This window comes from Bos javanicus, chromosome 28, assembly GCF_032452875.1.
Source record: "Bos javanicus breed banteng chromosome 28, ARS-OSU_banteng_1.0, whole genome shotgun sequence".
NCBI lineage: Eukaryota > Metazoa > Chordata > Mammalia > Artiodactyla > Bovidae > Bos > Bos javanicus.
The window spans coordinates 45,248,759-45,318,445 of record NC_083895.1 but is presented as its reverse complement, the minus strand read 5'-3'; the positions used below and the strand labels follow the sequence as shown (position 1 = coordinate 45,318,445).

The 69,687-nt window shown below is 49.7% G+C and overlaps 2 protein-coding genes and 1 long non-coding RNA gene across 4 annotated transcripts in view; all 3 read right to left on the bottom strand.

Moving 5' to 3' along the window:
- Positions 1-8,179, bottom strand: part of C28H10orf53 (chromosome 28 C10orf53 homolog) — a 9,526-nt gene extending 1,347 nt beyond the window's left edge. Inside the window, exon 1 of the mRNA XM_061405682.1 lies at positions 8,038-8,179. Coding sequence (XP_061261666.1) covers positions 8,038-8,134 — 97 coding nt within the window. The 5' untranslated portion in view covers positions 8,135-8,179. The remainder of the gene's footprint in view (positions 1-8,037) is intronic.
- On the bottom strand, positions 367-5,000 carry LOC133240589 (uncharacterized). Of its 2 annotated transcripts, XR_009734266.1 has the most exons (4): positions 4,819-5,000; positions 4,521-4,661; positions 2,211-2,365; positions 367-937 (listed from the first exon to the last, which is right to left on the bottom strand). It is a non-coding gene; the product is annotated as an uncharacterized LOC133240589 (long non-coding RNA). The 2 variants fall into 2 exon arrangements; XR_009734265.1 differs by lacking the exon at positions 2,211-2,365 and having other exon boundaries at positions 370-937.
- A 5,965-nt stretch (positions 8,180-14,144) lies between the features above and the next one.
- CHAT (choline O-acetyltransferase) lies at positions 14,145-69,318 on the bottom strand. Its single transcript, XM_061405681.1, has 14 exons — positions 69,219-69,318; positions 58,482-58,673; positions 57,763-57,881; positions 56,219-56,272; positions 52,497-52,677; positions 50,406-50,583; positions 33,287-33,456; positions 30,740-30,840; positions 29,451-29,579; positions 26,663-26,785; positions 23,480-23,624; positions 23,265-23,327; positions 18,822-18,959; positions 14,145-17,125 (listed from the first exon to the last, which is right to left on the bottom strand). The coding sequence occupies exons 1-14, from the start codon at positions 69,282-69,284 to the stop codon at positions 16,856-16,858; spliced, it is 1,929 nt and encodes a 642-aa protein (XP_061261665.1). The 5' UTR covers positions 69,285-69,318; the 3' UTR covers positions 14,145-16,855.
- Positions 69,319-69,687: the final 369 nt, after the last annotated feature.

The window sequence follows — 69,687 nt, the reverse complement described above, 5'->3', positions numbered from 1 at the left end:
GGATATAGGAAATTAGGTAAATTCTTATCCTGATAATGGAAATATCAGTTGGTCACTTTTCTGGAGGGCAATTTGGGAGTAAATGTCAAAAGTCTCAAATGCCTTAAAAATTAGAATTAAAAAAATGATTTTAATCTCTGACCCAGGAAATTGCACTTACAAAAAAAAAATCAGAAATACAGGCAGACTTTTACAACAATAAGCTTCTTTCTGTAGGAATATACTATTAATGATGAAATACTGTGAATCACTTACATGCCCAATAATAAGAAGATGGTCAAGTAAATGGTGGTAAGGCACATGATAAGATTTTATTTTGACATTTAAAAAAGTCTATGAATTTTTAATAGCAAGAAAAGTATTTATAATATAAGCAAAAAATCAGGGTTACGTTTTAAGATGTATTAAAAATATGTATTCAGTGTAATGAAAGTATGTGTGTATATTAGGAAAAAGGGAACTATCCAGTGGTTATCTCTGTGGTGAGATGATGAGAAACTTAAAAAAAAATTCTTTTAGCATATTCTAGGCTTTTTAATAATAATGAGAAAAGAATGCTTTCAGAGTTAATGGGCTACATTTATATTCTCCCCTTTGGAATCTGCATTTTAGCTGCTACATTCACCAGTGCCTTCCCTAGAGATAAGCTATGGGAAAATTGTTATTTATTTTATAAAAAGTTTATTCTTTATTACGGAAATGTAAGGGTATATGAGCTTAGGAGAAATGGTGTGCATGGGACAGCCTGGAGCTCTGTTTTCTCCAACACATCTCTCCCCAGGTCCTGGTATCTTCACACTATAACCTCCATGTTGGAGTTTGTGCAGTAAATCACCACATTTGGCAGTCTTTGTCGGTGAGAATTTTGGTGAGGACAGAAAGAGAAATCAGATGGGAGGACGGCATGTTTTTCAAAGTTTCAGCATCTCAATCAGGCCTAGGTGGAGAAAAGCCAACATTATGATAGTTAATTGCATTTAATTACAGAGACAATTGCTGTTTCAAAACGCTGGCGTGTCCACTTCTTCATCTTTCAATCAGTTCAAGAACATCCAGCCCCAACTGTGAACATTTTGATTGTGTGATTTTAATTTCACTTCTGGAAAGGAACTTCAGAAAGCAACTCAGCGAGGATCTCCATTAGCAAGATAGCACCCCTTGGGCACCCAGGGGTGGCCCTAATTGTCCTCGTGTCTGCTAACATCTCTCTCTGCAGAACACCCACGTCTTTGGCATATTTGTGTTATTGCATTCTATTTCAGTGTCTTATGCTTAAACCCTTTGGAGGGAGGCACTCAGTTTGGAGCAGGGACTTATTTAAATGAAGCTGTCCGCCCAGTTTGGAATAGTGAAGGGATTTTCTAGGGCATAAAGGCATAAAAACTCTATAGACGGCTTTCTGGGGACCCTGTGCCCCCTGGCAGTGCCTGCTCCGGAGAGGGGGGCACAGCCTGAAAGGGAGAGGCTACCAACTGGTAGGGGGAGGAAATTTGGTTTTCACGACCCTGGTTGTGCATTGTCTGAAGACACTCCTGGGACGTGTAGTTCAATTTGACTGGAAAAAATCAGGAACAAAACAGCTTCTGCACTCTCATCTTACACTCCACCTCTATCGTAACAACCCCCAAGCCTGGGGGTTCTGGAGAAAAGGCGCGCAGGTTCTGTCTGGGGCTGGCCTCTGTGACCACAGGATAAGGGACGAGAGGCTTTGTAGGAGATCTGGGAAGACGTGCCCACCCCCCCACGATCTGACATGGTCCTTTCTCTGCGGGGCACATCTGGCCGAGCCCCACATGAGCCTCTGGATTTGGGGTTTGTTTTATGAGAACAGTGGCAGTCTTTTCACGCAAGGTATACCTAAGACGTCGGGTTTCATCTACCAAATAACCCACCCTGTGGAGGTGGCGGGTGGTGCTGAAAAATGGAATCTGCCTCAATATCTGAGCAGATGAAGTCTCCCAGGAAGAAGTCCTCATAACAGTCCTCTTCAATTTGCCTTATAACGCTCTCTGTTTCCTTCACTGGCCACAATCCATCTCCCTCCGGGGCAGGGAGGGGCCTGTTAATACAGCTCACTGAATAAACAGACTCATAATGGCACTGGACACCTCCAAGGACCCTTTTGACATAAATCCGCATCTTATTAGAGGGATAAGCCACCTCGGCGTCTACATTGTCCACTCATCCTCAGAGGCCCATCCCCTTCTCACCAGTCCACAGTCCAGGGTGTGTTGAGCCTGGCGGTGGGGCAGCGAGCACAGGCTTAAGGGATCAAACCCAGAGAAGCACCAGATTCCTGCGGTTCATCCAAATGCCACCTCTCTACGTGGAGGACACATTTTTCCCTATGAGCTGCTATGGTTGCCTATTCAAAGAAAGGTCAGATAAATATACTCTGTGCAACAAAGTCTTTGCAAAGGCAGTGGTTAAACTCCAGCATAAATCAACCAGAAGCTCTAAGGCCACCTGCAGATAGCCTGACTCTTTGAAGTGGCACCTCATTCTTCATGGGGGAGCTGGGTGAACTGGAGGGATATGGAAAAGCCTCCCTCTTCTCAATACTGGTGGAGCTGTGTGCCATCTACAAATGATTTAGGAAGTCAAGGCAGACAAACAGGCATCTCCCCCTCCTCTGCTCACCACAGATGCAAAGTCGATGACATTAACAGGTGCAGTTAATGCATAACTAGGGACAGGAGGATGGCACCCAGAGCATCTCAGCTAAATAAGGACGGATTCTATTCTCCTGAGTCTCTGTCTCTGCAGCAGGTCATTTGGCAGACTTAAGTACAGCAGGCAAGGGGTAACTGTGGCTAGGGAAATTAACACTCTTTGTTAAGTATGAGTTGGTTTAGTTTCATCAGTCTTGAGGCCATAGTCAGGATATATTTGCTGAGCTTTTATAATTCATGGTAAAAAAGAAAGAACTAAACGTTTCAGATTGCTTAGGGCAGGGTAAGTTCAGGAGAGATCAGGCATATTTCCAAAGCCAGCAGGGTTTCGGGAAATGATGGAGGACTACGATTTTTAGAGAAACGCACAGAACGTGAAGGCAGGTGTCACAGACACGTGTCTGCAAAGGCACCTCTCTGTGCCTGGTGTAATGTGCGGGCCTGCGTGCTCAGTCCTGTCTGACTCTTTGTGCACCCCATGGACTCTAGCCTGCCAAGGTCCCCTGTCCATGGGTTTTCCAGGCAAGAATACTGGTGTCGGTTGCCGTTTCCTCCTCCAGAGGATCTTCCTGACCCAGGGATCAAACTCACATCTCCTGTGTCTCCTGCACTGGCAGGTGGATTCCTTAACCACTATGCCACCATGTTAGTTGGGTCTAAAGTGATGGGGGAGTGTTGGACAGAGAAAGGGGAGCAGATGCTCCCTGCTTTGCTTCTGTTAACACCTTGGAATTCGTCACCGGCCCTCAGTAAATATTGGCTGAGAGTATTGTATAAATTACCATTCAGGGATATACAGAGCTAACTTTAAAAATCAACCACCTGCTGACACCTTGCAATACTCAAGTCTCCTTCAACCATAAAAATTCTCCCTTCAATTTTCTCAAAATACTCCCTCCCCTCCCCTACTGTGGGAAGAGCTGCCTGGACTGTTTGTTTCCTCATCTTCACCCACTCCCTCACCTCCTGCTGCTGCAGCCTCAGCCCACCTTCTGAACCTAAACTGTCAGGGGCAAAGACCCATCAGTACCTTTGATGACTCACACAGTTCTTCCCCCCAACCTTCCAGCAGACTGATGCTCAGACCTACCTCCTTTCTTGCTTCTTAGAATACTTGGGCTGCCAAAAAGTATTTTAAACTCTCAGTTTTATCAGATGATAAATGTAATGCAGACTAGTGATTTCTCAAAAACCTTAAAAATTACAGAAAATAAAGGACAAAAATTTAAAAATCACTTATAATACTTCCTCCCCTCTTTGTGTTTTTCAGTGGAAGCGAGCTCATAGTGTAGATAAAATTCAGGAGTATGCTTATTCTTTTAACACTGTGCTGTGGTGATCCAGCCTGTCAGTATACACAGATCTGCCACAGTTCACGTGCTTCACGTGATGGATGAACCGCAATATATCCAGCCGTTCCTTTTTCTGGTTGTTTCCAACTTTTCACAATGACCAAGGAATGCAGAAAACGCTCCTGGGCACGCTTCCACGTGTGTGTGTGAGCTTTTATGTATCTGTGTAACTGAGGAATGGAGCAGCTGGATCCCACAGTGTATGGTTAAGTTTCAGGACACTGCCAGCTTGCCCTTCAGAGTGACTGTGCCGACTTCCCCTCCCATCACAGGGCTCTGAGAACGCTCTTTTCCTATGTTCTCCATCAGTCATGAATTCATCTTTTTCTAAAGGTAGCTCCTGCTAACAGTGTGGTGGCCATTCGCCATTTTCTCTTGGAATTCATATCTTACCCTACGCCTCCAGGTTGTCTGTCTTTCCCGCTCAGCGGGACCCCTGCCCCACGTCCTGTGGTCTGCCCAGCTCCAGCTTCCCTTGTTTCCTCCACAGCCTCACCTTCTGTGGTTCCAGTGTTCAGCTCTATGCAGGTTCATCTTAACTAAGATTTATCCATCCTTAAGATATTCCAGGCACAGTTTCAGACTCCAGGACACAGTGGAGAATAGAGCAGACAAAAATCCCTGCTACCCTGAAATCCTGGTAGGAGAGAAGGATAACAAGAGAAATAGGGGAAACATAGCTATGTTGGATACTAATGAGCACTAGGAAGAAATAAAAGAGGAGGGAAGGGAGATAAAGAAGATGGAGGCAGAGGGAAGTGTCGACATTGTCAATGGAGGTGCTCAAGGAACACCTGTCCATGAAGGTGACTTTCGAGAAAGACCTGAAGGCTGAGGGAGTAAAGACCAGGCAGGAATGTGTAGAAAGAGCATCCCAAGTAGAGTACTTCCAAGCTCCAAGGTAAAAGTGGGCTAGGTGTGTTCAAGGTCGGCGAGGAGGCTGATACAGCTGGAGTAGAGTGAACAGGAGGGGAGGCTAAGCAGCAAAAGGAGGAAATGAGGTTAGGGAGGCCGTGTGGAGCCTGGCTGTCCACTGTAAGCCTTTGGCTTCTCCCTTGAGTGAGCTAAGAGCAACCGCAGTGTTCTAGGAGGCAAGGGCCGCACTCTCACTCAGGTTTAGTGGCATCGCCTGGCTTTGGGGCTGAGAACAGACTACAGCAGACAAGGTGGTCACAGGGCACTCAGGAGACTCAGTGAGGAGGCCAGGGCAGTGACCCAGGCAGGAGATGACTGACACTGGTTTGGACAAAGAGCCAGAGGGTGGTGAGAGGGAAGGTAAGACAGGGTTGAATTCTGCAGGATGCTTTGAAGATAGAAGCAGCAGGATGTGCTGCTAGACGAAGGTGGGTGTGAGGGAAAGGGAGGCAAGAAGGATGCCTGCAGGGCTTTTGGTTTAAGCGAAAGAATGGCACTGCTATGAACCGAGATGGAAAAATGCAGGAGAGACTGGCGAGCACTAGGGAGGCTGGTTTAGGAAGACTACCAAGCATTCCGATGACAATGAGAGGTCCTGCTTGCAGATACATGACTTGCAAACCTGTTCTCCCATTCTAGGTTTTCTTTTTACTTTCTTAGTATTGTTCTTTGAGGCACAAAAGTTTTCAATTGTAATGAAGTTCGATTGTTCTATTTTTTCTTTTGTTACTGATGCTTTGATGTTTAAGAAATACTTGACAAATCTAAGGTCATTCAGATTTGCCCTTAAGCTTTCCTCTAAGAGTTTTTTAGTTTCTAAATTTAGACCTCTGATCCGTTTTGAGTTAGTTTTTAAATATGGTATAAGAGTCTCAGATCAGATCAGTCGCTCAGTCGTGTCCGACTCTTTGCGACCCCATGAATCGCAGCATGCCAGGCCTCTCTGTCCATCACCAACTCCCAGAGTTCACTCAGACTCATGTCCATCAAGTCAGCGATGCCATCCAGCCATCTCATCCTCTGTCGTCCCCTTCTCCTCCTGCCCTCAATCCCTCCCAGCATCAGAGTCTTTTCCAATGAGTCAACTCTTCGCATGAGGTGGCCAAAGGACTGGAGTTTCAGCTTTAGCATCATTCCTCCCAAGAAATCCCAGGGCTGATCTCCTTCAGAATGGACTGGTTGGATCTCCTTGCAGTCCAAGGGACTCTCAAGAGTCTTATCCAACACCACAGTTCAAAAGCATCAATTCTTCGGCGCTCAGCCTTCTTCACAGTCCAACTCTCACATCCATACATGACCACAGGAAAAACCATAGCCTTGACTAGACGAACCTTTGTTGGCAAAGTAATGTCTCTGCTTTTGAATATGCTATCTAGGTTGGACACAATTTTCCTTCCAAGGAGTATAAGAGTCTAATTTTATTCAAAAGATATTCATGTGGACATCCAGTTTTTCCCGTAAAACTTGTAAAAGAATAAAAAATATGCCCATTGAATAGTCCTGACACTCATGACAAAAGTCAATTGACTGGAAATGTGATGATTTACTGTCCAGATTCTATTCCATTGCTCTTTATGTTTATCTTTATGAAAGTATCATGGTATTTTGATTACTATAATTTTGAGTAAGTTATGAAATCAGCAAGTGTGATACCTCCAACTTTGTTCTTTCTCAAGATCGTTTGGGCTAGTCTCAATCCCTTGAAATTACCTGTGGATTTTAGGATGACTTTTTCCATTTCTGCAAAAAACCATCACCAAGATTTTGATATGAATTGCATTGAATCTGTACACCACTTTGAGAAGTATTGTCATCTTAGCACTATTAAGCCTTTAAATCCATGCCCATGGTATATTTTCCCATTTACTTTGATTTTCTCTCATTTCTTTTCGCAATGTTTGTAGCTTTCAGTGTATAAGATTTGCATCTCCTTGGTTAAATCTGGTCATATGTATTCTGTTCTTCTAGATGCTATTGTAAACAGAGTTGTTAGTTTCCATTTCAGATTGTTCATTGCTAGATATAGAATTACAACTGATGTTTGTGTGTTCATTTTGTATACTTAAACCATGCTGATTTTACGAGCTCAAGCAGTGTTTTTGTGAACTCTGGGGTTTTCTAGCCAGACACTGGCTGGATCTGAAGCACATCCTCCTGACCTGCTCTTCCCATCTCCATCCTCTTAGGGAGCACCAATGCTTTTACTTTAATCCACCACCCCTTTATGGCCGTTCTGGCCCAAGCTACTGTTATCTCTCCTTTGGACCGCCCCAGCAGCCCCTCATCTCCCTGCTTCCATTCCTGGCCCTCTAATCTGTCCTGCGTGCAGCAGCCACAGTCTCATTCCCCTGCCTAACACAATGCAGCCTGCTGGATCTGGCCTCTGTCCACCTCTTAGCCTCATCCTCCCATCAGTTCAACAAAGACACAGGTCATTTGTTCATGCTTGCAGCTTTTGCAGACATCAGTCCCACTGCCTGGAATGCTCTTCCTTCCTTTTCCCTAGTTAGCTTCTCCTCATTCTTTAAAGCTCAACTCAAATGTAATTCAGGCAAGTAAGTCTAGTTCTCTTTCCTCTCCCCTCCAATTATGGCCAGTGGGAGGTCCCACTATGATTATGCTGCTCTATCAGAAGCATGGCACAGCTGACAATTAGTAGCCGACAAGGACACACGCACTTCAGGGTCTTGCATCTTGTTCACCGGTGTGTCCTCGGTATCTGGAAGAGTGTCCAACAAATACAAGTTGCTCAATAAGGCTTATTGTATGAATGAAAGATCAAGGAATAGACTCTCTGCCATTTTCCAGCCAAGTGACCTTGGAAAAGTCACTTAATACTCCTGATCCTCAGTTCCCCAATGTGTAAAGCAAGGCATGTAATCTCTCTATTCAGGAAATTTGCTACTCAGCACCCAGTGGGGTCACCGTGTATGTCTGTTCTTCCCTTAATACTAGGCAGCAGGGGTTTAGGGAAGACTTCCAGAGAAAGTAGGAAGGAAGGAAGTCTAGGCAGAGGGCACAGGCTGCACAGATGCTCAGAGGCTGGGGTGCCCCTGAGCACGGGCAGTTGGATGGCCCTTTGGCGCTCGGCTGCCTACCTAGCAGGCCCTCCAGGCGATAGGTGCGGTGCTCCACTGGCAGACCGATTGAGCTGTATGGCCCATAGCGCATGATGACCTGCGCGTTCTCGGGCATGGCCAGGCCTCTAGCTGGGGTTACAGCGCAATACACACTGCTAGGCAACTGCTCTTCTGGCCTTAGGCGGGGGTGGGCGTGGTCACGCGGGGTGGGCGGGGCCACAGAGGTTGTGGGTGGAGCTGGAGGACCTGCACCCCAAATGACCAACCAAGTGCCTGGCGTGGGGACTGGGGATGAGGAATCTTGAATGCCTGCACCTACTGTGTGCCTACTTCTGAGGTGCAGAAAAATGTGATGTCGGAAGCCACTTGCTCTCGCAACCCACACAAGCTGGTAAACACGGTATTTCAACCTGGTGTGGCAAGTGTTAATGATAAATAATAGCACTTAACGACCTATACAGCTAGTTACATAAAGTTTATGTCAGGCGACAAGCTAACACGTTCAGTGTTATCTCATTTAATAATTTTGCCGTTCTTATGAAGTAGGTTATGTTTTGTATTTACAAAACAGAAGCTTGGAATGGCCAAGTAACCTTCCCAGGCAAGTCAGGCACGTGGTATAAACTGGAAACCTTTGTAAGGTCTGTATGATGTCTTTTTATTTCTGTAGCCTGGTATTTGTTGGAACTCTTGAAACTGTGAATTTAAGTCTTTCATCTGTTTTTGTACAATTTTGAGCCATTATCTCTTCACATATTGCTTCTGGCCCCTTTGCTCACTTTTCCAGGACTCCAGTTAAATGTATGTTACACTTTCTCAACGCATTCTCATTGCATTCCCATTGCATTCCCACGGTATTATTCTCACAGTCTCTTCTCTCCTGCATTTTCCTTTCTTTCTTCCATGCTTCATTTGGGATTGTGTATGTGTGTATACATATGTTCATTTTTGCTTGTAATCCAGTTTATTAATTTTCTCTGCAGTTGTGTCTTAAATGCTATGAAACCCATCAATCTCGTTCATTATTTCAGCTGTTTATTTTTCAACTCTAGAATTTTAGTTTAGTTCCTTTTCAAATTTGCTGTGCCACTTTTTTATACAGTTGAATTTCTTGCCAAGTTTCTTAGGCCTGGTGTTATCTTCTTGATCATTATAAAAATACCCGTGTTATACTCTGTGTTTGGGAATCCCACTATCTGGAGACCCTGTGTGTCCTTTTCTATTGTTATTTCTGCTAGTTTCTGTTGATTTGTCTTGTCTCCTAGAGTGCTTGGTTTACTTTAATTGTGTACTGGACACTGTATTAGAAAACTTATTTGTAGAAATAATTTGAGGCCAAGCATGATGTTATTTTCCTCTATGGAAGACTTTATTTTTCACTTCTTGCCAGGGCCTGGTAGCACCAGCAACCCAGGATCATCTTAATACAATTTCAGGGTTTGAGATTTGCTTAGCCATCCAGATGGCCTGAAACTGGGCTGCAGTCCATGTGGAGGTTGGTTTATTTGTATTTTTTCCCTCATTTCTGTGGTGCAGTCTTTTTGGATCCTGGCCCAATGAGGGTGGTGGCTTACCAAGATTCATTTGGTGGTGTTTAACACTCCAGTTTTTGGAAGCCTAACTGCAAACTCAAAACTGCATCTCATCTTTTAGGTTGCCTATTCAAGATCACTAGATAGCTCCAGAGAAAAAGCATCTCAGTGCAATGCTCGCTCTCATCCTCTCCCTGATCCTAATCCAGTTAGCTCTTTTATGATTTTCAGGAAGATTTTAAAAATATATATGCCAGGTTTTTAAAGACATCTTATGTAGGAGGCATAGTCTGAATTAAACTACTCTATTGTAACCAGAAACAGAAGTTCTCCCACTGAGAATTTTTCCTGAAGTTGCATTGAATCTAGAGATCAACTTAGGGAAAACTGAATGTTTCTGAGGCCTTCCTATATACCATACTGAAATATCTCTCCTATGGGGCTTCCCAGATGATGCTAGTAAAGCACCCACATGCTAAATGTAGGAGACATAAAAGATAGATCCTTGGGTTAGGAAGATCCTTTAGGGTAGGAAATGACAACCCACTCCAGTATTCTTCCTGAGAAATCCCATGGACAGAGGAGCCTGGCGAGCTACAGCATATGGGGTCACAAAGAGTCAGACGCGACTAAGCACGTGTGTGCACACACCCCTCTCCTTTATTTAGATCTTCCTCAATGCCTTCTGTGGGATCACACAGAGTCGGACACGACTGAAGCGACTTAGCAGCAGCAGCAGCAGCAATGCCTTTAAGTGTTGTTTACCATTATCTGTGTATGGTTTTGCATGTATTTTGTTAGATTTACTGCAAGTCATGTATTTTTTTTTCTTTTTTGGGGGAGCCACAGCGTGTAGCTTGTGGAATCTTAGTTCCCTGACCAGGGATCAAACTCATCCGCACGAGTGAAAGTGCAGAGTCTAACCACTGGACTGCCAGGGAATTCCCTAAGTCATATGTTTAGCGTGTGATTTTATTGTTGTATAAAATGAAGTTGACTTTTACATATTGATCTTATGTAGCTACCTTAACCATGTCTTATGATTTCTATTAATTTTTTATTATTTATCCCTTGAGTGGGAAGATGTTAAATCACCACGTCAGTTTAAGATTATAGCACTATCCAGAAATTGTATTTCTTCTTACATCAGTCTTAATTATATTTTTCTAAGAAATTTTCAATCTGAGTTGTTTTGTCAAAAAACAAAAATGTTTTTTGACATTTTTGACATAAACTGGTTGATGAATTTTTGCCATCTTTTTATTGTCTACTTTATTGTGGTTAGGTGAGTTTTTATTCATAATATTACTTGTTTTTGACCTTCTTTTTTTATTTTATTGGCTTTACCTGTGACTTGTCTATTTTGTTAGTCTTTTCAAAGAATCAACTTTTCCGTTGGTTAGCTTCTCTGTTGTTCTTATTTTTTCTTTCATTGATAGCTGTTTTTGTCTTTATTACTTTCTTTGAGTTTACTGTTCCTTCTACTTTCTTTGAGTCTACTGTTTGATCCTTTTTCTTACTTTTTTAAGCTATCTTAACTCATCAGTCTCGAGTCTTTCCTCTTTTCTGTTGTAAGTATGAATTTCCCTCAAAGCATCACTTTTGCTGTATCTCAGAGGCTTTTTTAAAAAATAAAGTTTCCTGTGCTATACAGTAAATCCCTGTTACTCATCTATTTTATCTTATTTTTTAATAAGCCTTTTGGTCACTCCATGAGGTATATGGGATTTTAGTTCCCCGACCAGGGATTGAACCAGGGCCCTCTGTATTCAAAGCACAGCATCTTAACCACTGGACTGCCAGGGAAGTTCCTATCCCAGAGGTCTTGATATGAGGTATCTCTATTTTCTTGCTCTAAATATTTTAAAATTTCCACTATTATTTCTTTTTTGACCATGGGTTTTAGAATGATGTGTTTTTTGGATTCTGGAATATTCTTAGCCATTTTCTCTTTAAATAGTGCTTTCCCCCTATTCTCTCCCTTTTCCATAGATTTTATTTCTTTGCAGTGTTAAATGAATCTATTTCATAGCTCTCTCAGTCATCTCTTTTCTCTAGCCTTTGCAGTGTTGTTCACCTATTTGTCTTATCTGCTGCTTTCCCTCCTATAAGCCATTTCTTGTGCTGTTTGTGTTTTTTGCCCGTGACCTCATTTTTAATGGAGTGTTTTCCCCCATGGGGGTTTTGGTGTGTTCAGGGTTGTGGAAATTGGTTTTGTAATTGATCCTGCTGAGGTCCTTTGGATCTTACTGACCTAGGCAATTTGAATAAATTATTGGTTTGGAATTCCTGCTTTAGAGATAAGACTCAGATTCTACATCCACATATAGCATAAATTTATAATGAAAGTTCTTGTGGATGTCTTTTACCCATCATCTGTAGCCCTATGTGAATAGCATGGTTCCTCAGTGCTCGCGTGGACTGATGGGCAGAGTGCTTCTAGTTCTTTTTACAGAGTTAGGACACCTCTCTGAGGTTCTGGTTCAGTGTTGACCCTGGCTGGGCTGAGGTTATGTCCTCTCAGCTTGCAGGGGTGGAGAAGACCACTGTCGACTGCTGGAGTCTGTATCTGCTCCGATACACCTTTAGCTCCTGCTCACTGCTCTGTTTTGGATAGCGGGTTTTTTCCCCCCTAGAATGTGGGTTTATTTTCTTTGTTTTGAACTTGACTATGTGTTTAAACTTTTTTTCCTCTTTGTGTGTATCTTTTTATAGTGGAAGGGGCCCTCCTCTATCAGTTCAGCCTGCTGTTTTGCAGTTTCTTAAATGTAAGAGACCAAGGACAGATGGATCCAGTGACATGAAAGGAACAGATATAGGAAGTGAAATCCCACGAGGAGATGGAAGAAGCAGTAGAAGAGAGCAAAGAGAGAGCTGGTCCTTAGGACACGAGGGTGAACGGGGCTTTGAGGAAGGCGCTCTCTCGTGATAGGAGGATGCCACACTGTCCACCCTGCAGACTCAAGGGGCTGCTGTGGAAGGAAGACTCAGAGAAACAGAGAAGCTGAGAGGCTGCCTCAGTTTATAAAGGGAAGCCACGGTACTGGTTCTCCCTCTGTCCCCAAGGGAACCGCTTAGGTGTAATTTAGAAACTTGTGGTTGCTCTTGTGAACCTGGGAGCGATGCCTCTTACATTTCTACCTGAATGTACCCATGTCCACCTCCAGGACCTTCAGACAAACAGGAGGGGGGGCATTATTTTGCTCATTGGGGGTTGGCTTGCCTGTTGTTACTCTTCTCTGTCACCTACATCTGGTTATTTTGGAGCCAACAAGAGCAAAGCCACGTTACTTTCATCCTGTTCCTTCGTATCCCCTTCATTGCTCCTGGAATATTCTTAGCCATTGTCTTTTTGGATAATGCCTCCTTTGCATCCCAATCCACAAATTCATGCACTTGAAGATTCCTGTTGGGCTTTTCAGAAAGCATTTGGGCTTCTATGTGGAGGGATCTTGGTTCTGGTTCAGGCTTCCCAGGTAAAGAATCTTCCTGCCAATTCAGGAGACTCAGGTTCATTCCCGGGGTTGGGGATCAAAGGAAATGGCCACCTACTCCAGTATTCTTGCCTGGAGAATTCCATGGACGGAGAAGTCTGGTGGGCTACAGTCCACCAGTCCACCAGGGTTGAAACAAGTTGGACATGGCTGAGCGACTAAACAATAGCAACAACAGTTCAGGTTCTGTGGGTTCTTGGGGTTGTGGAGGGGCTTTTGCAGTTTGGAATATATCTGTGCAGGGTGCAGGGCCATGCAGGGTTCAGGGAGTGTATGCACATGTACTTGTGAGCCTGCGATAAGAATGTCGAATTTTTATATCACTTCCAAATTTTCGAACAATGACTATCTTACGTCGTTTTGCCACAACCTGGAAATGGGTAGTGCTGATATCAATATTCCCATTTTACAGATGAGGAAACTGAGGGCCGGGGAGGTGAAAGTGACACCCCAGAGTCAGCCCATCCTGCTGTTAGAGCGGAGCTGTGTCTGTAGTTCGGGCATCCCGCCTCCAAACCGGGTCTTTTCCCTCCACTTCACTCTGCTCATGCATGTTCTTACAGACTTCAGTGGGGACACCCATCTCTATACCCAACCTGATCACAAATACCCCTGAAACCTCTCTGTCCCTCACCCTACACATGCCACACACTAGGAGAAACCAAGTTCTCTCCTGCTCTTTCTCTCCCAGCTCCTGTGTTTTAGACATCCACTGTTGCTGTTGCCGGAGAGGGCGATGGCACCCCACTCCAGTCCTCTTGCCTGGAAGATCCCATGGGCGGAGGAGCCTGGTGGGCTGCAGTCCATGGGGTCCGAAGAGTCAGACACAACAGAGCGACTTCACTTTCACTTTTCACTTCCATGCACTGGAGAAGGAAATGGCAGCCCACTCCAGTGTTCTTGCCTGGAGAATCCCAGGGACGGGGGAGCCTGGTGGGCTGCCGTCTATGGGGTCACACAGAGTCGGACACAACTGAAGCGACTTAGCAGCAGCAGCAGCAGCAGTTGCTGTTGTCAGACCTCAGACAAAGGCGAATGAATTGTTGACCCAGCTGACAGAATTTACTACACAAGTTTTTATAGCATTTCTGGGCAGCAACAGCAGCCAATGCCATCTTTCTTGGCATTACTGTTTATTGAATATAGACTTACAGTCTTTAAATAATTTGAATATAGTGCTTTCAATATACAGTTCTTTCATCACACATATATTTCTTTAAAGCACAAAACTATAACTTAAAATCAAAAGGCTATAAATACACATGTACATATTGCCATAAATCTAGAACTGTTTTATAAAAATAGAACTCAAATATCAACTTTATATATTTTGGCAACTTAGCAGTATTGTAAGGTGGCCACATACATTTTTATTATGCATCATTGTCCCCCCAAATCTGAGTCTCCAAGTTTCATCATCTCTCTGAGGACTCTTGGGACAGTCTCCTTTACCAGGGTCCCCACAGAGATGGCCAAGGCCATGGCTCAGCACTGCCTTTATGTAAAGGCTCAGTGTACCCACCTGAACTTGGAGGGGGAAGACCAGCTTCCAGCCCCTCCCTCGGAGAGAGGAGCTGTTCCCTCCTGCCAAACGTCTGCCATCCACACATGGTTGATATCGGAATGCACAGTCAGTTCCCTTTCCCCAAGCTCAGAAAATGGCAGATGTGTTTGGTTCTGACGAATGAGTGTTTGAGAGAAAGTGTGAAACAAACATCACCTGAGCAGTGCCTGCTGGGGTAACATCATCCCGACAGCGGGCACCAGTGCCCACCTGCTCATGCAAGTCCCTTTACACACGTGACCTACCATCCTGACAAGCTCACAAGGCCGGGATGCTCTTGTCCCCATCTGATGATGGAAGAACTTGAGTCTCTGGGCTTTTTAAGTCTCTTGGCCAAGACCAGTGAGGCTGCTTGATCCCCAAACCAGAGCTGTCTACCCACCCAGAAACTTTTGGAGAGAAACCAGAAGAGAACTTGGATCTCCACCGTGGTCATTTGCTGGAAACAAGTAGGTAGCTTTGAGTCGGCTTACAGCAGGTGGACAGCAGTTCTCCAAACACCCCTGGGACTCTTGGGCTGTGCTTTTCCAGGGGGGAGCAGAAAGGTGGACTCGCGAGGGAAGCAGCGTGGACTCTGCAGACCAATGGTTTTGAAGGGGCAGTGCCAGAATCTCCTGGATCATACAATAGAAATTCTCAGCCTGAAACCATTGGCTCAAGGAATTCACAGCTTAGGGCTGTCTGTGTTATCAAAGGTCCCAGCAAAGGTCAAAATATTCCCCCATCTCAGCCTGCCTGCTTCTATGTTAGTCAAAGGGCAGAGAGCTTGCACAGTGCTCCAAAGAAGAGACACATTAAGGGTCCCCGGGCCACAGTGGAGGGTGACACAGAGCAGGATGGGGAGGTCATTGGCTTGTGTCTTTGTGGGAGGAGTAAAGGGCTTTTCTTTTTTTAGGAAAACTCACAGGAAGCATGGCAGAACTCAGTGTGATAGGAGCCCAGTTCTGCACCTCCTCTGGACAGAAGCAAGCTGCCTTGGCTATTTGCAGTTTTGATTTTTCTGGTTGCTTTCCCATAAAAATATGCCCTAGCAGAAAGTGCCTCTCACCATCTCCTCCATGAGCAGTGCCTCCCCGGACATTCTCAGCTCAGTTCTGTGGACTGTTGGCCCCTCCATCAAGGCTGGCTCTGTGCACAGCCATTCCCTCCTCTCAGCCCCTCTCTTCACCAGCTGTGCCCTCAGCCCCCAGGCCACTTAAGAGCTTTGATTTCGGCTCCTCCACATGCATTTTAGTCCCAGCTATCCACGGATGTCCAGCTTAGGCCACTGAGACCGTATTCTGAAATTAATGTCACAGTGCTTTTCTTAAAAGCCTCTCAAGAATGAACGAAACAAAACAAGTAAACAGCAGCAGCAGAAACCCCCGAAGCATCCTGCTCTCCTCCTAAAGGCAGATCACCTATCAGGGCATGTTTTTTGTGAAGGCGAGTGGGAAGGCAACCAGAAAAAAAGCAAGTGGCAGATCCCTGGGGAGGTGGACCGGGCCCTGCCAGGCCCCCGGAGAAAGCAGGGAGCAGAGCTGCTCCAGGGAAATGGCAGACCATTTTCTTCCCCTTTCAGAATAGCCAGACCAGATTTTCTGAACTCAGTGGAAGGCTGCTTCCGGGAGGCAAAAGGAGAAAAGTGTTTGCAGGCCCAGATCACTGTATTTTAAATTAACTTGGGCTGTGTGTGTGTGTGTGTGTGTGTGTGTGTCAGGGGTGCGTACTGCTTACAGGGCCACATGTCTCAGGGCGGGTCGCTCTGAATGCCAGGATCAGACTGCTTTGAATCTGAAAACAAAGCCCTCTACTCCTCCCCAAGGGACACAAAGCAATGACCTGGGGTTAGCCTCTTCCTTCATGGTTCATTCGGGTGCATTGCACATAATAAGGTGACTCATTCTTTCACTGGACATGCTAGGTCCTGCTGGGAAGCACACACCAATACTGAGCTGCTGTGGCTACAGAGGGAAGTCAGTGGTGGCTTCCACATCTCACCCGGGCCGCCTCAGAGCCAGGCTAGTCTTATTTCCCAACACACAGGCCCGAGGACACCTTGATAAATAATGACGATTCCCATGCCTCATGAGGGATGCATTCTTCCTACCAGTCCAGCTTTGTGTGATGCCTCAATGTGGTCTGTGTTGGGTCTGGAGTTATAGAGAAGCTACAGAAAGCTGGGGTGAAGGTTGGGAGCAAGGGGTTCGGCGGGGTCTGGCAGCTGCAGAATGCTGGGTTGAGGAGTTGAAAGCTGGTGGCAGCCATCAAGGTTGGTGCCCCTGACTGGGCCTTGTTACTTTTTCCTTTGTTGCCGGTGGCTTGCCTGTGGCAGACAGTGGCAGGCTGCAGAGGCGTCTCATGTCAAGAAGGCTTTCTTCCACAGCTTTGGCAAACTTGGTTGATGATGTCTCCTTGCAGTTGTGGAAGCTAGAGATGCAGAAAAGGATGCTCTCTGGCTGGGGGTTGTAGCAGGCACCGTACCCATTGGGTACCACGGGACCATAGCAGCAAAACATCTCCATGGTGGTGGGTACCTGGAGGAGAGGACAGGTCAGAAGTTGCTTGTTCTGAAAGTCTGCGCAAAGCATGATGTTCTAGCAGTCCAGGGGCCTCAAGGAGATATTTGCTCCTCTTTGACTATTGCCCACCTGGGTGTGTGACTGAATTAAGCACATCAACGGACTGCTTCATCATGCATGGCCACAGCCAGAGTCATCAAAACAAACCCATCTAACTGCATGAATCAGAAGGGAGGCCATAAGCCCCTCCCTGGTGTGAAACCTGCTCTACTCGTGGAGTTGGAAGCTCCCAGAGTGACCCAGTGCTGGGCCGAATCTCTCCTTCACCTGGGGGCTGTTTGAATCACCCAGGCAATCAGAGCAATTTACTAAACGGCACCCTGGTGGCACCCAACAGTTAGATGGCTTCCCAGAGGGAGTAATTTATGAACTGGAGGAAATCTGCCTCCTCTTCTCTGTCGATTTTTTCCCACATCCTTAATTACTGTCAGTATTGCCTGGCTGGTCTGCTTTTCTCCCCACAGCCTGGTCACGCACAATTACCCAGCACTGGGCGTCTCAGAGATTGCCATCAACTGGAGTTTTTAGTTATGTACCTGATACATTTTGAATTCAGAGGGCTGCGATTTTATAATGCAGATCACAAGCCAAGAAAAAGTGCTTCTGAAGGCATTGAAGCCATCAATGTTCATTGCAGTTGGAGAAAAAAAATACCACCACACCCTGAATTAATTGTATTAGCTGGTTTCAGAGCGGAAATGGAGCACGCTCTTGTGGAGGTGCAGGGCGGTGTGTGTTTTAAGCCCACAGGCTCTGTGTGCTCAGGCCTTCAGAAATGACACTGGCCGTTTTAATGGGGCAGAACAGACCATTAGTCTTGCTAATAGAGTCACCTCATTGTCAGATCAATTTGCCGTGCCACAGCCGAAGGCCATACAGCGTTCCGAGGCACTTCGTGCCCACGGATGGTTTCCTGAAGAATTTATGCTGCTGTGCTCTGTCCTCTTTTACTCACGGCTGCAAGCTCACTGCCGTAATGACAAAACGAAATTACCGAGTGGGCTCTTATCCTCAAACACAACTTTATCAGCCCTTGTTCTTGCCCACGTTCTGCTTTTCGCAGATGAGGCGGAGTTTCAGTAAACTGACATTTGGAGGGCGGGGTGTGGGGAGGGGGGTAGGTATCTTCTCTTCTAGATGGCTGCCTTTCTCTAACAGATCGTGTTCTGCTTTTGCGTCGGCGGTCCTCCAACAGAGCAAGGCGGTAGCGCTGGTTTAGGAGATGCCGGACTTGCCCCTTATGATGAGGTCTGTGACCTGCTTGGAGGACCCTGTCCATGCCAAGCACGGGGGGTCTGGGCTTTCTACCTACATCATCGCATCTGATTGAGCCAGGGCTTGCCTCTGGGCCCAGAGGACACCACCTCCTGGGCAACACTGGAAGAATATGCCTAGTGGTTAGGGCACCAGAGTGGGTATTCTCCCATCCTGCCCACCGCTGCTAAGGAGGCATTTGTGATTACGCACATTTAGAAGATGGGGAAACCAGCACTCTGAGCATTTTGGTCCTTCTGCTGAAGGGCATGCAGTTCACGGGAAGCAGAGCCAGGACCGGGCTGATTCCGAGCAGTGGGCTGTAATCACTCAGCTTGTGAGAAAGCCCACTGCTTCCACTAAATGCTCTCAGGTGCTGGCTGCGCTGGGGCAGTACCTGGCTGGTGGAGAGCACAAACCGGTTGCTCATCAGGTATGTTTCATCCGTGAACATCTCGGGCAGTTCCTTGCACATTTCCCGGGCCAGCTCCCGCAGCCCCAGCAGGTGGTTGTCGATGGCCATCCCTGTTATGGCCTGAGACAGAGAACAGGACTTGAGACACGGGCTTCCCCTCCTTCTCTCCTCTCTAGTCTGCAAAGCTCGTGGGGACTCTGATGGCTCTTGCCCACCCAGTGCTTGCTGTGGACCACATCCGTGTGTGGTGGCCACCCAGGACCAAGCACTCCTACATGATCTCTGCTCCTTGTGTATTTCTCCACACCCGGGATAAGCCAGAGCAGGTAGGGTTCTAGATGAGGATGCCCGAGTTAAAAGCCAGTGAGTCTGACTGCCCGCCCCCCAACAGCATGGTCCCTGCCGAGGTTCAGTGTGTATAACCCCTCATGCTCCAAGTGGAAACAGCAGGGCTGGCTTGGCCCTCCTGGGCACCCCTTCAGGGGCAGAACCTGGGCAGGAGCACAGGTGCTGGCTGGAACCCATCCAGGCCTGGGCAGGGGCACCCCAGGCTGTCACTGATGGGCTTTCACCACAACCAACACTTCATCCTCCAGCAGGAGCCCCAGGAATGAGGGGCAGAGGGTGCCGAGGTGTCCTCGAATCTTGGCTGCTGTTTCACAGGCTCAGAATCAATTCAACTGAACTGGACTCATAATCTAAGAGTAATTTTGAGACAGGAGCTAGACAGCTTAGCAGAGGCTCAGCTCACATTTTCAAGGGTTGTTGGATGAAGAAAAGGTCTTTCTTTTTGTCACAGGTACTTGAAATCTTATCAAAGGATAAGAGAATAGCAGTGGAGACTCCTACGCAGGAGGAGCTCAGGGGTGGTGGTGTGGCTGGAAGGGGACAGTGGAGCCAGGGCAGTCTTTTCTGTCTTCCCCACAGGAGGCTGTGTGCAGCAGGCACAGGGGTTTTGCACAGATTACATGTTTGATTGGGGCAATTTGTGGGGCTGAAGGAGACATAGAGGCCTCTTTCTTTTAAAATAATTTTTTTAATGTATTTATTTTCTTTTTGGCCATGCTGCATCTTCGCTGCTTTCTGTGGGCGCTCTTTGGTTGCAGTGAGTGGGGGCTACTCTTCTCTGTGGTGTGTGGGCCTCTCGTTGCCGTGGTTTCTCCTCCTGCAGAGCACAGGCTGCAGGGCTCCTGGGCTTCGGTAGCTGCAGCACGTGGGCTCAGAGTTGAGGCTCACGGACTTAGCTGCTCCACAGCATGTGGAATCCCCCCGGACCAGGGACTGAACTCGTGTCCTGTGCATTGGCAGGTGGATTCCTATCCACTGTGCTCCCAGGGAAGTCCCTCCTCTGGCCTCTTGTAATAACCTCTGGATCAACATCAGGGTAACTGAGTAATTCCTGGGGGTTTCACGGTTACATGAGACGGCCCCTTAGCTGTTAAGGCCCCACAGAGGCGGAGATCTTCGACCACAGTGAACTTTGTTCAGGTTTACAAGGTACGTTTTGGAATTTGACAGCTGTTCTCTTTCAGGTGAGAATGGATGCATAAAGATGACTCAGGGGCCCCAGTCTCTCCAAACACACCTAATTATAGGCTGAAAAGACATGTTATACAATCACCACTCACTTTGGACATGCCCCGTTAGGACAGAGGCGAAGAGCTGTGAGACAGACCAGCTATGAAGTAGACGCGCGTTTAATTTCTCAGGTCGCCGCTATGTACTGACTGCTTTGTGCAGATCTGTGAGAGCAGCTACACTGTACAGCAGCCAGTCCACCCCGGTTTTCACCATCTCTGAAGTTCCTGTAGCAACTGGGGTTGATTCAACAGACTCTTTGGATCAGAGCCATGAGTAGTAACGAGCAAAATGACTCAACATCCGGTCTTCTGTTCATTCAAGAACCTGAACTGAGTGCCTACTATGTGCCTGAGAAGCTGCTGGAACACAAAGCAGTCGCGGACTCAGCCTCCTGGAGCCCTGGGTGGGGTGGGAGGCGTATTAACCAATCATACAAATAAACTCGGATCACAAACTGCGTAAGTACTGGGAAGGAGAAGCACACGGTGCTGAGGGGACGTGGCAGCGTGTCTGGACCACGTCCGCTCCTTTCCTTGGGATTTCCTTCTCCAGAACCTCTGCCAAATATACTTGCCAGACACATGGAGCTTTCCTGGTTTCGTCCTCCGTCCCTTACCCCGCGCATCCAACCAGGGACCTACAGAGCATCCTTATGGCTCTCCTCTCCCCATCCCTGATCTCTTTCCTTACCCCGCACATCCAACCAGGGACCTACAAAGCATCCTTATGGCTCTCCTCTCCCCATCCCTGATCTCTTTCCTTACCCCGCACATCCAACCAGGGACCTACAAAGCATCCTTATGGCTCTCCTCTCCCCATCCCCGATCTCTTTCCTTACCCCGCACATCCAACCAGGGACCTACAGAGCATCCTTATGGCTCTCCTCTCCCCATCCCTGATCTCTTTTACTTACTTGTTTCCACCAACTTAAAATAGTTAACACAGCAGAGCCCTATGGCAACGCTCTGGAGAATATTTCCCTAAAGTTTTCATAAAATTTTAAATTGTCAAAGTTGTATATTTATAGTTTAAAGAAACACCAAATAAGCCAAAGACTTAATGTCACTTTGCCAGCACTGAGTCCCTCTCCACAGAAGCAATCACTTGGAACCCTTTTAGCAACTGGCTTTCTTAGTTCTGAATACTATGCTTAGACTGCTGCTACTGCGTTTTTCAATTTCCTTATTATAGAAGATGAAACTTGGCTCTTTGATACCCTCCTTCCCAAATATACTTCCACTCCCCAATGCTTCCAACAGAGTTAGATCTGAACTCCTTGTCACTTGATCAACATTCAGTGTTTACATGGCTATAATTATGCAAGTATTCACAGCTGAGTCCTGAGTCCTGCGTGTGTTAGGATTAGATTTCCTTAATCAGTTTTTTTGTGTTCCCTAGAATTGACAGTTTGTAAATGATTAAATTATGATTTTCCCACTTGCTTATCTTTCTATGCATCTACAATTTATTGATTCGTAAGTCCTCAGCCAGAACTGTAAAACTTCCCTTAATGCATAAAAATGTATCAGACAATTTACCAGTTTAATTTCTCCTTTCACTTCTTGCTTCTCTGTGCACTGACTGTTCCCTGGGTCTGCTGAACAGCTGTCAGCTTGGGACCTCCCTTTGCTCTCATCCTTGTTCTCGACCTCCTCCTGGTGTAGAATCTTCTGATGTTTAAGTCTGTGATTTTCTCTTTTGTGTTTTATTCTCTTACATTAGTGGTCTACATCCTCCAATAGTTTTACTAGAAAGAGAGCTCGATAAGTAACAACTGTAAGCCCTTGCCTGTGCGCACGCTGCTCCCTTCTAGGGCCATCCTTCCCGTCTGCCTTTACCGACAAACACCTCCTGCTTTAAGTCTCGGATGAAGCACTACTTCCTCTGGGGAGCTCACCTGGCTTTCCCAAGTGGAAGGAACTTACTCCTCCATGTTCTCTGCTACTTCCTGAAACAGTTAAGGCCTCTCTTCCCTACTACGTAGTGAACTCCCCAAGGAAAGGGCTTCGTTTTTTATTTGCCAGCACCTAACGCCTTGCCTGGCATAGAGCAGAAAAACAAAGGACACCCACAGAAGACATGACAGCAAGCTTGACTTTCCCCAAACAGAACAGACACCCATTTAGATGGATCAGGGACCTAGCAACTGAACTGGAGAAAAGCCTATGCTGGCTAGTTCTAAAACCCAGATCTATGTTGTGCTTGCTTTCAGATATATAGATAGCAAACAGAGTAAATACCAAGTAAATTCCTTTCCATAGATTGTATGATCCTTCAGAGACTATATCAGAATGATTCACAATTAATATATTGATCACCAGTCCAAGCAGTAGCTTATTTTTGGTTTGTATGCAAATGATGGCTTTGCAGTGCCAGAGAATATATTATTTTCCTAACCCAGGAAAGCATTTCCCTTACCATTTCAATTTCACCATTAACTTTCAGCAAAAAAAAATCTTTGTATTCACAAGCAGTATAAATAAATAAATACATGGAGAATAAGAAGGCAGAAACAGCCCTGGGGGGAAAAAACACTGCCTCACCCGAGACTGTGCAGACCATATAGGTCTGCCTTCTCTTACACAAGCTGTAAGGTGCTTTACATGTCGGTGCTGTTATTACTGGTGTTGTTTCAAAGACCAGTCATTGTATTCCTGTAAAATCCACGTAAAAAGCAGGAGTGCTGTGTTACGCAGCTTTTAAAAATAAGAAAGAGGAGGCTCTGGAGGCAAGGTGGCCTCACCAAGTCGCTGCATAGGAGGTGGCCCAGCTGTCACCCAGAGGCTGTGCTGCGCCCCGGCTCTGGGCACAGCGGGGGTCCTGAGCTCAGGCGAGGTCACTCACCATGACCGTGTACTCCGTCTGGGCTCGGATGGCATCCTTCAGGAGCAACAGCTTCTCCGAATCCTATAAATGGACAGAGACACAGTGCACGGGGCTTTAAGAGGCTGCTCAGGTACAGACCAGCCAAAGGAGCTGGGTGTCCCGGGGCTGAGCCACAGGCGGCCCACAGCTGCCCCACTGACCTCCTTGAGACCCCTCAGGCCAGCAAGACTTACCGGCGCGGCGGCTGTGTGGTGGTCAGCGATGGCTTTCACAAAACGCAGCGCCTCCGGCGTGGCCGATCGAATGTTGTCCACCCGTCCCTCTTGGAACCGGCGGATGGAGGCGCTCTCGTAGGTGGGCACGAGTTTCCCGTGGAGCCTGCACAGGATGAAGGGGGAACGGCAGACGGTGCTGCCTTCTCAGGGAGTCGTAAATGCTGAAGGAAAAATAGCCTCGCCTGCCTTGATTTTTACAGTCCTGCCTTCACTTGGCAGTCTTTCATTTTAATGCTAATAGAATTCTGGAGGAGATTCCCCAAAGATGAATGCTGGGGAGGCTCTGATATGAAGAGCTGAGCACACTTTCCTGTGAGGGTGATACTGTGTGGATATAAAATATAAGGGAGACATGACTGGTAGTTGTTTTTATTATTATTTTTTTTAAGTCCCAATCTGGTGGGAAACCTAGAATTTTCTGCAAGACCCAATGAGTGAGTGATTAATAGCACAGCATGGAATAATTCATCATTCCCACTCTTGAGGGAATCCTGTTTTATTTAAAAACAATTCAAGCATGACTGTGGATTGAGGCAAGGAGGGGGCCTTGGTGGCCATGGGTGCCAGCTGCTGCACAGGCCCACCGTCCAGGGGCAGTGCTGCTTCCAAAGTGACCCATGGGTACCAGGGCTGTGTCTCTCCTTCCTCACGTCTGTGACCGCTGGCCCCGCCAGTCAGGGCAAGTCTCTTTCTCAGATATGTGAACTGAGCAAGCACCCTTAGGCTGGCACACCAGGCTGGCAAACACCTTTCCCACCAGTCAGTAAGGCTGTTGGTGTTAAGGGGTCAGGGAGGGGCAAGACACAGAACTCAGAGAAGGGCAGTGACACCCAAAGTCACACGCCTGTGGTGGCCTGGTATCCTGGCCTCCTCCAGGCAAGTCTCCCTCGCCCTGGGTGAGTTCCAGGAGTGGGGAATCGAGAGTCTGACTGGGTACAGTGCTTGACACTGTATGACTTGCCGAGAAAGTGGCATTTCCTGTACTCATGTCTCATCCCCCACCCCACCCAAGACTCTGGCAGGGAGCTCATTTCCTGTATCTCTACAGCCCCTCGGAGCAAACACCATGCTGAGCACAGAAGTAGACGCCACCACTGGCTGGTAGCTGATCGGCCCCAATTTAGGCAGCTTCCGCGTTTCTGCTGAATCTAGAAGCAGATTTAAAAATTTTTTTGGTTACAGTTGAAACTCCGAAGCATTCATTCCATAGGCAGCAGGTGGTATTTTGCCTATTCAGTGAGCCTGGGAGCCTCTGGCCTCATCTATTCCTGGCCATGTCCAGTGACAGCAAAGATCCCTGGAGGGTAGAGGAAGGGGGCTCTGTCCCCATCCCCTCTGGGATTTGGATCTGAAGCTCTGAAGTGCTGAGCACCAGCGCAGCAGTGTCCCCAGCCACGGCACGAGCAGGGCACTGACCTCATGGCCCATTTCAGCCACATGCCATCTGAGTGTCAGAAAGGCATTGAATGCAGTTCCAGAGGCTGGGTCCTTCCATAGCCCAATGCCTGGCGGTGAGCACAGTCCTTGTGTGTGTGTGTGGGGGGGGGTGATGTCAACCTGACCGATGACACTCAGAGTGGCTGCACTCCCTTCCCCGTGGGTCACACCCCCTGCGAGGGACATTGGAGTCTGGGATGCCACCCACTCATTAGTGATGCCTCCGTGCCAGGGCCTTCTCCAAGTCACTGTATGCCCATTCTGACTGCAGACCACAAGCAGGTTCTGGCCTTCCCCGTGGGTCACACCCCCTGCGAGGGACACTGGAGTCTGGGATGCCACCCACTCATTAGTGATGCCTCCGTGCCAGGGCCTTCTCCAAGTCACTGTATGCCCATTCTGACTGCAGACCACAAGCAGGTTCTGGCGGGGGTGTGGTGCCCTTTACCACACAGCACCTGTGCTAGCTTATGAGCTGCTGCTTCTGGAACGCTGGGACCCACAGGAGCCAGCCCTGTCTTGAGGAAGATCTATTTTGCGTAATTTTTCACCTCTCATAAAAGGCCAATTTGGCTCCCTACCCTGCCTTCAACTCTTACTCCCAACTCTGCATCTCTTCCCCAGGACAGAGCTACTACTTAAGGGATTTTTCTAAACCACACACTGACCATGCCACCCCAGGCTAAAACCCCTGCAGGGTCTTCTCAGGGCTCTGACAGTCCCTGATGCCTACTCTGTCCCAGGCACGCAAGATAACTGAGAACATCACACCTGGGGGAGACAGTTTAGAAAACAAAGTCAGCAAATCCATGAACAAGGGAGCCCACATGCATAACAACTGCCATGAATGAAAAAGAACGCAGCACGCTGTGACAGAGAGCTGGTGGCGTGAGGCTCCGAGGTGGCCTCTGAGGGCTGCACCTGAGCAGAGACCTGGGCTGTGGGAAGGAGCTGGTGTGTGAAGCCTGGCGGTGACAGGTGGGTAGGCAGAGGCACTGGCACAAAGCCAAGGTCTGGAGGTGGAAGAGAGCTTGGGGGCAGGGCCCCGGGAAGGCTGGTTCACAAAGAGCCTTTCTAAGCCTGGACTTTGCTCTAAGCATGATGGGAAACCACTGGCTGGGCTCAAGGTGGTAGGTAATGGAATCTGATTTGGATATTTCAAAGTTCATGCTTCGTGAAGACAGGATTACTGAGGACAAGAGTGGAAGCAGAGACCTGCAAAGGCGGGCTACAGTTGACCAAACATTAGATGGCGGGGGCTTGGAGGTGGAGGGCAGAGGATGGAGGAGAACTGCTGTGGGGCGAGGGGAATGAGCAACGGAAACCAGTTAAGCCCCAGATGTTTGACTTGACCCACCAGGGGGTGGGCAGGGATGCTACTTCCAACTCCTTGTCAAGACCAGGAAAACTGGGTGGAACAGGTCACAGCTCCAGTGCCCCAGGTGGGCTGGCTGAGATCAAGAGGGAACCACCTGATATTCTCGCCACCTGCCTGGCCTTTGTCAGCTCTGCGTCCCTCCACCCCCATGAACTCTGCGCCCCTGGGTCATTGCTTGCCAGCTTTAGGTGACAGGGTCCTTCCATGCAGCCTGCCCTGGTCATACCCCCATCCTCTAGGCTCACAGGGAGTCATCCCTCCCTCCAAGATGCTTCTAGACCCAAGAGTAGCTCATCAGTCAGTCCCCCTGGGCAGGCTGTGCTTACCTGTAGAAGGCCAGCTGGAGGGCCACCTGAATAAAGGCATCGGGGCTGCATTTCTGCTGCTTAATGAATGTTTTCCCATAGTCATCAAACTTATAAACGGTGAAGTCGAGATTCTTTACTATTCTGTGGAAGAAAAAGGAAAGAAGCTTTCACTGCATGCAAAATAGAATGCACTCACCACAGAGTCTAATGAAGTTTCTTGAGCCTGGTCCATGTCAAAGCAGTAAGGTGTCCAGGACACAGTCAGAGACAGGCCTTGATGTATGGGAGTGGCAGAGGGCATGCCGACAAGGGGGACTCTGAACTGAGGGTGAGGCTCGGCTGGATAGGGCAGTGGTTCTGTACTGGGGGTGGGGAGGGGGCCTGCCTGCAGGGAGGGATGCAGAAGCATGAGGGTCATTTGTGTGGGCAAGGAGCAAACAACCTACAAAGTCCTAGGGAGTCACTGCCCCCGAAGTAGGCCTACGGAGGCCGTGCATTTTGACCTGTGTGTGAAGTGTGTCCAGCATCCCCGCGGACTCTGGGCCTCCTGGCCATCTTGCCAGACGTGCCAACCCCCCATGCTCAGGGAAAAGCCTGCTTCTCTGATGGCTGCAAGCATCTCTCACTGAGACTCATGCTCAGGGAAAAGCCTGCTTCTCTGATGGCTGCGAGCATCTCTCACTGAGACTCGTCCCTGTTGTGCTGTGGGAAGAAAGGCTTGGGGTCTGGCCGCTCGCCACAGTCACCACAGCTAAAGCTGCTCATCTGGGCTTTGTTGGTGACTGAAAATCCATTTTACCCGGAAATCGATGCTGAGCCTCCCGTGATATGCCCAGACCTTTGCTGCCCACAATCACTGTCAAGTAGAAGGAAGATTCCCTGAGTCCACGCTGAGATAGACCTTCAGCACTGGTCTCCCCACTCCCTTCCCCTCACTATATTGACCAGTCTCCTTCATAATGAGTTTGGGGTATGGGCTGATGGCTTGCAGGAGCAACATGTAGCAATCCCCATATCTGGTCACCAGCCATGTGTGTGTGTGTGTGTGTGTGTGTGTGTGTGTGTGTGTGTGTGTGTGTGTGTGCAGAGCCCTGGGTGGGCAGCCCTGACCCCTGCTCCCACCCTCCCTCAGGATTCGGTGTTCCCTGCCTGCCTGGCCTTGAATTATTCCTCCAGTCATGTGAGCTCAGCTCTTGCTTGGTCCATGCCAGGTTCTGAGGACCCAGCAGGACTCGGAGAGGGCCCAGTTCTCATGGGAACTCACCCTTCAGTCTGTCCTGTTGACCCACCGTCCCTGGACAGGCTGAGCTCACAGTCACCCCAGCCATCTGGAAAACTTCTTGGCCAAGCCCTGGCCCCTCAGACCCTACCTACCTTCCATGGCAGCTCAGGACCCCACGGCTTCTGCTTCCCCACCCACAGGCCTTGCTTGGTTCTTCCGGTTCTCTAGAAAGGAAAGCTGGATGCTTGGGACCACATGCCAGCTGCCTGAAGCCCTGAAATAAGCCAACTCTTTCTTCTGCCCAGGGCTCACCAGCCCACCAACTCACTCACCTTCATGTCCCAAGAGCAGCCCCATGGGGTTGAGATACGAGCCCTTACAGATGAACACCTGAGGCCTCTCTCCTTCCCCCTGGAAAGTCCGTCAACACCTCCAGCAGCTCGCTGTGGACGCACCCTCCCCATCCCTCGGTGTCCGAGCCCAGCCACGCTCTGCCCTGCAAACCCGCGCCATCCCCACAGGCTCCTTGGTTCCCGGAAACCCCATGGCCTGAATCCTCCAAGGGTTCCGCACCACCGCAGCACAGCCTCCAGTCCCCAGACTGTAAGGACATGAAGCTCTCTGCAGTGTGACCCCAGCTTCCCTTCATTGCCCCAGCTCTCGTCACTCTCTCACTTGCTGGCCTCCAAACAACCTGATCTTATGAACCTGTCTCTTTCCCAGCTGCTGGCACCACGAACTCCTAGTTATCCTTCAAGGCCCATTTCTGCAAAGCCCTCGCTCTACCTCCTGGCAGAACTCAGCTCCAGTGTCCTCTGTGGGTTCAGGACCAAATACATGTCTCTGGTTTGGGCGCTTATTGCATCTGACATTTTTGCTTTGGGGATCCAGTTCCTCCACCAAAGTATGGAGGGCGGGACTCGTGGCACATTGATTTCTGTGTCCCCAGAGCCCTACCGGAGGCCTGGAACACACCAGAGCTCTGCACAAGCATGATGAACGAATGAATGGATGAATGAATGCACTCCTGCTCGTTTATTCAACGAGGGAATGAAGAGCCAAAGTCCGTATCTAGTTGCCAGACCATGACACCCAGCACACCTCGTGACCGTTAGCAAGGGCTCATATTCCCCCCGGGGCCTCCTGCGGGGTCCCGTTAGGGCTCCCCTTGGGGAAACAAGGCCCCTTGTCAAGTTGCCGTGTAAATTCAAGCAAATTGAAATCTCCTGAATTCAAATGACTTATTCAAACCAGTTGGAAATAACCCCCCCTCCCCTGGAAGATGGAGATGATTTCCCCGCCTTGACTCAGCTCAGTCAGGTGAAACCTGTGGAAAAAAATAGATGCACGTTTGCATTTTATGGAAATGAAGGATACTTCGGCAAGGTTATTTCCCCGAGAGGTGCAACTCGCCTTTAGTTTGACTGCATTTCCATGAGGGGGGTGGGCGGAGGCGGGTGAGGGGAGGCAGAGGAGCTGGGGTCTTTGGAAGCTTCTAGGACACCTTGGCAGCTGGTGGGGTGGGGGAGTGGTATGGTGATACCCCCTGGAGCATCACCCCCAAAGACCTGGGGTTCTCCTTACTGTTGAAGTTTTTCTGCTGAGGAGGCTAAGAGGCCTTGAATTTCTGGGGAGCACTTCCACCTCAGCCTTCTGGGTGCTGGGAGCTCGCTGACCGAGTCAGCTCGGACCATCTTCTTGCTGGTCTTCACCCTGCGGGACAATGGGGTGACTCCTGTGGCCTGCCAGCCGGGGGGCTGTGGGCAGCTTATTTCTTTGCCTGGCAGTCATCTTAGCTGTTGGAGTTTGGTGTGCCCACCCAACCGTGACACAGATGAACGGACCGAAGCTCTTAGAGGACACCGAAATTAGTGAGCGGTTGAGCTGGGGTTCCATCTAGTTCCACCTGACTGCAAAGCCCAGGATTTCTTTTCGTGTTTTCCTGTTTGACCATGCTACACCAATAACTCTTAAAAAAAAAAAAAAAAAAAAAAAAACACCTGGGGACAAATGTAAGAAGCAAATCGTGATTTTCTGTCGGTGAGGGCTGGTGTGGGTTTTCAGTGATCCTAAAGAGTCCCTCTAGGGAAGCCCAGGTGACGCTAGTGGTAAAGAACCTGCCTGTTAATACAGGAGACATGAGAGTCTCAGGTTCAATCCCCGAGTGGGAAAGATCCCTTGGAGGAGGGCATGGCAACCCACTCCAGTATTCTTGCCTGGAGAATCTCATGGACAGAGGAGCTTGGTGGGCTACAGTCCATGGGGTCACAAAGAGTTGGACATGACTGAAGTCATGCTAAGTCATGACTTAGCATGCACGCACAGAGTCCCTAAATCATGGAAGAGATTCAGAACTTACGGATTCAGGGAGAAGATTCTAGGAGGAGAGAATGAGCAGAATCATGAATGGAGGAAGGGACCCAGTGTATCCAAGGGACAGAGAAGTACTCAGTCTGGAGACCTTGGAAGGTAGGGAGAGAGACCCAGGCTGAGGGGAGAGAAACAGGTGCAGCTCCCTCCATTCTGGGTCAACAGTGGGCCCACACCTGACTGGACAAGCAATAGACATCGACCTGGGCTTCCCTGGACCAGAGCAAATATTCCCCTAAAGCTGAGAATTCTTGGCCAAATATCGCCCTAACTGCGCTAACTTGTTGCTCAGTCTGCCCCTCCTGTCCAAGATCGATAAAGCATATGATGTTTCATTCAAGCTGGTTTTCAAATTCGTCTTTTGCTAGGACAATGCCAGACTGATGCAGCTCCACAGTGGCCGCCCACATTTCTCTTGGCCTAGCTTGGCCACTGCTGGGCAGTCCGGCTTTGCCTCCCGTGGCTGCTCAGTGGCTCAGGAGGGGCCCTGCCCCCAGACTCACATGTGCTTGAGCAGATGCTCCGTGCACTGCACCAAGACGATGCCGTCAAAAGGAGAGTGTTCACATACCACGCCACAGGTGCCATCTCGGCCCACCACGAACTGCAATAGCAGAGAGAAGTGAGCAGGCCTCTGGGTCAGTATTCCAAATCAGCCGCTTGGCTCCAGGTCAGGACCCCTGTATCCCTCCCACCTCCCCACCTCTCAGGGAGACCTTTTCTCCAGGAACACCAAAGCACATCATCTCCTGAGAAGAACACAGTCGCCATGGCCTGAGAATAGAGGGGCCTCAAGACAGCTCGAAACTGTGTGACCTCCTCCCAGAAGAGGGTAGTGCCCTGGGCAGTGAAGATAGAGCCATAGCTGCCTGGCTCAGGTAGCCCAGCGATTGCTAAGTGCTCACGCTGAGGCTGTGCACGCTCTCCTTAGGTCCTGGGCAAGCCCCTTCGGCTCCTGTTAACCCCGTTTCCCTTTCACAGCACACATCAGGGCCACCATCTGGGTCTGCTTTGTGTGATTATGTTCTGATGGACACTGTGTGGTTGGCCACCACTGATATTATCCCCAGGACGTAGTGTCCACCCCATAGTAGGTGCTTAATGACTTCTCTAAATGAGTAATGAAGGATGATGACCCAATTTGGGTGGCATGCAGATTCCCAGGAGAATAAAATATCTCTTGATAGGAGTGAAAGAAAGGTGTGTCAGGGATGGCCCGTTCACTGCTGCCTGGGCTTTAAGTCAGGACCCCTGATTCCAGTTCTGCGCTTACCACCTTCCAGCCGGGAGGGCTCTGACAAGTCGTATCAACCTCTGGCTTCAGTTTGCTCTCGTTTAAAATGGATCCAATAAGGCTCAGTTCACAGGATCAATACAAGGATTAGAGAGACGGTCTATGTAAGGCCCATGGGAGCTATAAAGATTACTCACGGTTTTTCTAACTATACAAAGGCTGGATTTAGCTGACTTCGGAAAGGGAGATGCTCAGTGTGTGCAAAGGTCCTAGCAGGAAATCACGAAAAGAATGAGATCTTGATTCTAAAAGCATAACCTGAATACACTCAGGCTGCCTTGAAGTCCACCTCAGCACAGCATTACACTCCAGAGGTACTAAGCCATCATCCATAAGCAAAAAACCAACAAGCAAACAAATACACAAGCTCCTGAAATCTGTGTGAGACCTTCGGGGAACTGTGGCAAGGCACACCTCTGAGCTGACCCCCAGTCTCCCCCAGTCTCACTGTATGCCAGCTCCCAGAATTGTTAACTCCTTTTCTTCAAACAAGCACACTTCCCACAGAGGTTTTCTCCAGGCCCATCCATGCAGGCTCTTCTCTCTCTCTCCGCCATGCCCTCTGCTTTCTGTCCTGAGACTTGCTCTCAAACCTTTCCATTCAGGTTCACAGAACTTGTTGGGCTTCTCCAGCTCCCCTGATAATCTGTCCTGCCTGCAAAAAAGAGCCCAGAAGTGCGCACACATAAGGCAGGAGGGGAGGGCGTGCCCACTCACACATCAGTGCTTCCCTGTTCCTGTCACTAAAAGTAAGGGTGGAAAACAGTGCCTTTTAAAAACCACTACCAAAGCTTACGATGTTTCAGGCCCTGTACATCCATTATATCATTTCATTCCCGCAGCTGCTCCATGAAAGATTGCAAGCCATTAACACCACTGGTGGAGGCTAAATAGCCAGCACAGCAGGGAGAGAACTCATCAGAAATAGCAGAATCAATATGCAAACCAACAAAAAGGATAACCTGCAGAATGCAGGGGATGGAGAGAGAAAAACGAGGCAGTCTAGAAAAGCTTACCAGTGGGAGCTAAACCGAAACCTGAGCGATACCAAACCAAAACACAAACATGGTTGGGTACCACTTAATGCAGTCGTTGTGAGAGTGTTGGAGCTTTACAAATACACAAGGTTTGATTCAGGGTCAGTGTGCTGGAGAAAAAGGACGGGGGATGGGAACGAATGGCCAGAACTTCATCCCCATCCTTGTGAGTATTTTTCTCTAGGCCAAAGTGAATGTCTTATTTCTGGGCTGACGTCATGTGAATGAGAAATCTGTGAATGGCTTTGTTTCATTTTATGACTCTTCTGTGGAGATGCTGGGCTGCCGTACTCCTCAGGGATGAAGGGAGGTATGTTGAAATGTCGGGGCCAGGGTGACGGAAATTCAGAAACACTGTTGTCTTCTGGCATCAGACGTGATTCTTGATGCATGCTTTGAGGGCTGGTTTGATGGGAGTCCCTGGCTTGCCCCCACCTGACAGTGTGTGATGGAAAATAGGGAATGAGCCCCAGGTCTGCCCCAGAGGCCCCCTAGGCTGAGCACAGGCTGCAGGAAAGTCAGGGAGTTAGCGCTAGGTTTCGCCACTTGCTCCCGAGAAGAGTTCTGGCCAGTCCAGGGGCCAACAAGAAGAGCACATCTCCTTGGTTTCTCTGGCCCCATATGCACACCCTGGGTGGTCAGCAGAGGCCACTGAGCGAGCCTGCTGGACGTGAGCACGAGGTGGCACAGGCCACTGGCCACGCCACGGGGAGGCTTACCTGCAGGGACTTGTCGTACCAGCGGTTGGCCCCGTTCTTGCTGCAGCCTCCACCGTGGAGGAGCTGGAGCGCCCGGTTGGTGTCACTGAGCTCCACGCCTCCGGGGGCATCCAGGCACACCAGGCAGATGCACCGCTCAATCATATCCAGAGAGTCCCGGTTGGTGGAGTCTGCAGGGTGGGCCAGCACGGCTTGACTCAGCACCTGCCCAGCCCTGGGCCTGGGGTCCCTTCTACGGAACCCAAACCATAGACAGATACACGTGGACACCCAGACCTTGAGCCAATCCTGAGCCCCCTCCCTTGTACCCCAGGGGGTGGGCTGGTAAGTCCAGGTTGCTGTCCTGAGCTTCACCCCCCGGGGGTGGCACACCCCCAGGGTCCCTGTAAGAGTCCTGACCTCCAACTGTAGCCAGTTCCGCCCCAAGATGTGCAGTCACTAGTCCTGCCCGCCAAGATGAAGGGGGTGGCATGGGGTCTTCCCCAGATGCATTAGTCTCCCAGGCCAGCTTGTGTCAGAGGAGCCCCAATTCCCCCATCCAGTGGCCCCCTTACTCACACCTGCCAGCCACGTCTGGCACACAGGCAAGTTCATTTGTCCTGAATTGTGATTTTCAAACATTAGTTGCCAAAAAGTTCTAATTAGTCAATTTCACATGAAAATTGGAAGTGAGGAAGTGAGGGTGTTGCTGTCGCAGGTGACCCCTCACCCCAGCTGTTGTTTCTATGCAAAGGGCAGGTGGAAGGGCCAGTGTGCCCCTGAATCTGTAGCCAGATGAGCCCACTGGGGCAGTTTCAGGCATGCAGAGTTCATCAGGACAAATAAAGGTCACGGAGTTGTACAAAAGACATGTCACTAAGAGAGCCTGACTTCTCCACAGGGGACAGTGGGCATGGAGTTCCCTCCAAAGTAGAGCTGGGCCAGCCAGATGGGCTGCCCCAGGCAGCTTCCTCTCCTGAGTGTAAGAAGGTTTGAAAGCCTGCCCAGTGGGACCTGACTATGGCCACAGCTGCCATGACTGTGGGGCCAGATACCTTTTCTCCCAATCAGGAGTCCTCACTGTGGTGACTGTTATTTCTGCACCATCGCACACAGGCGGTGGGGCATCAGGACCCGATGGTGAGGGCTGCCATCGCCCAGGCATCCTGACCTCTGGGCTAGATGGGGTGCAGGGTTACACCCCTCCCCCAGTCCCAGTGTTTCCATGCATGAGAAGATGGGGTGCGTGTTATGGAGGCAAAGGAGCGTTACATGGCATATTCTAATACCCACACCCACTTCAGTCATAGAACACCTGGTCTGTAGCTTGGCACATAGATGAGCAGAACTAAAGCTACATTTCCCAGCTTCTCTCACAGCTGGGGGAAATCATGTCTCAGTTCTGGCAACAAAAATCTAGAAACACTATCTGACAGCTTTCAAGAAACCTCCTTAAATACAGCGAGCACATTCTCTTTGCTCTTTTTTCCACCTTCCTCTACCCTGCTGCCTGGATCACAGGTGTGGTGGCCAGAGCCCTAGCCTCCATTTTCGGCCAGGAGGGTGCAGCCCACATCCTCGGAGTGAGATGGAAGAACTCTAACCATCTCTCAGCTCTGGAGGGCTCGGTTTGGGTATATATGAGAGACGGAGAGAGAGAGAGAAACCTCTGTTTTCTTTAAGATACTAATATTTTGGATTTTTGGTCACATGTGACCAATTCTAATACTAATCTTATACCGTGTAGTTATGCTGGATCCACGTCCTCACGCTGCAGGAATGAGCTGGAGTTGAGAAGCTGTGCCTTGGTTTGCCACAGTCTTCCCATTTATTTAATTCTGTTGTCTCGGCAGATATTTAAGGTCCCTGTCCCGAATGCTATTCTCTGTGTCAGATAGAAACATTCTGGGGGCTGAAGATCCTTCCGAGAAGGCAGTTGGTTGAGTCAGCTCTCAGCTCCCTCCTGTCCTAGCATGAAGGCAGATCTCTGGGCAGCCCTGTCCTGGTCCTGGCTCTCCTGTGCTCCCCAATTCTGAGCCCGGGTATGCAGCCCTCTGCTTCGGCAGCCACTTGCTCCTCTCCACTCAGGCTCTTCCCCCTCCCTTTGGAACCCCAGGGACTAAGTCTGAATTCCTCTTTTCAGAGCCTACCCCCATCCCATCCCAGCCCCCAGGTCTGGAGCTCTCTTTCTCTTCAGAGCCTTAAGCTAAGAAATATACCCATCGTGTGTCACAGTCATCTGGAAAATGCCTTCCTGAAGTCCAGGGAACGTGTGGGAGCAGGTGTGACTTCCACACCCTGAGGCTCAGATCTCCCCGCAGCCTTCGTTCACCAGCCGGGTCCTGCCCATGGGTTGAGCCAGGAGTAGCAGCACCTTCCCCAGTCAGGGGGCAGCTGAATCCACAGCCGACATGCCAGTGAAGACCGCGTCTGGAGCCTGTCCGGCCATTCCTGTGTCCAGCTAAGGGCCTGGAGGGGCCATCGAGGAGCTCCTGTCTGCTCCTCCCTCCTCTTGGCCTCATCCCAGGCTCTCTGGGTTGCTCCCCGCTCCTGGCACAGGCAGCCTCGAGTGAGGCAACACTTGAGACCCTTCCCTGGGGCTCCGCAGCACCTCCTGGACACACAGATGCTAAGGGCACTCGAGCAGTCCCTGCTCTGCCGGGATGAGTTCTCCAGGTTCACGAGAGGTGTCCACAGATGTCCTCCAGTGAAAGGAGACTGTGGTCCTTATCATCGCCTTCCTCCCTCCTCTTGCACATCCTGGGGGAAGGAGAAGTCTCTCACGCTGGCCTTCCACTCTGGAATGAGGCTAGCCAGCAAGCCAGCCCCGCCTTGGGTCTTCCTCCCCTCACACTCGTCTGGAATATGGATTAGGGGAGCCCTCTGTGTTCAAGATTCTTCTTGATCCCTATGTGTCCAGAGTGACTCATCACCTTCCACTTGGCCTCTTGGACTTTCCTGCCTCCTCTGATCAACTTCCAGGCTTTGGTCCCAGCCCTGGGGTTTGAACGTTCAATGAGACTCCATTGTGGTGGTCAGCGTGAGAGAGGGGAGGTGGGAAACTCCCGTTCCTCCTCCCTTGAGTGTGATACAGTCACCGCTTCACCCTCATCAACCTGAGTCAACTTCTACTACCCACAAGATAGACTCCAAACTTGTCAACACCCCCCTCTGGACTCCATGGCTCGCCTATGCTACCCCACTGGGTCACCTCCTTGGAATCCTGGCATGGACCTCACAGGAGCTCCTGCTGCTCCTGGATACCGCGCACATCCATCCCCTCAGATCATGCCGGCTACCCCCTGGGTGGGAGCCCTTCTCCTCTGTCTATCAAAGCTCTACTCATCAAATGCTCCTGAGATCCCAAACCCTATCACAGTGTGGGCCCTGCATCCTGTGTGGGTGAGAGCAACCCAGAGGGCTCCTGCCCCACCCCGAACGCCTTACCCCAGTAACATGCTGGCTCGGGTGCCTGCCCAGGGCAGACAAGGACCCTCTGCTTGCTCCACCAGTCTGGCCTCACATAGAACCCGAGCCAGCGCCAGACCAGTTACCTCTACACACACTGCCTCCTACCGCACAATGCGTGACCTTACAGTGTGGGACCCTGTAGCTGCCCCAGACCCCAGCCACTGACCATCCAGCCTGAAAATCCTGATCTGGCTGCCCTCTCTCAAGCTTTGAGCTCACAGAGAGCAGAGCCTGGTTCTCTGGCTTAGGTGGGCACAGGAAGTATCTGTGTCTGGCAATGGACTTGAGCGTGCATGGACAGGTGAGGCTGAGATCTGTGGGCATAGCTCAGACTTCCAGGCCCTTTGGGGCAGAGAGTTTCATAGGATGAAAGGGATGGAGGAGAGATGGAGACAGGAAAGGGATTCCTTACCCTCTGCAAAACTCCCCCACCCTGGCTGCTACTGGAGTTCTTGCCAACAGCCATGGTGCCGGCCCTGGACTATGGGTTATTCTGGGGGTCCTTGGGCTCAGGGTGGCTGGTGACTTCAGAGAGGCCTTGGCCAGGCCTGGGTCTGATTCACAATGGAGAAGTGGAGAGGAAGGAAGGAACACGTCAGGAAGGAAGTCACAGTGCTGGAAAAGGCTCTGAGGCTGGTGAGTGGAGCTTGTCCGTGATGCCTGGCCGCTTGGGGAGGGCCTGGGCCTGGGGACCACGGCAGCCCCAGTGCTATACACGTCGGCCTGTGTCTCAGTGGGCTCTGAGAGCCCAGGCTTGGTCTCTGCCTATGAAACAGCCCCAAGGGCAGTGTGGACTAGGCAGGCTTCCGCTCCCTGGGAAGCCCACGGCAGGCCTGTCCAGCTCAGAGCCTGGGGAGCAGGCCTGAGGCAGCCGCTGGCGGAAGAGTGAGGGTTGGGCACCCTCCTTTTCAGCTGGGTGGCTCGAAGCTGGTGGCATAAAAGGACAGCTCCCTGGGCATCCGTGCCCCAGCCACCTCCAGGCAAGACAGAGGGACCCCTGAGAAGGGGCTGAGCCACCACCGCTGCATGCGGGTCGAGCAGGACCCCGGAGCTCAGCACCACTCGACAGGAACCGGGTCCTGGCTCATTAAACAGAGTGAAATGGGAGCAGGACAGCAGAGCCAGGATGCCAGGTGGCCTTCCAAATGAACTCCCTGCGCACGAGCAGCTGATCGGCCAGGCGCTGACAAGTTTATCGTGTAAGGCAAAGAATGAACTACATCCAAACTCATCCACCACGACTCTGGCCCCAGCGTAATGGAAACATGGGGCGGTGGGCCGGAGGCACACGGCAGGAGCCGTTTGTCTTGTGACATCCTCATCGAGCACAGGCAGGCTCGCTTAATGTGGTAAATCAATCTTCCTCAAGGAGCCCCTGCTTAATAGGTAGAAGTCAGAATTGAGTAATAGGAGGAGCTTGCTCTGCCACCCACGCCTGGGGAGTCGACAACTTTGGAGATGCAGAAATTCCAGAGGCCATGAGCCTTGGAGGACCCTAGAGCTTCTGCTCGAGGTTGAAAGTTTCCAGTCTGTGACTAAGGTGAGCGAAGAGAAAATGAACACAGCAGCTCTGCCTTTGGAGGTCTGCAGACCTCTCAAGTGCCGATCCCCAGCACACCCACCTGTGCACACACACACACACACACACACACAGCCCTCTCTGGGACACTTGCCTTCTCTGGTCTAGTCCCTGGGAAAAGGACACACATCAGACTTCTACTGTCCTGCCTCACACAGTCTGGGGAGGGAGGCGCTGGGCTCCTCTCAGATACTTAAGAGCTTCTAAACATTTGTCAGGCGCAGCTGAGCATCTTTACTCTGCAGACAAAGGAATCATAGCCCCTTTTGGGAGGAAACTCTGCCATCGCATCTCTCCAGTCCTTCTCTACTCTATGGCTCATGGTGATCTTTACACTCCCAGCCCCTAGAGGCTATGAGGATGCCAATAAATGTATATCCAAGCTACATTCTATCTTCAGGAAACTCACATCAAATATAATGATAGAAGCTGGCTGAAAGGAAAAGGAAAAAGACGTATCAAGCAAATATTAATGAAAGTAAAGCAGGAGTGGACAAATTAACATCAGATTTGAGTAAACTTCAGAGACAGGTATTGATACAAGAGGTATTGAGATATTGAGGGATATTACATAAAACAAATGGATCAGTCTTGATGTCAAGATGACATCATCTTGTGTATACACATCTAAATGTGTATCAACCAAACATAGCTCTGTTATTTTTTGAAACTAGAATTAACAGAACTGAAGGAAGAAATAGACAAATCCATAATTTGGAGACTCGGATACACCTCTCTTGATACTTAACAGAACAACCACAGAATGTCAGCAAGGATATCAAAGAACTTAACAACACCATCAACCAACAGAATCTAATTGATGTGTACAGAACGCTTCACCATCAACAGCAGAATGCTTCTCTTCAAGCGCCCCTGTGACATATATGCCACAGTAGACCATATCTTAGGCCATGAAAACCCTCAACAAATTGAAAATAATTGATATCATGCAAAAATGTGTTCCCTGACCACTGGAATCAAGCTTTTCTTTTAAATAACAGAAAAATAAAAGAAAAATTTTCAAACATTTGGAAAGTAAAAACACTCTTCCAGATAATCTATGGATCAAGGAAGAAATTTAAAGAAATTAAAAAGCAAACATTGAAATGAATGAAAAGAAAAATATACCATATCAAAATTTATGAGACACAACTAAAGCTTTGTTAAGACGGAAATGTGTAACACAAATGCTGACATTAGAAAAGGGGGAAGACTTAAATGAGTAATATAAGCTCTCACCTTAAAATATTAGTGAAAAAAGGCAAAATAAACCCAAAGGAAGTAGGAAGAAGGGAATAACAAAGAGTAGAAATCAGTGAAATTGAAAATAGGAAAAAAATAAAATAATGGAAAGAAAACTGGTTCCTTTAAAAATTCAATCAAATCCCTGGCAAGACTAACAAAGAAAAATGAAAGAAAAGACACAATACTAGGAATTAAACAGAGACATCACTATGGATCTTGCAGACATCAAAAGGATACTAAGAAAATACTATGAACCACTCTACAGACATGAATTTGACAACTTGGATGAAATGCACTAATCACTTAAAAAGTATAAACCACCACATGCACAAAATGTGAACAAATAATTTGGAGAGCCCCGTAATTATTAAGGAAATTAAATTTGTAAGTTTAAAGTTTCCCCTCCTCACCCAAATCTCCAGGCCCTAAAGGTTTCACTAGAGAATTCTACCAAACATTTAGGAAAGAATTAACCCCAGTCTATACAATTTCTTCCAGACAATATAAGAACAGCGAACACTTCCCAATTCATTTTAGGAACCCAGTGTTACCATGACACCAAAACCAGACGAAACGGTACACCACCACCACCACCCATAAACACACACACACACCACACACACGAAAAAAAAACAACCAGCTACAGACAAATAACCCTCATTAATATAGAAACAAAGAGAGCTAACAATGTATCAGCAAAAAGAATTAAGCAACATGTAAAAACTATGTACTGTGACCAAGTGGGGCTCCTTCCAGGGAGGCAAACCTGATTCCGTATTTGAAAATCAACTGATGTAATCCACAGTATTAACACGCTATTGAAAAAATCACATGATTAGATCAATTGATGAAGTACAAGTTACAAAATTCAACATCTTATCATGATAAAATCTCAGAAAACTAGGAATAGAGTGGAACTTCCTCAACTTCATGAAAAGAATCTACCCAAAACAAAAATGCATATAGCTAATATACTTAAGGGTGAAAAGACTGTATGCCTTGCCCCTAAGATAAGGAACAAGAAAGGATACCCATCCTTACCACTGCTGTTCAACTAGTACTGGAAGGTCTGGCCACACCAAAAGGCAAGAAAAGGGAATAAAAAAGAAAAATATCAACAAGAAAAAACTGCCTGTTTTCATATGACATGATCTGTGTAGAAAATCATAAGGAATCTACCCCCAGAAAACCCCACCTAGAACTAATAGATGAGTTAGAAGTTCACAGGATATAAAATAAACGTACAAAAGCCCAATACCAGTGAGAAAGACATGACAGAGTGAGAACGCAGCGTCGTTCAGATCGTGCGAAATGAACCACATTCTCCAGCGTAAATGTGACAAAAGCATGCAGGGCTTATACAAAGAAACTACAAGACACCCAGTGCGAAAAATCGAAGATCTAAGTAAGTGGAGAGATGTATCATGTTCGTGCATGGGAGAACTCAGTGTGGTGAAGATGCCAGTTCTCCCCAGGTTGGTGCACAAGCTCAACCAGCTCCCATCAAAAGCCCAGCAAGACTTTCTGCAGCTGTAGACAAGATTATTCTAAAATCTGTGTGAAAAGGCAAAGGAACTAGAATAGCTAAAACAATTTTTAAAAAGAATAAAGTTGGAGGAATCAGTGTATCCAATTTAAAGACTTATCACATAGCCAAGAACGTGCAGCATTGGCAGACAGATGAACATATAGATCAATGGCAGAGAATAGAAAACCCCAAAATAGACTAACAAATATGCCCAATTGATTTTGACAAAGGTGCAAAAGTAATTTAATGGAGGAAGGATGGCTTTTTCAGCAAATATTACTGGAACATCTGTACATCCATAGGTACCCCTCCCTGAAAACCTTGGATAAAAATCTGATACCTTACAAAAAATTAGCACAAAATAGATTGTCAGCTTAAATGGACAATGTTATAAAACTTTTAGGAGAAATTCATCTTTGGGATATTAGGACTAGACATGTAATTCTTAGGCTTGTTCCCAAATGTATGACCCACAAAAGAAAAAAACTGATAAATTGGACTTCATCAAAACTAAAAACATTTCTTCAGTGAAACACCCTGTTAAGAAGATGAAAAGATAAGCTCAGATTGGAAGAAAATATAAAGCCACATATCCAATAAAAGGTTAGTAAAGACTATATAAGCAGCTCTCAGAACTCACAGTAAAAAAAATCCAAAACCTGAAACCTAAGCCCCAAACAATCCAATTAGAAAATGAGCAGAAGACGTGAAATGATATTTCCCAAAAGATGAGATATAGAGGGAAAATTAGCACATGAAAAAATATTCAACATCATTATCATCAGTGAAATGTAAATTACAACAACAATAAGATCACTGCACACCTACCAGAGGGCAATAAAAAATAAAAAATAATGACAATGAAGAGAAACTGGATCATTCATGCATTGCTGATGGGTAAGTAAAATGGTTGTTGCTGCTGCTGAGTCGCTTCAGTCGTGTCCGACTCTGTGCGACCCCATAGACGGCAGCCCACCAGGCTCCCCCGTCCCTGGGATTCTCCAGGCAAGAGCACTGGAGTGGGTTGCCATTTCCTCCTCCAATGCATGAAAAGTGAAAAGTGAAAGTGAAGTCACTCATCGTGTCTGACCCTCAGCGACCCCATGGACTGCAGCCCACCAGGCTCCTCCATCCATGGGATTTTCCAGGCAGGAGTACTGGAGTGGGGTGCCACTGCCTTCTCCAAGTAAAATGGTAAAGTCACTCTAAAAAACACTTTCACGGTTTCCTGTAAAACGAAGCATGCAAATATCATATGACCTACAATTTCATTCCTGAACATTTTCTTTGAAACGAAAACTTAGGATCACACAAAAACCTATGCATGTATTCACAGTAGCTTATTTGTAGTAGCCAAAAAGTAGACACAACTCAGACGTCCTTCAATGGGTGGATGGTTACATCACTTATGTTGAAACATCCAAATTGTGGAATACAGAATGAACTATTCACACATACAACAACCGGGATGGGTCTCTCCAGAGTATTATACTGAGCAAAAAAGCCAATCTCAGAAAGTCACATGCTGCATGATTCCATTTATATGACATTCTTGAAACAACATCCTAGAAATGAAGGATGGATTAGTGGTTGCTAGGGATTAAGGAGGGCTGGAGTTGGAGGGAAAGTAGGTGCAGCTGTAAAGGGACATCAGGGGTCCTTGTGGGGATGGAAATGTTCTCTGTCTTGACTGTATCAACCTCAGTGTCCTGGTTGTGATACTGGAAGATTTGCAAGATGTTACCACTCCCTGCGGGGTGGGGGTGGGGAGGCTGAACGGTACAAGCGTTTATTTCATACAAGTGCATGTGCGTCTATAATTATCTCCAAAGAAGTTTAATTTAATTTTTTTAAAAAAGAAGTCAGTAGCCAAGAACTGCTCTTCCCTCTGGGTTCCAGCTACCCTTCCCACAAAGACAGATTTAAAGAGCTATCATACTTTCAGAATTTCAGAATTAGGGGAGGGGTGGTACGTGGAGAAAGGCAGGAAATACAAACAAACAAACCCAAAACCCACAACCTCTCAGCTGCCTTGAAACCAAATAGCACAGTGCTGCCCGTGAAATGGAAAGTGAGGGCCAGAAAGATGGCACAGAGGGAGAAATGAAAGAGCAGAGGAGTCTGGAGTGTGTCCATGCAGGGCATGTGGCGTTTGGGGAGCCTGGGGGAGGCAAAAGAGCTCCCCAGAGTCAGCAAGAGTCAGGGCTCCACACCAGGACGATAGCCATTCAGTCTGAGGTCACTGACTGCAAGAGCAGTGCCCATCCACACAAGTCCATTTTCAGCTCACTGGATTTTTTCAGGGTGGTTTTGGGCTTGGGAGAACATCCCCAGAGTGTTTCCCTGAATCTAATAAGAGGTATCCTTAGTGATCGCCCTCTGTGCAGCAGGCACGGAACACCAACTTTGCATCCCTTAGATGGGCTGCCACCTCCCCATCTGGGCCTAAGGAGCCAGACTCCAGAACCTCAGCGAGGGGCCAGTCAAGCCCAGACCTCTTGCCTTGGACCAGAGGCCTCTCCCTGTCTGGCTGCTCTCAACCAGGAAAGCCTTCACGCTTCCACTATGAGAGGGAGGGGTTGGCCCAAAGAAAGAAAACAGCATTCAGCTTCAAGAGCCAGGAGATATTTCTGGGGCAATTAAATCAGAGAGGCTGTTATTGCTAATGTGTAATTGGTTTTAAAATCAGCAGGCTTGCCTATCTCTGGATAACAATATTTAAAGAGCAAGACGCCCCATCCCGAGTGGGTCTTGTAAACCATGACCGAAGAGGCCCTCTGCAGACACAGCAACCTTCTGTCAGTTCCCTCCTTGAAAGCTGTGGCTCAGCTCTAATTGGCTGCTGGGAATAAATATTTACGGGACTGTGCAAACGAAGGCATCTGCTTCCAAAGTCTGTTCACAGGAGCTGCACTGCACCCGGGCAGGCGAGCCAGCAGAGGGGCGGATCTCCTAGCTGGCGATCCTTTTCCTGCAAATTGACAAGTGCTGTAGTCTTCCAGACTCAGGGCTGGATGTCTAATTAAATTTCTAGACCAGGATAACGGTGTTGGCTCCTCCCGGGTTCAGGAAGGCCATAGCTTCACTTTGGGTGCGGAGGGAGGTCCTGAGAGGATGCACACAGCCCTCCTGAGGCCCAAATCTCACCCCCGAGTGCCAGGCCCTGAAGATGTCAGGTTGGGGAGACAGATGTTCCCTGGTCACTCCCGGCTCCACCACCCTCCACCTAACCTGTGGGAGACACAGCCTCCTCTGCTCGTGGGGGTGCAAGTCTCACCTCACAGGCTGTTGTGAAGACTTGCAGCAGCAAGGGACAGAAAGCAGCCAGGACAGGGCCCAGCAATAAGGGGAACCTCCATGCATGGTGGCTGCTAACGTCTGAATAAGTGGGTTCCAACCTGGACTGTACCTGAGGGTGCTTTAATAATGTGAATTCCTTAGCCTCATTCCAATGCCACTGGAAAATCACCAGGACCCAAGAATCTGGTTTGGTTTTCTGAAATTTTTTTTTTTTTTTTTTTTTTTGAGCTCTCTGGATGACCCTCATATTGTCAACTAGCCCCAGCCACACTGACCTCAACCCACCTTGGTTTAGCCTCAAGTCTCACTTAGCACAGGATGCAGAGGGGTGAGGCCCCCAAATTCCCACAGGACTCCTAAGGGAGACCTTCCCTTTGGTTTTATCCTGCCTGCTCTTGTCCTGACGATTCCATTTATTCTAGTCTCCCCAGCAAGATAGCAAATCCCAGGGGCAGAGACAGTCTTCGCAGGTCTTGTAGCCCTCAGCTCCCCGCTGGAGGTCCCTCAATGTGGACTGCATCCCACTGGCCGTTCCTGGACCTCTGCGAGCTCCACCCTCTCAATGTCCTGGCAAAGGGTCAGGCTGGGCAGCCTGGGAGCTTAGAGAGGGGGCCAAGCTGGTTGGGGGATCAGGGGCCATCACTGGAAGGAGAGCGGGTTGATGCAATCAACCGCCCCTGTGGGTGTCAGCTGACCCCGTGGAAATTCAAGGGGGAATTTTGTCTGAGCTCAGGCTTCCTGGTCTAGGCAGCCACCAGGACAAGTGGAGCTCAGCTTGGCTGAAACTTTCTACTGCATAATGCCAGCCTGGGCCCAGTGCCCATGGGCACTGGTCTCTGCTGGCGTCTCTGGAAGGGAGGTAGAGACCTTGGGACTTCAGCTGAGATGCCCTGGAAAGCTCAACCCATTTTCCAGTGCTAGCGGCGGTTCTCCCGAGAGCCAGGAAGACCCCAGGCCTCACCACAGTCAGCAGCTGCTCCTGGAACCAGGAGAGAGAGAGGCTTCGCAGAGGTTAGCACTCTGGGAGCGTCATTTCCAACAACGGCCGCCCTCCCCAGCGCTCCCACCCCTGATACTCCAGTGTCCCCTGGGTGGACCCGATCCTCCCCTGCTCTCCTCTCCTCCTTCCTGGACTCTCCACAGTGCTTGACTGGCTCTCCCCTTGCCCTGTTAACCTTCTTTGAAAGTGTTCTGTTCAGCCTTTGCCGCAACTGAAGGGTGCTCCCTCTGAGGGCCCACTTCCTTGCACCCCCTCCTCGAGGACTGTCATCTTCCCTCACACTCAGCCCAGCAGCAGATGGGCAGGGGGCATCCCCTCCCAGCTCTGAATGACTCGCCCTACCCTCCGGCTCTCTCTGTGGAGCTGCAGCCGGTGGGCTTTCCTCCTCCCCCCACGCGTTATCCTCCTTGTTGCTGTGCTCCTCTGGCCTCCTCGCAATGTCCAACCACCAGGACCTGGCTCAAGCTCTTCCTCACCATCACCACTCCCATCATCCTTTCAGTAGCCTGAACACCCTGTGCGTGGCCCGGCTGGCATCCTCCTCTCTCGGCCCTTTGACCTCTCACCTTTGACAGTCAAACTCAGCACCTACTCCTACCACCACATCTGGAGGCATATCACTACCAAGACCCAAGCCCCTCTGGAGCATCAGCTCAAGCTCCCCACACCTTGACCACTCTGACTCCCGCTTCACACACTGATTCCCGCTTCACACACTGTCACCTCCCACTGCAGCTCGTCTCACTGATGAGGACCACTCACTCCAGGACCCTTCGGCCCCACTGCCTATTTCCACTCTCCACCACCCGCCTCCATCTTTCACTTCCCTCCTATGATGGGCTAAACTGTGTCCCCCCCCAAAATCCCTAAGTTGAAGTCTAACCCCTGTCCCAGGGACTATATTTGGAGATGGGGGTCTTTATACAGGTAATTAAAATGAGGTCACTGGGGTGGGACCTTAATCCAACATGACTGGTGTCCTTATAAGAAAAAGAGATGAGAACACAGCCATCCTTGCACATAGAGGGAAGACAAATGTAAAGATACAGGGAGGAGACAGCCATCCTGGTCAAGGAGAAACGCCTCAGAAGAAACCCCTCTGTTGACACCTTGACCTTGGACTTCCAGGCTCTGGAAATGGGAGAAGATGAATGGCTGTTGTCTAAGCCCCACAAGGGTGTGTAGTAGGTTGCTGTGGCAGCCTGAGCAGACCAACGCACCTGCTTACTCAGTTCAGATTCCAGCACTGTAGCCATTCCCCTCCACACCCGCCTTCTCTCCCTCAGTTATACTCACTGACCTTGGCTGAACTCAGCAACCCACCTTCTCCTTGCCTGAACCTCAGCACCTCAATGTTGTATGTGGGGGAGAGGGGGGATTGCAAAATAATGCTAAAGTGTATGGCCCTCAAATATGAGCTCAATACAGTCCATGAATCTCAGCAAGTTTCCTGAGCAGGTTGTCTTTCTCACTTCCCATGAGGCTGTATCACACATTCTCTTCTGCCTCCAGAACCCCCCTCAACATGGCTCTGCTGGCCTCAGGCCAGGTTCAGTTTCCCTGTATCAGTCAAAGGTCTCTGATTCTCTGTGTTCCATCTCCTTTTGCCTTTGCAAGCATCCCAGCCCTCCATTTGTCTCCTCTCTCCTCACTAACAATTTCACTTACTGGATCATTTCCATGCACTTGCCTCTCCTACTAAAAACACTTCCCTTGACCCCCATCCTCCTCCAATCACTCCTGGTTTTCTGCTCCTTCTAGTACCAAAATGTCTGAAAAGAACCATCCACCCTTAACTGATTCTGCTCAGTGACTGTCTCATTACCAGTTTCTTCCTACTCTGGGATGCCTTCCACCCGCATACACCTTCCCCCCTGTCTAGTACTCTGGTCTGACTTTGGTGAAGGTCATGGCTGACTTAGGGTTGCTAAGCCCAGAGTCTCCTCTCTGTCCCATTTTCCCGAGAGTTCTCAGCAGCATCCGAGGTAGTTGGTGGCTCTCTCCTTCTCTCTTGTATCTTTGTGACTCATCTCCTGGTTTCGTCTTGACTTCACAGGCTGCTCTTTCTCTATCCTCTTTGCATCTTTTTCTACTGACCTCCAAGGCCCCATCTTCTGTTTCCAGATGATCTCATCAAGGTCCATGACTTTAAATATCACTTCTGTGCTGATGGCTCTCAAATTTATATCTCTGTACCGACCTCTCCCTTGAGCTCCAGACACATAGATCTAACTTGACGTCTCTACTTAGATGGCTCAAGGCGCCGCCTCCCTGGCACACGGGGAGAGGACTTCTCCCTGCAGCATTGAGAACCATCCTCGGCTGGTTCTCATCTCAGTGAACGGTCCCACCACCTACTCAGAGGCTCACATCAAAAACCTAGGGCTCCCTTGTGTCCACAAGTCCACTGTCTACATCTGTGTCTCTATGCTTGCCCTGCAAATAGGCTCATCAGAACCATTTTTCTAGGAGGGTGGAAGGAATAAAGAGAGTGGCACTGACGTACATAGGCTCTGATGTGAGACAGACAGCGAGTGGGAGCTGCTGCGCAGCACAGGGAGCTCAGCTCTCGCTCTGTGATGGCCCAGAGGGCTGGGATGGAGAGGGTGGGAGGCAGGCTCAAGAGGGAGCAGACATTACATACATATAGCTGACTCACTTTTGTTGTACAGCAGAAACTAACATAATATTGTAAATTATACTCCAATAAAAGAAATAAATTTCTAATAAACTTATTAAAAAAAAAAGCTCATCCTCTTTTCCTTATTGTTGCTTCCACTTTGAAACTTCTCTAGACCCCACCTATGTCTTTCCATCTTTCCATCTTCACTCTCAACTCTAGCCCAAGCTGCCTGAATCTTTCACTTTAACACTCAAATCATTTCCTAAGTGGTTTCCCCATTTTCCTTCCATGGGAAGGGGCGCTCCAGAGAGGAGAGCTCAGTGAAGGATCAGATTCCCGCTGTGCAGATGACACAGCCAGTGCTAACTGGATTAATCAGATTTCCAGAGCGAAGCCGTGTGTGCACTCTCCTCCTTTCTGTCAGCTTCCTTTGGAAACAGCACTTCCATTCAGAAAGCCAGATCAAGTGCCATTAACAAATTAATTCCGATTAGCGCACCCAGGCACTCAGACCCCAAGGCAATCCTGGTCAGTCGTGCGGGGTGATGGCTTGGGCCTGGCCTGCTAATAAAGTGGGAAGCCTCCTGGAAGCAGAGGCAATTCTTCTGATGCCTGTCTCTGTCCCTGGAGGGGAGAAGAGTAGGATTTGATTATACCATGGTCTCCTGAGGGAATTAACTCACTTTCAAATTATAACTTATTAATTCTCCCACATGGCCATTAGGTTGGTAAGAACAGGGTCACCTCTGGCACCTACCTGTGATCCACACAGCCTCCAATTTAAGACCAAGCACTGGAAGGTGCCCAACAACTGAATGAAAGGAAATTAAGTGGTAAGTGGGAAATAAGTCTGGGGCCCAGTATCCTTAGTGTCCTTCATTCCTTTATTTAACAAGCATGACTGGGGATTAACTGTGTTTGGGGCAGCAGATTCAGAAGTTAAGCCAGGTAAGGCCCCTGTCCTCCTGGGTTTTACAGACTTGGGTGGCGGTGTGGGAAAGGGACAGATAATCAGCACGAATCAAACAGACAAAAAACTGACTTCAGAGAGTAAGAAATGCAACCAAGATGAAAAACAGGACAAGGGGCAGAGTGTGCTGGGGAGAGGTGGGGGATATTCCAGGAGAGTCTGGGGTGAACCCCTAAGCTGAGCTTGGAACAGTGCAAGGAGCCAGCCAGCCCTGGAAGAAGAGCTTTCTAGGGAGAAGGACGTGCCTGCTGCTGGACGGTCAAGCCTCATCACCTTCTCGTTCTCCCGGTACGTCTAGCACAGCCATCTTTGCCGGCCAGACTGCTCTCCTCACGGTACTGGGCAGGTCAGATATGGCCCTGCTGGGCGGTTAACTCTGCCTGCAGTTGGTCTGCCTGCCTGGACACTGTCCCTCCCTCCTGTCCCTCTCATGTCACAGGGTTTTGTTCAATTCCCACCTCTTTCCTCAAAGTCTTTCAAAAGCCTCCCAATTAGAAGGGCTCCCTCCCCTCTCTGAAGTCCTGGAGCATTTATTTGGTAGCTACTGGCTCTACTGCCTTACGTGGGTAGACACTGCATTACTATGTACTTGAATCCATCCCCGATTCCTATCGAGGGGGCTGCTCAAGGCCAAGGGCTCCATCCTTTTTGTCCCTTACACACCCAGGCCTAGCCCAGGTCCTCAGCTTACAGACACTCAAGAACTCTGAATGGTCACCTGGCTGGAATGAAAGCCCAAGGGGCAGACAGAGGCTCAAAGAAGTCCCACCCTTCTTCTGGGAATGTAGGCAAGAAAGCAAGACTCTCCACCCAGTTCCTGAGAACAGGGCTCGCTTTGGGTTTGAAAAGTAGTTTCCAGAAGGACAATTTGAAAAATGTAAGACTGTTGCTGGATTTCTTATGGGAAAGCTTAGAAACTTTCTTAAGAGCAGCAGCCAGAAGGATAAGATCAGCTTGAAGATGAAGAATTCTGGGACCAAGAAATCACGTGAAGGAGGCAGCCAACTACCCTTCCAGAGGTGGGCCCATCCCAAACCCCTACCTGACAACTCTCCCAGCAACTCAGATCCCGGAAATGAGCACCTTCCTTGCCCACCAGTAAAACACCACTGCTTCACTGCAGCTGGCCTTCCTTCAACTCAAAAACCTTGCCCCCAACCATGCTCCCAGACATCCTCGGATTCCGGGTCTAGTCAGCCTCACCCAGAAAGTCAGCATGCCGTCAGATGAATTACAAGCGTACAAAAGATGCCTTCAGCTGACCGCAGGCCAACTGCAGGATATGCCATTGGGTCCTGGACTGGAAGGAGGCCTGAGCTTCCCACACTATGGCAAATGGGGATGAGGTACACCCCTGGAGGGAGGGAGGCCAATGGGTGTGAGGATGAGATGAGCATGGAGACGTGCTGGGCGCTGCTGCTAACCTTTCATGAGGACCGTCCTGGCCTCAGTCCACTCGCTCCTCCCGTCTGACGTCAGCAGGCCGATTGGAGGCAAACGTTCATCCTCGTTGGAAGCCATTCTGACTATCTTTCTCAACTGAGTGAACAGATCCCCCTCACTGAGACGGCGGAAATTAATCACAACATCCAAGACAAAGAACTGTGGGGGAAACAGGTCAAAGACTTCACTCAGGGCAGCCCGCCCTAGACGTCAGGCCTTCCCTGAGCCTCCAAGTGGGAGCAGGACGGGGGGCACTCAGGCCCCTGGTTCCCAAGGTATCGACGGTTCAGAAGAGCCACAACGTGGGGACCAGCCCGACACTGTCAACTGTGCTGGACTCCAAGCTCTCCCAGATCAAAGGCCAGATTAAACTTAACTAAAGAGAGTGTTTCTTTTCTGCAGTTCCTATTTGATGTAAAACCATTACGTTTGTGGGAAACTGAGTGGAAATTGATACATCTGCTTGCTGTTGGGGGGCTGTGTCAATCAAAACTGAAAACGGTGCGTGCCCGATGATTCAGTAACTGCTCTTATAAATGCATACTTTAGTCTAAGGCTTAGAGAAACATATACTTGTGCCCTGGGAGACATATAAAGGAATGTGCATATCAACCTTGTTTGCAGTAGAAAATTGGTAGAGAGAGCCCAAATGTTCTGCAGGAAGGGAATGGTTAAGTAAAACGTGGAGCACCTGTCCAATGCATGTCTATCCAGCAGTTAAAAGGAATGAACTAGCTCTAGATACAGCTACAGGGATAGATTTCAAACACACTGGTGAGTGGAGAAAAAAATGGCAGCAAAAAATATGCAGAGAAAGATTAAAATGGAAGAACACCACACGAAATGCTCCACGCGTGCATGTGTACCTATCCACGTGTACTCGCGTGAGCTCTGTAGGTGAGGCCTGTGAACCGGCACTCAGTGATTTCGCAGCTAGAGCCTCAGCATTGTAAAGGGTTCTAGTCACAGTCCCAGGTCAAGGTCCCTTCTCTGCTGATTGACGTGTGCTGGCCCCACGCCCTGAGCCGCATACAGGTGGTTTGGTTCAGAGCGGGAGTCTTAGCATTTCTGGGAGGGATGGATACTATGGTGTGTGTGTGTGTAGCAGGGCGGGGCGGGGGGGGCGCTGGGATATTCTGGGTTTGACTTTTGAATGAAGGTGGAGAAAGCTTCTTGTCTTGTGGCCAGCCAGGTGTCAGGTGGGCTTCCAACCTGGGAACAGCCATCTTTTGTTGGCAAACTTAGGGCTCCCAATTTAGACGGAAAATGTCAAATGAGCCTAAGAAGAAAAGACTATAGAAAAAAATACCAGGGGAGCCCCTGGGTGGGTGTCAAAGTTGGGTTTTAATGAAAACAAACGGGTTTTAATGAAAACAAACAGCTTTTCATCAGATGAAATTTTTATGTGGAGCCTCAGTATATGAAGTACACTGTCTGGCATCCCTGAGGCCCCCACAGGCTCTTTTGTTTCCCTGGAGCCCAGTCTGAGGACCAGAGCTGCAGGGCATAGAGCGTGGGCTTGTGACATGGGCAGACGGAGGAGTCCTTCTCACCCTTGGACAAGCCACTTAACCTAAGTCTCGTCTCCTCATGCGTCAAATGGAGATCCAAGGCCTCCTCTGCAAGGTCATCCTAAGATCAGATGGGATGACAGATACCAGGCCCACCTGGACGTGGATGCCCAGACAGTCAGTCTGTAAGCTGTCCATCTGTGTGTGGTCTCCAGGAAGGCCACGACCTGGGTGACTGCATGTGGAAGGGCTGAAGACATGCTGGGTCTCATTGACGACCCTCAGTCCATCCAGGCAGTTCATTGGACCTGACTTGGCTGGACAGGACTGAAATGGGAGCCTACCAAAGGCATCTCGACTGACGACGCTCCTCCTTCTTAAAATCCAACCAGTGGAGAGAAATGGGACGGACAGAAATCAGGAGACCCCATTTCGGGGCCACCCTGCCCAGCTCACCGTGTGACTCTGGGAGGGGGCTGAACCCCTGGAGAGGCAGGAAGGGATGAAGAATGTGCACCCCTCCCCAGGCCCGAGAAGCTGCAGGAGCAAGGGGCCGCTTACCTGGTTGCAGCAGGCCACGATGATGTGCTCCGGCTCGGGCATGACACTGCTCTTCTGGGCCACCAGCGTGTCCTGGGTGCGGCCGGGGAGCCGGTATGAGGAGAAGAGCGCGTAGTATTGCTTCATACAGAGCGGCTGCCCTGAGAGCTGGCCCTTGGCACAGTCGGTGGGGACGGAGTGGCTGGTGGGGGAGGGGGGGAGGAGAGGCTGGGAATCAAAATCGGTTCTACTCTAACTTGACGCCAGAACTGCGTGATGATGGCCGTTCAAGAGCTAGATTCCCATTTTCTACAGTAGCGGAGTGCCCCAGGGAGACCCTCGTGTTCTCCGGCCTCCATTAGTCTCCCTCACTCCAGCCTCATGCACGACACGGGCAGGTACAGATCTGGCCACTCTGGGCCTTTGCCACTGCTGCTCTGCTTGGCACGCCTTCACCCTCAGCCCTGCACTCAACTGATCTGTTTAGAAGACCCCCTTCACTCTTTTGAGAGCTTACTCCTTCATCAGCTCTTCCAGAAGCCTCCTTTGAGTTCAAGGTGGAAAGCTCTCTTTTTCCTATGATCTCAGCATGTCTCAGGTACTTCCTTCTTCCTCCTCCTCCCTGACTTCCTCTTCTTCCTCCTTCTCACTCCCTCTCCGTCTGTCTTTCCTCTTCCCGTCTCACCCTCCCCTCCACAGTCAACCTCCCTTCCTCTTCCTCCTTTTTTTTTTTCTCTCTCTCTTTCTGCCTCTTCTTCCCTCCCTTCCTCCCTCCCTTCTTCCTTCCTTTCAGCCAACAAATGTGACTGAGCAGTCTCCTGGACCAGGCACCATTGGAGCATCTGGGGAGCAGGTGCAAACAAGAGCTGAGTTTCCTGTTCTGACGGGGCCCAGATCTGGGATATGTAAGGGCGCAAAGAAGCAGGCAGGCAGCAAGATGCGGTGAGGGGACAGCAACTGGGAGGGCAGGAGGAGCGACCAGGGGTGGTCTCACTGAGGATCAGACTTGAAAGCCGAGCCCTGGGGTCAAGAGGCAGCCACGAGGTGAGCTGGGGCAGAGTGAGGCCCAGGCGGGCTGGGCGGAGCATCCCACTGTCCTGCTGCTGCAAGTGTGGGTGTCAGATTGAACTGGAAGGACCAGCTGATGATAGGCTGGTTGTGGGACTCCAGGGGGAGCTTTCAGAAGCTAGAGTTCTTGTGTCTTGTATCTATATACCGTTTTTCTGCTAATTCAGTTGGTGGCTCAGATAGAAAAAAAACTGCCTGCAATTCAGGAGACTTGGATTCGATCCCTGGGTCAGAAAGATCCCCTAGAGTAGGAAATGGCAACCTACCCCAGTATTCTTGCCTGGAAAATTCCACAGACAGAGGAGCCTGGTGGGTTACAGTCCATGGGGTTGCAAAGAGTTGGGCAAGACTGAGCAACTAACACTTTCACTTTCAAAAACATTTCACTAAATAAAATATATATTGGCCCTTCACCATAGATTGTTTGAGGAACACTGGTCAAAGATGAAAGGAAGCCAGTTAAAGCTGAGTAAAGAGATGGACAGAGAAGCGGGGAGGCCTGTGGCCTCTTTGTCAGCAGAAGTCGGTGCCATTTCATTCTTGGGGCAGTGAGAGCCCTCAGGGGCATGATCTGATCCGCTTTGTTGCCATAATGGCCCCGGTTCCAGGTGGAGAACAGGTGGAAGCCGGTCACGGGAAGGAGGCTGTGGGCTGCTGGGAAGGTGACGGGCCTGGGGAGGGTGATGGGAATAAGAGGAGGGTGTAAATATGGGTTCTGGAGGGAGTGTGATATCCCTGAGCTTGGACTAGATGAGCAGGCGAGAGAGAAAGATACCATGGGTGACTTACAGGATCCTGGATTCACCCCGGGGTTGTGCAGCACGTTTACTGAGACGGCAGGACGAGGTAAAGAGCCTGCTGGGCCGTGGGAGGGGGCCCAGGGGTCCGCTGGGGATGACTCAGTTTGCAGTGACTAGGAGGTGCCCCGGTGGGGATGTCAGGGGGTCAGACACGAGTGAGGGGCTCAGAGAGGATGGACGCAGTTGTATTTGGTGCTGTTTATGTGTCTGTTTCGCTAGATAGTCTGAGAACCTTTTGAAGACAGGGATGGGGCCTTATTTCCCTTCATCTTTCCAGCATCAATTTTAAAAGTGAAAAAAATCGGCAAACAATAAATGCTGGAGGGGATGTGGAAAAAAGGGAACCCTCTCGCACTGCTGGTGGGAATGTAAATTGATACAGCCACTATGGAGAACAGCATGGGGATTTGTTTAAAAACTAGGGACAAAAACTATCATATGACTCAGCAATAGCACCATTGGGCATATACTCTGAGAAAACTATAATTGAAAAAGACATGTACTCCAAAGTTCTCAGTGGCTCTGTTTACAGTAGCTAGGACTTGGAAGCAACCTAGATGTCCATCGACAGATGAACGGATAAAGAAGCTGTGACACATAGAAACAATGGAATATTATCAGGCATAATAAAAAAGAATGACCTTGAGTCAGTTCTAGTGAGGTGGATGAAGTTAGAGCCTGTGATACAGCGTGAAGTCGGTCAGAAAAAGAAAACAAATTCAGTGTAATAACACATATACACAGAACCTAGAAAGATGCTATTGATGAACCTATTTGCAGGGAGGGACAGAGACGCAGATGTAGAGGATAAACTCACAGGCACAGTGGGGTGGGGAGACAGTGGGGCGAATGGAGAGAGTAGCACAGACATACACGCACTGCCATGCAGACAGCTGGGGAGAAGCTGCTGCGGAGCACAGGGAGCCCAGCCCGGAGCTCCGCGACGACCTGGGGGCGGTGTGAGTGGGAGGGAGGTGATATACGTATAATTATGGCTGACTTGCGTTCTTGAATAGGAGAAACCAAACAATACTGGAAGGCACTTTTCCTCCAGTTAGAAAAAATTGCTTTAAAAAAGAAAAGTGGGCAGATGAATAAATGAGTGAATGAAGGAAGGGTCCAAAGCAGGCCCTTGAGCAATGGCATAAAGCTCTAGCTTTATAACCCTTACAGCGATTAGATGTGGGAGCTTACATGTGGACGTGTATGGGTATGTGTGTCCGTGCGAGTGTGCACACACACACGTGGGCGTCTGGGGTCTAGACTGTCAGTGACGGACAGGTACAAAGTTGTGGGGGGGGGCCTAGGCCATTCTCGCCCTGCTGCTCAGCCGGACAAGGTAAAGGATGAGAATGAGATTCTCTGAAATCAGTCGGAGGGTCATCAGCACTGAGTTCTGGGGGGTGGCAGAGAGCTCCTGGTGAGGAGGAGAGACAACAAGAAAACATCACGGGGAGGCAGCAGCTGGAAGGCCTGGAGACCCAGCGAGGGAGGTCTGGTGGGGAGCAGAAGCACACAAATGCACAGAGAGCTGCTGTGCCTGGCTTAGGGCCAAAAGCCTCCCAGGCATCATCTCACAGGACAGTGGCGCAGCCCCAAGAGGCGGCCACCGTTATTATTTCCGTTTGACACGCAGGAGTCTATAGTAACCAGAGTGATTACTCACTCCAGGTTGCCACATCATGTGTTGTAGGTGTCAGAGTTCAAAAGGTTGTTCTGATGTTCGAGATGTGCAGGGGGTCATCTGCTCAGTGACAGAAGCCGGGAACACAGAGCTGAGAAAAGACACGGTCCCTGCCTCCACGAGCTCCTTGGCTAGTGTGGCAGGAGCCAGATGAAGAGGGCACTGCCCTTCCCAGGGGGGCTCAGTCCTACCTGTCCAGCAGGGTCTTGTAGCTGAGCACGCCGGAGATGAGGTCGGCTGCAAACCTGCGCAGAGAGATGAGGCCTTAGTCTCTCCTCTCTGGGGCCCAGGGGCCCTCCCTCCTCTCCCCCTTCTTCTTTCATTCTTTCCTCCTCTTTCTCTCTCCCCCTCCCCGTCCTTCCCTGCTCCTCTAGTCTCTCCCATGCTCATGGGCCACCCACCAGATGACTGGCCCTAACGGTGCAGTAATCAGCTAGGGTTCCTGCTGCCCCATCCCTACCCCCAGGCTGTCAGTTTCCTGCACAAACCTTCACAAACACAGACTAAAAATGGTCCTGAGGAGAGAACTTGGGGGAGGAGAGGAAATCGGAAGGTGAACGAGAGGAGGAGGGAGAGGAAGCCAGGAGAGGCCACGGGGCAGGCAGGAGGAGGCTAGACCATTAGGGGCGGTGTTCTTCCAGGGGAACGCCTGTGCTGGGACTGGACTGGGCCAAAATCCCAGGGTTCTGGGAGATCCAATCTCCCAGGAAAAGTCAGTAATTTGGTCTCCTTAGTGCTAATGTAAAAGAAAGCCAGGTGCTGTCGGCTAGAAAAAGTCACCAGAAAACCTTACCACGGGACCCTGTCATCTTAACTGCCCATGGACAATGAACCTGGCTTAATTGCCTCAGGAGGAAAACACCCCGCTTCAACGCAATTTTGAGAACTGTATACAGAAGTCATTCATCTGTCCACATACTTCCTTTGTCCAGGGAATGCCCAGCTGTAGGGGAAGGGGGAAGGCTCCCGAACCCCCTCCCCCTCCAGCCAGCAGGTTGCTTGGGCTGGGTGAAGAAGGAGGGGGCGGGGGTCTTCCAGCCTGGATCAGAGGCCAAGGTGCAGCCTGCCTCGTGTTTTTATTTCCTCCCTCTGAACTGTCCCCACGCTGTGCCACATTTTGGTCTTGAGGCCAGAGACCTGGGTTTGGCTCTGAGAGACCCTCCGCCCTGCTCCACTCCTGCATAAATGGCCCCTCTGTCGCAGTCATCAGCGCACCCATAGGCCGTTCTAGCGGCTCAGTGAGCTCTGAAATTGCAGCAGATGGCAGACACTCTGGTGGTGGCTGGCGGGAAGGAGCCATTCCCACTCCCCGGGAACCTCTGCTCAGAGCTGGGGGCTGCAGGGAGCAGAGGCCTCTGAATCAGACTGGGGCCGCACATCCCAGTGGCAAGCCCCAGCTTCAAGCACCGGCAGGATCAAGAGACTACAGATTTCCTTCCAGGACCTCAGCCAGGCCAGACTGCCATGGGGGCACCTGGGGCCCATGACCTCCCCGCCCCATCCCACTGCACCCCAAATAGATATACCTGAGGAAGACCCCGTGTGTGTTACCCACGTGCCCCTCACCTACTCTTCCTTTGACCCCTTGGCCTGGATGGCCACTGTCTCAGGGCCATTTGGCCTCAGAAAGCTCAGCCAAGGCACAAGCTTCAGCCTCTCCTTCCTGGGGGTGGGGCCAGGCCCCCTCCTCCAGGCAGACTCCCAAGCTATGAGCCCGGGAGCCTGGTGTCCTCACCTTAACTGGTCATTGGTGTCTTGGAAGTGCTGCCGGGCAAAGATCACAGCTGGGCTGGAGTTGACAGGCAGGGCCAGGCGATTGTTGAGATACATGTCGTTCAGCCAGTACTCGGACACCTGCCAAGGAGGGTGCCATTATGCCCAGGGGCCACACACACCCTGCCTGGGGAACACATCACTCCCACCTTGGCATCCAGGAAGGGAAATGGGGACCCTTCACTAGATCATTCATTCATTCCACAAACATACACTAAGCCCCAGTTACGGGCTGGAGCTTGTGGCTCCCTGAGCCGTCCCGCCTGTCGCTCAGCCTCCTCCAACGCCATCTCCTTTCTTCCCTCTCAGTGTTCATCCTGCGTGTGTGCCGCTCTATCGTGTCCCCTGCCCAATCTTATGAGTGTCTCATTCCTGCCTTTCATCCCTCGCCCCTGACTTCATGCTACCCCTGCTGCTCCCAACCCTAGTGCTCATCTGCCCCCATCTGTCCGCCATCTCTGTACCCTGTCTCTCCCCATAACCCCATCTTTATCTGCATCTGTCCCCTCTCAGCCTCTCACCCTTGCCCCTTACTATCCCTCTGTGTCTCTCCCATGCCTGTCCCTCCCTCTGCCCCATCTTGGTCACCCACCTGCCCCTTATCCAAATCCCTCTATCTTCTTATCTAGCTTCTGCCCCTTGCCCCATGGGTTCCTCGTCTGCTGCCCCAGCAGCTCTTACCCAGTTGGCAGTCCTCTCCTGCCGTTCTAGGAGCTTCTGCTGCAGGGTCTCGCCAAGGCCGCCAGGGGCCCCAAACTGCTGCACGATGGCCTGGCTCCTCCTGAATTGCTCCTGGGGCACCAGGTGCTGCATGCACCGCAGGTAGGTGGCCAGGGTCTGCTGCAGTGGGGGCACAGGGAGTTTGGGCAGCCCCTGGAAGACAAGGTTCACAGGTTCTTGTGCCTGACCTTAAGTGTGGCCCCCGTCTGTCCGCAGACTGATCCCCTGTGTCTACCTCCATCTGCCCATCCCTGTTCCCTACCCTGGGACTTGTCTGTTTCTAGAGCTCAGCTCAGCAGGGCTGTGAACTGAGGAGACGCCTGTTTGCTTCTTCCCGCACCTCAGCCCTGCCCCTAGCAGGGGACCAAGTGCAGAGGAGAAGACTCTGGTGCTGACACCACACAGAACAAACTGCTGGCCATCTGTGTGATCTCTGGCAAATCACCCCTACCTCTGTGCCTCAGTTTCCTCCCCTGTAAAATGGGAGGAAGAAACTCCACTTCTTATAAGATCAAAGTGATCATGGATGTGAAAGTGCTTATGAACCATTAAGAATGAGTCTAAGATGAAACAGTCCTGTTATTGATACTGACTGCTGGCCACTCTTAGTTTAGGAGCTGTTCCCAGCTGGGGCTCCACAATCCAACTGATCTCTGGGCCCAAAGGGTGTGACTCTAATGGAGGGGTTTGGACAGGTGAAAGATGGAGAGAGGAATAGCTCACTGCCTGCCTTAATGACCAGAATTCTGCATGATAGTCTGATATTCATGATATGGGAGGGTGACTCGTGCACTGGACTCCTTATTAAATCCCTCCCTGTTATGAAACCCAGGGAGGGGCATTTAGCTCCATGTGGGCATGGGACGGGGATGGGGGACGATTCTTCCACTCTTAATCTCTCCAAGCTTCAGCTTCCTTATCCACAGGACTTAAACAACAATCCCTACCTGAGAGGGGCACAGGTAAATAAGAAGAACAACTGGCCCCATTAGGCACATCATAAAATGTCATGATATGACTATCCTTCTACCTCCAAAGGGATTGCTAAGAGAAAACCCATAACTCCTGGGGTCCCAAAGCATCTCGAGAATCTCAGTAGAACTCCTCACCCACGTGCTCCTGACGTGGGTTTCCCAGTTAACAAACTCTATCACTGTGGAATCGTGTGTGTTCAACAGGGCTATGGCTTAGCCTGGGCAGGAATTTTTGTCCAGTTTTCACGTGAGGAAACTGAGGGCCTAAGAGTGAAGAGACTACTCCAAAGTCATCCAGACATTCAGTGGCAGAGTCAGGCCCTGAAATAACCCCCCCACCCCACCCCACCGACAGCCCTCCTGCTCCTTCCTCCTCGGCCTTTCTCGTCCTTGCTTCCTTTTCCATCCATCCTTCTCATTCTTCCTCACTTAGCCGGTCACAATGAGAAGCCAGGATTTTTCATATTATTGACTAAACTTTACAAAGCTGGCAAAGAGCAGACAGCCTTCTTTCCGGGGTTTGTCCTCTGTGGGGTGGTAAAGGAAGTGAATTTTCTACCCCAGCTGGGCTGTGCAGTGAAGGGGGTCCACTGCGTACTTACCTGTGCTCTGCTCCCGCTGCTGCAGGGGCTGAGGTGAACCCCCCACCCCCTGCGAGTGTGAGTGAGCTGGAGCACATGCCCAGATGAGAGAAGGGGATCCGCCTGTCTGAGCCTGTTCCTCTAGAGCTCACTGCCCTAGGCGGAGGGAGAAGGGTGGCACTGCCAACTATGGGCTGCTCCTGCTGCCCTGGGGAACACTTGAGGATGGGTCTGGGCAGCAGTCTCGGTGGCCCAGCCCACTCCCAGAGAGCCAGGTCCAGCCCCCTGACCCCACCCTCTTCTCTCTCCTGGGGTCTTGGGGATCCGTGTGGTGGGTGAGTGGGGAAACACGTATAGAAAGCCCAGTCCAGCTGGTGACTTGTGCAAAAGTGGCAGCAGGTCTGGTTGGAGCTGCCCTTCTTCAGGGCTGTGCCAGTGACTCAGCCCGGGTCTTGGGGAATCAGTGATGCGGAAGACGGAATGAAGCAGGAACTCTGCTGAAATGTCTCAGCCCCTCAGGGTTCTGCCCAGACTCTCATGGATTTCTGACTTTGCCTGGGTACAGAGACAGGGGCTTGTACAAAGGAGGGCCTTTGGGTCCTGGGATCTTAGGTCAATAAACATTTCTGGGCAATTTATATGAGCCAGGTCCTGGGCTGAACTCAGGGACAATGGAGAGACAGAGCCTGCTCTCAAGGCAGCTGCAGTCCAAAGGGAGAGACAACAGAAGTATTTGTCAGACTGTTTGTCTAGACAACTTGATGAGCAGTTTCACAGAGAGAAGCCAGAAAGTTCTGATCAAGTTTTCACATGAAGCCCTGGGGTGCAGGTTGGGGTAAAGAGGTGTCAAGAAGACAGCTGTGGCACACTCACTTTAGAAGGTGAGTATGATACAGAAGGAGGATGCCTGCCCAGGGAAGGATGGCGTTGTCTCAAACTAGCGGGGAAGTTGGAGCCTTAAGGCTCCAGGGGCTGCGATGCGACAAGGCTTAGAGCAGGGAATTCAGCCTCATCCTCAGGCAATTCCACTGGGCTCAAAGCCATTGGAAGTGGAACTTGGAGAGCGGGAGGCGCCAAGAGAAAAGAGAGTACCTGGCCCAGATCAAGGACTCTCCCTGGCTTTGAGGGTAGCCGTCAGCATTCCCTCCGTATTCCCTGAAGACACTCCCAGCTCCGCCAGGTCCTCCCAGCCTCCTCAGCAAACTAGAGGCAGGGTTGTAGCTGGCGTTCATGCCCAGGAGAGCACAGGGCTAGGTGCCAGGCAAGATTCGGAGGCCAGTCCCACTTAATACTGTTAGGTAGGTAGAATAGGGAAAAGGAGTCCAAAATGGCGGTGGCTAAAAGACAAGGAAGGTCAAAGGAAGGTCCGAGGACCACAGTGAAGACTTCAGGCAGAACAAACAGCACTCTTGGCTAAGCCCAATTTGCATAGGGCAGGCCCAGGTGGAGGAAAAACATATAAAAGGAGGAGCCAAAGCGCTTTATCATGGACTCTCTCTCTCCCGCGTGCGTGCACGCTCGCGCTCTCTCTCTCTCTCTCTCTCTCCTGCTATCTTCTAAATAAAATGGAGCTGTAACACTGATTTGCCTAAGAGCTATAACACGGTTTGTCCAAGACCCAAGAGCTGTGACGCGCCGAGGGCTTTAATGTCCGTCGCTCCAAATCTTTGTTGTGACGAGACAAAGAACCGAGGAACATACACTCGCGTGACATCTATGGTGCCGTGACTCGGGTTTAACCTGGCTGAAACAACCTCCGCGCGGAAGAGGCCAAGCACAGCAGGAGCCCAACTCAGCAAAGCTCCCGCGCTAGAAGCGGAAGGTGAAGAAACCCAGCGCAGGGGAAGGCCCATCGTGCTGGAAACCGGGACAGCGAAAAACGAACTCAGCAGAAAGCTCACGCGGCCCAGTCTCAGATTCCAGAAGACCTCTGGTTAAGGTAAGAGGTCCTCGCTCCTATGGCTGGAGGGACCTTTACAATCTCGTTTCTTGTTTCCTCGAACCTCCCGCGAACAGGCAGGTGGCAGGGGGCACAATTAGGGACTCTGGAGAGGCTGCTCCTCAGCATGTCCCAAAGGCGCTATCTGCTGGGCCCCAGTAGCTGTTACCCAAGCTGGTGGGGGTTCTTCTGTCCTTTCTCTTCTCTGTGCCAAGGCTCAGACCAGTGAAACTGAGCACCGGTCAGATATTTAGCAAATTTTCTGGCGGGCTATGAAGGGGATTCCTTGGCACGTTTTTCCCACTGCTTTTTCCTCCTGTCCTTCAGTTCTCTCCCAGGACTCAAGCCCAGCCAAAACTAATGAAACTCAGGCTCTGATGTCTCATTGCAAAAATTCATTGAGAGACAAAGAGGTGGATTTGTTAGAATCCAGAGAGAAGCCACTCTTCAGGGTGTGAACCATTGCCGAGGACAAGGGCTGGGGCCATGGAATTAGGCCTGGCTAGGTTTTGTGAAGGGATGGAATTCATATGCTAGTGAGAGGATTGTCTCAGCCATTGGGGAACCACCCTCTCCTCCCTCGTGACCTTGTGCCTTGGAGCTGTCGCCTCTGACACCTGAGCTGTCCTCTGGGGTGTCTGTTGGCTTATAGATTGGGGATTAAGGTTTACCTGAATTGACTTGTCATCTTGGACCCAATTGATTTTAATTGGTTTACATTATACCCTTGTGCTATGTCATTCTTTCAAAGGTTGTGCTCTGCCCCCTTCCCTCCTGTTTCATGCTCTTTTCCTGAGCCCCATCCAGACCCACAAGGTTGCCTCTACAATCTTCTGGAAAGACAACCAGAAAATAGCTGGCCTTGGGAGGGAAATACTCTATAATATCCAACCCCCTAATCCTATCCAATACTGGTCACACTGGAGATCTTGGGGATGCCCAAACTCCAGTCCGGGGGGTCCCAGGAGGTCATCCCGCCTTGACCTGCCTAGGGATCGGTCTTCGAAAGGTTGTCACGCCTCAACCTGTTCGAGGATCCTCTAGTCCCAGGGGTCCCAGGAGGCTGTCACGCCTCAGCCTGCCTGGGGATCTGCACCCTGGCCCAGGGACGCCTGGCTCTCAGGTTGCAGCAGTTCTGGGTAGGATAAGCTTCAGAAAGACTCACCCTAAGGAAGTCGAAAGAGGTCTTTTTCTTTTCTCCCTGTCATGACTGTCTTTCAGGTGGGAAATAACCAATCCGCTTCCCGACAGACGCCCTTGAGATGCATCCTTGATAACTGGAAGCTGTTCGACCCTCTAGCTCTAAGGAGAAGTCGTTTGAAATTCTTTTGTGCCAATGAGTGGCCACAGTATCCACTGGGGGACGAGGAACACTGGCCTGAGGATGGAACTTTAAATTATAATACCATCCTGCAATTAGAATTATTCTGCAAAAGACAAGGGAAATGGACAGAGATCCCCTATGTCCGAATTTTCTTCCAACTAAGAGATATGAAGGAACTCTGTCTTAAGTATGGGATTGTAGTACGCCCTAAAAGTAAGCCCACTAGGCATATGGTGTTAGGCACAGACAACCAAGAAAAGGAACCCCTTGTGAAGGCTCACCTCCCACAGCTCCCAAGTTGCCTGGTGCTCCTTCCTCGTATCCAAACGTGCCCCCATATCCGGGAGCACCTCCTCCACAAAAGCCAGCTCGAGTATGTCCCTTAGTTGAAACTGGAGGAAAATTCGGACCAACCCGGGTCCATAAGCCCTTCTCCCTCTTAGAACTAAGGCAGATCAAACAAGACCTGGGAAGCTATACAGATGACCCAGGCAAATATATAGATACATTCCAACATATTACCTTGGCCCTTGACTTGATGTGGAAAGACATCATGGTCATATTTAGTCAAACTTTATCTGATCCTGAACATACCAGGGTCTTAAAGGAAGCCCGGAGGTATGCAACAGGGCTCCACATGTCCAGTGATAGATACCCAGTAGGGGAAACTGCAGTCCCCTCTTCCGATCCTAATTGGAATTATAAGGACCCGGAGCACATCTGGGAAAGAGATCATTTTCTAATTTGTGTGAAGGCAGGACTGAAAGCAGCCCAACAAAAAGTAATTAGCTATGCCCGGGTCTCAGCAATAACTCAGGAGCCCAATGAGAACCCCATTGCCTTTCTGGAGAGGCTAAAAGAGGCACTCCAAAAGTTTACCAATCTGGACTTAGACTCTTACGAGGGACAGGTGATTTTAAAGGACAAATTCCTGTCCCAATGTGCATCAGATATCAGAATTAAGTTACAATAGCTACAACAGCAGGATCCTGCTGCCTCTTTAGATGAGATGGTCCAGACAGCCACCAATACCTTTTATAACAGAGAACAGGAGAAGGAGGCCAAGGCCCAGGATAAGGAGAGAAAGAAAGAGACAAGGCATGCCCAGATGCTGGCCGCCCTCCAGAGAAGCCCTATGGCAAACCCGAAGTCCTTGAAGGACAAGGCACGAGACAGATGCCTGATCTGTAGACAGGCGGGGCATTGGGCCAAAGAGTGTCCAAACCGTGACAAGTCTCCTAGAACGGCTTGCCACAAATGCCATCAACTGGGACACTGGGCGGCACTCTGCCCTCGGGACCCAAGAGCCTCAAGGTCAAGCGCCAAGCCTACCCTCACGATGGTTCAAGAGGACTGAAGCGGCCCGTTCCAGCCAGCCCGCTGTCACAGATAACCATCACGGGCTGGAGCCAAGGGTGCAACTGGATGTGGCAGGTAGGTCCGAGAATTTCTTGGTTGACACAGGGGCTACCTACTCTGTCTTGATCTCCTACTCCGGAGCCTTCTCCTCCCAAACCTGTACCATTTTGGGTGCCACAGGAAAAGCAACTCCTAAAAGATTCACCCGAGCACTTCTTTGTTGCTGGGATGGACAAATATTTTCCCACCAGTTTCTGGTGGTCCCTGAGTGTCCTACCCCCTTATTGGGAAGAGATATACTCACTAAACTGGGGACCACCCTTGTGATGGGAAGTTTTTCAGCCCCTAGAGCTCTACAGCCCCTGGTCACTACTGAAGAACCCATTACACCTTCAGTAGAGAGGGACCAAAAACTATGGGAAGACAAAATTAACCCCCAGGTGTGGGACCAGGGGATTCCTGGGCGAGCCCACCAAGCTGAACCGCTCATCATTGTCCTCCGAGATCCCACTCGGTTTCCTAATCGGAAACAATATCCTCTCAAAAGAGAGGCTCGGGAGGGACTACAGCCTTTAATAAATAAATTCCTTGCTTGTGGGCTATTGGTCCCCACCAGTTTGCCATGTAACACCCCAATCCTCTCAGTAAAGAAAAAAGGACGGAACCTGGCGAATGGTTCAAGATCTCCGGATCATAAGTGAAGCTGTAGTCCCCCTCCATCCCACAGTACCCAATCCCTATGTAATCTTGGGAGAAATCCCACCCAGTGCCAAGTGGTTTACAGTCTTGGATCTCAAAGATGCATTTTTTGCATACCACTGGCTAAAGAATCTCAATATCTTTTTGCCTTTGAGTGGGAAGCTCCAGGAGAAAAACACCAACGGATGATTTGGACAGTATTACCTCAGGGGTTCAGAGATAGCCCCCACCTGTTTGGACAGGCCCTTAGCCGGGATCTCCTAGATCTGGACCTGGGACCTAATGGGAAAATATTACAATACGTAGATGACCTACTAATCTGCTCTCCAGATGAGAAAAGTGCCCAACGACATGCAATTCAGGTTCTAAACTTCTTGGCAGAAAGGGGACATAAAGTCTCCCATGCTAAGGCACAGATGGTCAAGAAAAAGGTCACTTACCTGGGAGTTCAGATTACACATGGGTCCAGGAGGCTGTCCTCTGATCGGGTACACGGAATCCTCCAGTTGCCCTCCCCTACGACTTGAAAACAATTGCAAGCTTTCCTGGGGCTAACTGGTTATTGTAGAATCTGGGTACCCAACTATGGTCTAATTGCCCAGCCCTTATATGAAAGCTTAAAGGGACGAGATGATTCAATCCCACTGATGTGGGGAACTCCTCAAAAGAAGGCAGAGGCTACACTAAAACAGGCCTTAACTCAGGCACCTGCCTTGAGGTTGCCAGACCCAGAAAAAGCATTCCAACTTTATGTCCATGAAAGAGAGGGAATAGCCTTGGGAGTGTTAACTCAAAGGCTGGGATCTGAGCCCCAGCCTTTATCCAAGAGGCTCAATCCAACTTCCTGAGGTTGGCCCCCCTGCCTTCGAAATCTTGCAGCTATTGCAATCGTGATAGAAGATGCTTCAAAACTCTCCTTTGGGAGCAAACTATTTTTACCAGCCACCAAGTAAAACAACTCCTAAATGGGAGAGGCCATTTATGGATGTCTGATCAAAGAATCCTCAGATATCAAGTAATGCTGATGGAAAATCCAGGCCTCACTATATCCCCTTGTGAGGTTCTTAACCCAGCCAGCCTCCTGTCTACCCCCGAGGGCTCTCTCCCCTTTCACTCTTGTCTAGAAACCTTGGACCACTGGACAAAACCCTGCGAGGGATTGTCAGAAGATCCTCTGACCAATCCTGAGGAAATCTGGTACACCGATGGAAGCAGCTTTGTCTTGGATGGAAAAAGAGGAGCCGGGTATGCAGTAGTCTCCAGTTTTGAGACCATAGAGGCTAAGCCTCTGCCACCAGGTACTTCAGCCCAATTAGCTGAGCTCATAGCCCTGACTCGAGCTTTAGAGCTGGGAAAAGGAAAAAGAATAGCCATTTACACTGACTCCAAGTATGCCTTTCTGGTGCTACATGCACATGCGGCTGTTTGGAAAGAAAGGGGCCACTTGACCACCCGAGGGTCCCCAATCAAATATGGTGATCAGATTCTTCGACTCTTGGAGGCAGTCCATCTGCCCACTGAGGTTTCAGTCTCCCACTGTAAAGGACACCAAAAAGGGAACATGGAAGTGGCACGAGGGAACCAAGCAGCTGACCAGGCAGGTAAGATTGCAGCATTACAGAACCATGACCTAATAGGGATTGCCACCTTAGTTCCACAGACTAATTTTCCAGAAACTCCTTCATATACTGAAGGTGAGACTCTTAAAGCTAAGAGCGAGGGCTTTCAAGATCATATGGGGTGGTTCCAAAAGGAGGGACTCCTTTTTCTGCCTGGGAACCTCCAATGGAAGTTGGTTAACTCCTTACATGCCACCACTCATTTAGGAGAAAAGGCCCTCCAAAGATTACTAGAAAGGTCCTTCAGAGGAACAGGCCTCCAAACAACTGTAAGACAGGTGGTCTCCTCTTGTCCCACTTACCAATTAAACAACCCTCAAGGAGCTCGAAGACCCCAGCTGGCCCAGCCCATCCAACGACGTGGGGCCTACCTAGGAGAGGACTGGCAGATGGACTTCACCCAGATGCCAGTTTCTCAAGGGTATAAATACCTACTAGTTATGATAGAATCATTCACAGGATGGATTGAAGGCTTTCTCACCCAGACTGAGAAGGCTGAGGAGGTGGTGAAAAAACTGCTGCATGAAATCATTCCAAGATTTGGTCTGCCCAGGTCATTACAAAGTGACAATGGGACATCATCTACTTCTAAGGTCACCCAAGGAGTCTCGAAAGCATTGGGCATTACGTATTATCTCCATTGTGCCTGGAGGCCTCAATCTTCAGGAAAAGTAGAAAGAGCCAATCAATTCTTAAAATCAGCGATAAAAAAGATAACCCAGGAGACCTCCCTGGGATGGAAGGAGGCTTTACCAATAGCTCTCCTCCGCACCCACATTGCCCCTAAGGAACAGGTTGGTCTTACTCCTTATGAGATGCTATATGGGAGACCTTTTGTTTATGTCATTGACCTCTTCCTAGATCCAGAGGTTCAGACCCTCCAGTCTTATACCATGGCCATTGGGCAGTTCCAACAGGATATACGCTTGTGGGGTATGAACCAGGACCCAAAAGATTCTAAAGAGTTACCACTATATGCTCCAGGAACTCAAGTCCTAATTAAAGTCTGGAAAGATGGGTCCCCAAAGGCTCAACTCCAGCCCACATGGAAGGGCCCCTACCTTGTAATACTTTCTACCCCCACAGCAGTCAAGGTACCAGGACATGACTCCTGAATTCAGTACTTACGAGTCAAGCCATGGAAGAAAACAGAAGAGGACACTCAATACACCTGTGAGCCCCTGGGAGATCTCAGATACCTATTCAGGACTACCAATGAGTGCCATTCTAACGAACACCCCCAAAATCTGGTTTCTGGGAATAAGATTTCTCAGGATAACTCTGAAGAGCCAACACAGCTTGACAGAGACTGTATTCCAAAACAGACAGGAGATAGATCTTCTGATCCCTGAACAAGGAGGGACTTGAGCCATTCTGGCCATGTGAATTTAAAAGTGACCAATGTCCCTACTAGTCCTTGTTATGATTATTCCATGTACTGTTAATTGTCTAACCTGTTTCGTCTCTGCCCAGGTCAACCAGCTACAACATGCAATGCCAGTTCAACAAAGATATAAAACTACAGCCAACCACGGAAAATATCACACACCCTTGGACACCGCTATAAGGACTCTGAGGATTGAGACTAGCAAGAGGGGGAGGCCCAATACCCCTCGCCACCCCAGTTCAGCAGGAAGTAGCCAGAAAGATCTCGACACCCCTATTCCCAAAGAATTGGGCCTCCCATCTCTTGAGGGGGGAATGTTAGGCAGGTAGAATAGGGAAAAGGAGTCCAAAATGGCGGTGGCTAAAAGACAAGGAAGGTCAAAGGAAGGTCCGAGGACCAGAGTGAAGAGTTCAGGCAGAACAAACAGCACTCCTGGCTAAGCCCAATTTGCATAGGGCAGGCCCAGGTGGAGGAAAAAACATATAAAAGGAGGAGCCAAAGCGCTTTCTCACGGACTCTCTCCCGCGTGCGTGTGCTCTATCTCTGTCTCTCTTTCTCTCTCACTCTCTCTCTCTCCTGCTATCTTCTAAATAAAATAGAGCTGTAACACTGATTTGCCTAAGAGCTATAACACGGCTTGTCCAAGACCCAAGAGCTGTGACGTGCCAAGGACTTTAATGTCCATCACTCCAAATCTTTGTTGTGATGAGACAAAGAACCGAGGAACATACACTCACATGACGGTACTGTTCTGGAAGCAAGGGCTTGCGAATGGGGAGAGCAGGAATGAGAGAGGGGGCTCTGAACATCACTTACAGGCTCCTCCTCACTGCCTGGACTTTTTGCCGCCATCTTAGGGGGAGCTTTTTCACAGATGGGCATCTTGGTGGCTTCTGATTGTGGACGCAGAGGTGTGGACCTGGGGACCAAGAAGCAGACAGGCATCAACACAACAGCCACCCAGACCTGCCACAGGATCCTTCACCTCCCACAGCCTGTCCCCCTGCCCCTGTTCTGATCAGTAGGGTTCCCTGGGACTGGGAAGACCAGTCCCCCTGACCACAGCATCCTCTCTGCAGCTCCAAATAGGAGAGGGTGGGACCTGAAGTGAGTCTCCGGCTGGCCCCTGCTCCACAAGACTGTGGTCATCCAGCCTCGACCTACCAGCCCAGAGCAGCATGGCAGGCAGCAGGGCTGGGCTAACCGGCTCCAAATGCACAGGGCCGCTGGCAGAGCCCTCGTGCTGTCTCTGCCTGCGCTTTGCGGGCTAAAGCCTCTCTTTCCC

Bases quoted from the DNA above. Each gene is read 5' to 3' on its own strand.
- CHAT (XM_061405681.1), bottom strand. From the start codon at position 69,284: ATGCCCATCTGTGAAAAAGCTCCCCCTAAGATGGCGGCAAAAAGTCCA. The intron at 58,674-69,218 runs GTAAGTGATGTT...CTTGTCTTCCAG, and splicing joins CAGGCAGTGAGGAGGAGCCT to GGGCTGCCCAAACTCCCTGT. The intron at 50,584-52,496 runs GTAAGCGGCCCC...TTTCCCCCACAG, and splicing joins TCGTGGCCTGCTGCAACCAG to TTCTTTGTCTTGGATGTTGT.